This window comes from Apium graveolens, chromosome 6, assembly GCF_009905375.1.
Source record: "Apium graveolens cultivar Ventura chromosome 6, ASM990537v1, whole genome shotgun sequence".
NCBI classification, from domain to species: Eukaryota; Viridiplantae; Streptophyta; class Magnoliopsida; order Apiales; family Apiaceae; genus Apium; species Apium graveolens.
In genome coordinates this window covers 52,259,488-52,331,576 of record NC_133652.1, presented here as the reverse complement: position 1 = coordinate 52,331,576, position 72,089 = coordinate 52,259,488, and the positions used below count along the sequence as shown (strand labels likewise).

At 36.1% G+C, this 72,089-nt stretch overlaps 3 protein-coding genes across 13 annotated transcripts; all 3 read left to right on the top strand.

The window, feature by feature from the left end:
• Positions 1 to 23,966: 23,966 nt before the first annotated feature.
• LOC141667169 (abscisic acid 8'-hydroxylase 4-like) lies at positions 23,967 to 26,818 on the top strand. The gene is made up of 9 exons (XM_074473557.1): positions 23,967 to 24,258; positions 24,367 to 24,688; positions 24,944 to 25,093; positions 25,213 to 25,461; positions 25,614 to 25,703; positions 25,793 to 25,871; positions 26,063 to 26,169; positions 26,266 to 26,384; positions 26,536 to 26,818. Exons 1-9 carry the CDS (start codon positions 24,059 to 24,061, stop codon positions 26,666 to 26,668), a joined length of 1,449 nt encoding a protein of 482 aa, XP_074329658.1. The 5' UTR covers positions 23,967 to 24,058; the 3' UTR covers positions 26,669 to 26,818.
• Positions 26,819 to 32,051: 5,233 nt separating this feature from the next.
• Positions 32,052 to 35,366, top strand: LOC141668070 (phosphate transporter PHO1 homolog 8-like). Of its 11 annotated transcripts, none has more exons than XR_012552882.1 (9): positions 32,052 to 32,318; positions 32,389 to 32,515; positions 33,060 to 33,230; positions 33,777 to 33,881; positions 33,979 to 34,023; positions 34,142 to 34,173; positions 34,279 to 34,373; positions 34,806 to 34,878; positions 35,016 to 35,366. XR_012552882.1 is itself a non-coding variant. In XM_074474759.1 (8 exons), exons 1-8 carry the CDS (start codon positions 32,233 to 32,235, stop codon positions 35,133 to 35,135), a joined length of 867 nt encoding a protein of 288 aa, XP_074330860.1. In that variant the 5' UTR covers positions 32,052 to 32,232; the 3' UTR covers positions 35,136 to 35,366. The 11 variants fall into 11 exon arrangements, 3 of the variants coding, with proteins under 3 accessions (XP_074330860.1, XP_074330861.1, XP_074330862.1); XR_012552883.1 differs by having other exon boundaries at positions 34,770 to 34,878; XR_012552879.1 differs by having other exon boundaries at positions 33,979 to 34,173; positions 35,086 to 35,366.
• Positions 35,367 to 37,488: 2,122 nt separating this feature from the next.
• Positions 37,489 to 41,797, top strand: LOC141665045 (uncharacterized). The gene is made up of 2 exons (XM_074471025.1): positions 37,489 to 38,304; positions 40,884 to 41,797. The coding sequence occupies exons 1-2, from the start codon at positions 37,555 to 37,557 to the stop codon at positions 41,496 to 41,498; spliced, it is 1,365 nt and encodes a 454-aa protein (XP_074327126.1). The 5' UTR covers positions 37,489 to 37,554; the 3' UTR covers positions 41,499 to 41,797.
• The last annotated feature ends 30,292 nt before the right edge of the window (positions 41,798 to 72,089 follow it).

Below are 72,089 nucleotides of genomic sequence, written 5' to 3'. Positions count from 1 at the left end.
TGACTTAATTGATCATCCATCGACTGCTATGTTAAATATCCGTTGATAGTCATTTGATCATCCGTCGAAGCTTTGTTAAGCATCCGTTGGTAGCTATTTTGGCACTTGACTTCATTTCACTTATACAGAATTACAAGACATTGCTTATGTACAGTTAATCAACCTATTCTGCATATCTAGTTAAAGTCAACATGACTTATATGCTACTTCAGATTCTATACAAAGGTGCATACAACACTGTGCTACAAACTTATTATTACATAAGCTACTCACTCGATGGATAATAAGTTAATCATCTGTCGGGACTATAATGAGTATCCGCCGGGACTATAATTCTTATCCGTCGAGTGCTACATTATTTCACTAAGTAAAATCTACTTAGATGTTTTGTTTAGGTAATCATCAAGTACACAACATATTCACAACAAGCTCTTTTCAAGGCCAAGCCCCTTCAGCTTCAATCATTACAAAGTCTAAAGGCGCGCCTTCCATAATTAGTGCATCCTAGCTTCCTTCCTGTTAGCTTTTGTATTGGCATACTAGATTATTGATAGAAATTCCTGTTAATATTGTTTGACCAACTTTTTGTTACTTAGGGCGCGCCTTTTTATTCGAGGCTTAGCACTTTATACATCTTTATCAGTGCTATCTTTATCAATTGTCTTTATTTACTGCTTTGTTCAACACACCTGATTGTCAAGTTTAACTAATATGTTCTATATTTTATGCAGAAATGGCTCCTCTAAGAATTCTCAAGTCATTCGGGGCGCGTCCTGGTGACAAACCTAAGCCCAAACCAAAGAGGGATGCTTCTACAGCACAAGTATCCATCCCTACTCCTACTCCTGTCCCCCAAACTACTCCTGTCCTGAAAAGGCCTTTCATAGATCTCACAGGGAAACAGGGCGCGCCAAAGAGGCCTAGAATAGAAGGCGCGCCTTCAGGTTCATCTGCTGCCTTGAATTCCCTTGGGCCCATGGGTTCCCTTCATGTTACAGACGAAGAAGTGGGACAATGGCAAGCCATGAACTTGGAAGAGGCCACCCGTGCTTCCATTAAGGCATCCTTCCAGGTATTCATTCACTCTACCCAAGTGGTGGACAAGCTTCTTGAAGAAAAGGCGCGCCTTGAAAAGCTGCAGGGTGATAATAACATCTTGCAGAACACCCTTAAGGATAAAGACTTTCTTCATGCCAAAGATATCAAAGCCAAAGACCCTGAGATCTCTTTCCTCAAGGATGAGGTGGCCAATCTGACTTCCCAACTAGAGATTGCCAATAAAAAGGCTACCTCTCTCCACACTGAGCTTGGAGGAGCCAACTTGAGGATTGAGTACCTTGAGGAGCAGCAGAAGATGGGGTGGCCAGACGAGAAGAGGGAAATTACTGATGAAGCATTTGCCAACGGTTTCCACTTCTACAGGATTGGTTTTGTGGCCAATGACCCTGATTATACTTTTGAAAAGTTTGGAGAAGAAACTGTTGATGAGATGGTGGAGTTTAAGAGGGAGCATGCTGCAGAGATCAAGGCAAGGAGAATAGATCTTGGGTTAGAGGAAGATGATGAGGGCGCGCCAAGGGAGGAAGCCTCTAAGGACGTGCCTGAAGCTGATCCTACTGTTCCTCTTCAAACCATTTCCCCAACAGATGAATCTCAGGGCGCGCCCTGATTTATGTTTTAATCAGTATTCGTACTTAATTTTCAAATACTTCTGAGGAGCCAGCCCTCTTTTGATGCTGTGCAAAGTTGTACGACTTATATTTTGCTACTCTTTAATTTTTGCATTATAACATATCGTATGGGTTTATACGATTCCATCTTTTGTTGCATGCATATAAAAATCTGTTAAGGTGCATCAACCATATAGGGCGCGCCCTAATTTTATATTATTTTGATTCCCTTTTAAACCATCACACACTTGCGTCATACAGAAACATGAGTGGCGTCCTTCCATAATAGCGCGCCTTTATCATATAAGATAAACTGTTATGGGCGCGCCCTTTAGTATTTATCCTTTTTTCTAGATTTAAAATTGTCCTTATATCATTGGGATCTATAGAATTCTTTTAACAGAGCATTTTGAAATGAGGGTGCGCCCTGTTTCTTTTTAAAATGCAAGTGCCAAGTACTCCTTTCTTATCAGTGATTCTTTTGCAGTAATTTATTTAAGTACCAAACCAATGGCGCGCCTTAATCCGAAGGACTTTTCCTTAATTTATTCGATCAGTCGTACACTTTTATTTCTGCGTTATTAATCTGCTGTTTAATATATATTTTTTATATAGGCGCGCCCTTTTATGGACGCTGTTAGATATGAATACAATACAGAGGGGGGGTGAATGTGTTTTGGCTTAAATGTTTTCCTTTTGATCAACTTTGGCTTTAGCAGTTGGTTGTTATCAATGATTTAGTAGAATAGATGTTAAACATAAATAACAATGTAAATATGTAAAACAAAGATCTTCAAAACTCACTTAATTTTTATATTAAAAATCAAGCAGTTTTTTGCTACAAAATCTCTAAGTTCTTGTTTTAGAACTTAGTTCCTTTCTTGATAGAGAATACAAGATTTTCTATCTAGATTGTTACAACTGACTAGAGGACCAGTGTTAATTTTATAGCTCAGTTAACTGCTGGTTTACACAGAGGATAATAAACATACTATTAGCTTTTCTAAACTGTCACTTGTCATTTCTATTTATAGAAAAGCAAATCTTCCATTTCTGGCTTAGCATATCTTTAGCATCCTGTATTTACTTTAATCTCCTCTGTCAGTTAATCTTTGCCATTGATCTTGCACACCTCTCAAGCTGCTTTTTGTAGACTTGTCAATCCAGCTATGTGAATTGTTTGTTGATTTGCAACCTTGGATATTGAACTGTTCTGCAATTCTGTACTTCGAGAAATTTCTTCACTTTGAGATCTCCAATTAAGCTATAGAGAACTCGACATCTTGATAGGCATGTTGGCTTGTCGATATCTCTAAAACTTCATTATTAACTTGACTTATCGACAACTCTGAGTTCTCTAGTGAATTTTGGTTTATCGATAACTCATAGTTCTCTAATGGACTTTGGATTATCGATAACTCAAAGTTCTCTAATGAATGTATACTTGTCGATATCTCTGAGTTCTCGAATAGATATCTGACTTATCGATATCTCCAATAGCATTTCCTGAGTTCTCGATAGACAATTCCTGAATTCTCGATAGGCAATTCCTGAATTCTCGAATGACTTCTCTATAACACTAATTTTATGACTTGTAGAGATCTTGACTTAGAATTTTTTTCACCAAATAGAATTATTCAACTCCAAGCTTCTTCATAATTCTTCTGAGACATGACCTTCTTGATCTTCTTCCAAATAGAATTCTTAGGCTTGACACTGTTTAGGGAAAAATGCTCCAGTCTGCTCCATTTACATTTTACATACATTAAGTGTTACAAGTATGAATTACAGATTAAGGTTACAATACAACTAATCTTAGGGTTGTCAGAATGACTTAGTCTTGTTATGATACAAGCATGTCTTGCACAACAGACGCGTACCATGGTACCCTGATTATGGATTAGTAATTCCTCAATCGGGCGCACCTTATCATAGGGCGCGCCTCAAATTTTTTCTAAATGAAATTTTTACATGCCAGGCAGATAAAGCAATTTGAAGTAACTTCTTTCTTTTATTGATAATGCGCTCTAGTGTACAAATTACACCAGTCCCATGGCTACTATGCTCTGTGGGGAAATTATTTGAAAATTTTCTTCCTTCTGCTAGTTCCAAGGTTCGTAGTCATATGTAATACCCCCTTAGGCTAGGTGGAATTTTATTTGCTACTAGTCTATTACATAGGGTTTAATCATGGAAATGAGGGGGACAAAGCCACATCCTACTGATAATACTTCCGTAAATGCTCCGCATTCCATGCTTGAGGAATAGGTTTTCCATCCAGATCTTCCAAGCGATAGGTTCCCTTCCAGAGTATAGCTTTGACCTTGTACGGTCCCTCCCAATTAGCTCAAAGCACCCCATGCCGAGCTATCTTGGTGTTAGGCATAACCTTTCACAACACAAGATCCCCAACCTTGAACGACACAGATTTTACCTTCCAGAGTATAGCTTTGACCTTGTTTCTTACTATACCAGGATACAAGTCTTTGACCAAGAAATTGACAGCTTCCACTAGTACTTTTCCTATCAATCCTGCATCCAGCAAAATCTGCATCTGTATATCCAACAGCTTCAAAATCAGTTCCCTTAGGATTCCATAATCCCAAGTTTAAAGTTCCCTTTAAGTATCTGAAAATCCTTTTTACAGCCATTGAATGTGATTACTTTGGATTGGCTTGAAATCTGGCACACAGACAAGTAGCAAACATGATGTCTGGTCTACTAGCAGTCAAATAAAGCAATGTTCCAATCATCCCTCTGTAGCTTGAAATATCCACACTCTTGCCTTTCTTGTCTTCATCCAACTTGGTTGCAGTAGACATTGGTGTAGATGCAGGTGAACTATCCACCATACCAAATTTCTTCAATAAGTCATTCACATATTTGGTTTGACTGATGAAAATACCATCACTTCTTTGACTAACTTGAAGGCCAAGGAAGTAACTCAATTCTCCCATCATGCTCATTTCATACTCACTCTGCATTAGCCTAGAGAATCTTTGACAAAGTTTTTCATTTGTAGATCCAAAGATGATATCATCCACATTGATTTGAACTAGGATCATATCTTCACCATGCTTCTTGTAGAAGAGAGTCTTATCAATAGTACCTCTGGTAAAGCCATGTTTGAGTAGGAATTCTGACAGTGTGTCATACCAGGCTCTAGGTGCATGTTTCAATCCATATAGAGCCTTGAGTAATTTGTAAACAAAGATAGGAAATTCTGGATCTTCAAAGCCAGGTGGCTGTTGCACATAAACTTCTTCTTCTAGTTCACCATTAAGAAAAACACTCTTGACATCCATTTGATACACCTTGAAATTTAAGTGTGCAGCAAATGCCAGAAAAATTCTTATTGCTTCTAGTCTTGCAACAGGAGCAAAAGTCTCATCATAGTCAATTCCCTCTTCTTGTGAGTAGCCTTTAGCAACCAACCTTGCTTTGTTTCTAGTAACAATTCCATTTTAATCCATTTTATTCCTGTACACCCACTTAGTTCCAATTATGCTTCTGTTCTTTGGTGCAGAAACTAATTTCCAAACTTTGTTTCTCTCAAATTGATTCAGCTCCTCCTGCATAGCACATATCCAATCAGGATCCAATAGGGATTCTTCAGTTTTCTTGGGCTTTACTTGAGATAGAAAACATGCATGTAGGCATTCATTAACAGTTGCACTTCTAGTTCTTACACCAGCTGAGGGATCACCAATAATAGCTTCTACTGTATGACTCTTATCCCACTTTCTAGTGTGTGTTTGCTGACTAGTGCCTTCATCATTTTCTTCAGTATTACCATGACTGTCATTTCCATTCTCTTCTCCTCCCCCTGAGTTTGTGCTATCAAATTTTGGCGTCTGAAGAGAGCTTTCATTCCCATGATTTTGTTCAGAGGTCTCTTCATTTGTCACTTGTTGTGCCACAACTTCATCTTCCTCATCAAAATCACTATCAATGGTTAGATTCTCAAATGCAAGGGCTTCAACATCATTTACATCAAGGCATTCCAAGCCTGGACACTTGTCATCATCAAAAGTCACATATGTGCTTTCCATAATTTTCTTTTGATCAATCACATAAACTTTGTAGGCTGTTCTTTCCAATGAATATCACAGAAAAATTGCTTCAAAAACTTTAGAGTCAAATTTTCCCACATATTTTTTTTAGAATATAACACTTGCTTCCAAACACATGTAGATGCTTCACTGTAGGCTTCCTCTTAGACATGATTGAGTAAGGTGATTTGCCATGAGCTTTGTTGATGAGATATCTGTTTTGAGTGTAGCATGCAGTATTAACAGCCTCTTCCCAAAAACTAGTTGGCAACTGGGCATCTTGTAGCAAGGTTCTAGCAGCTTCAACCAATGTTCTATTTTTCCTCTCAACTACTCCATTCTGTTGAGGTGTTCTAGCTGCTGAAAATTCTTGAACAATGCCTTTATTTTTGCAGAATTCACTTAATATTGAGTTTCTGAATTATGTTCCATTATCACTCTCCAATCTTTTCACACTAACTTGACCTTCAGCTTGCTTCTCAATTTTCTTGATGTGCTCAATTATAATGTTTGGAGTTTCATCTTTAGAGTACATGAACTCAATCCAATTATATCTTGAAAAATTATCAACCATGACAAGGGCATATTTTTTCCTTGAAATGGACAAGACATTTACTGGCCCAAATAAGTCCATGTGAATAAGTTGCAGAGGTGCACTTATAGAATTCACAGATTTTGACTTGTGACTTGATCTTTTCATTTTTCCTTTCTGACAAGCTTCACAAACTTCCAGTTGAGCAAATTCCAGATTGGGCATGTCTCTCACTAGCTCCTTCTTGACTAAGGTATTGATTGCTTTGAAATTCAAGTGAGATAGCTTCTTATGCCATAATTTGCTTTGCTCTTCTGATGCCTTGGTATAGAAACAACACACTCCATCCTTATTTGTTGAGTCTAAGTCTGCAACAAACAAGCTTCCCTTTCTTACTCCTTTAAGAGCAATTACACCAGTCTTTTTGCTAATAAAAGCACAATCTTCTTTGTTGAAAATAACTTGAAAACCTCTGTCTGCAAATTGACTAACACTTAGAAGATTTACTTCTAATCCAGCAACTAGTGCTACATCTTCAATGACAAAATTTCCAGAAACAATCTTACCATATCCCATTGTGAATCATTTGATGTTGTCTCTAAAGGTCACCAAGGGGCCAGCCATCTCCTCAAATTGTGATAGCAGGGCCTTATCACCTGTCATATTCCTGGAACATCCACTATCAATGATCCATATGACCTTCTTTCCTTTGCCCTGCACACAATGAGGATTAAGTGTGTTTAGCTACCAAAGCTGTGTTGGGCACTTTCTTCTTGTTAACTGATTTTGCAGAAGTAGAATGAGAATTTTGAGATAAAATGGAATTCATAGATTGTTGAGCATTTTCCCTTTCAGATATAGAACCAATTTTTGATTCTATGAGATCAATTCTCAATTTATGGCAACTCTTCATTACTTTCATGTTGTAGGGAATGCAGTCAAACTTATCACAGAATGAATAGGGATCATTAGCCTTAGCTTCATTGTACTTGCAGACTCCTTCAGGTGGATTGTTAACAATCTTTTTACAAAGATGAGTTAGGTGATTCATTGATCCACAATTCTCACACCTCTTTCTAGGAGCATCTACAATATAATCAAAATTATTGCTTTTGTTTATCCCAATCTTTCCATTTCTTTTCTTATTTTTCTTTTTGACATGTTCAGCTTAAATCTCCTTCACAGGCTCCTTAGTTTCTTGATTGGCTTTTGGTGTTTCAATAGAGATGGAAGACTGAGTTGTCTCATCATTTTTCTTTTCCTTGTTCTCATCAGCTATCTCTTATTTGATGATCAACTCTTCTTCACTGAAGTTCACCTCACATGCCTTGAACAAAGGTGATTCAACTTTCTTCAAAATAATTGGAACATCCTCAGTTTCAGTTGATTTTCCTTTGTCACTGACAGACTTCTTTTTGTTGTTCAAACCCTCATAATCAAGACCAATGGCAATATTTGCACATAGCTTGTTCTTTTCATGATATTGACCAATCAACTCAGAAGCATTTTTGAAGGATTTCAGTTTCACTTCATTCTTCTCCATCCTTTCTCTCAATACTACTTCAATTTTAGTTGCACACTTTAATTTGTTCTTTAAGTATGCATTTTCTTGCTTAGCAGTATCAAGCTCAACCAGCAACAATTTAGTCTCTTATTTTTCACTCTCAAGTTTTTCATTGATCTTTTTCAATCTGCTAACTTCTTCATTTGCAGCAACCATGCTTGTATGAATGTGGAACATTTCTGTGCTCATTTTTTCAATAGTTTCCTTATATTGACTCACATTTAAATCAATTGTGGTAAGAGTTGGTACCTGTAATTTAGATGATGAAGAGTCTCCTTGCTCCAAGGCCATCAGTGCATAGTATCCAACTTCTTCATCCTCATCATTATCTGAATCATCCCAGCTCTTGCCTTCAGCAATATAAGCTTTCCCTTGTTGCTTCTTTAGAAGAGCATCATACTTTGCTTCCAATTCAAGATAGGCTTTGTCTTTCCTTGCCTTCTTGGGTTTCCTACATTCTGTAGCAAAATGGCCCAACTCATCACAGTTAAAGCACCTTATGTTTGATCTATCAACAGATCCAGTTTTGCTATCAGGAGTGTACTTCCCTTTTCCTTTCCAGCTACTGTCTTTGTTGAAGGACTGTCATTTGCTCTTGAAAAATCTTGGTTTCTTTACTCTAATGTTAGAGAATTTTCTATCCAAGTAAGTCATTGATTTGTCTAGCTCATCAAGCTCATCAAGAGTGTAGAACTCATCTTCTTCATCCAATTCCAGTATGACTTGCTCTTTAGTGTCATTGACTCTTTTCTCACTTGTAGAAATTTCTGGAGTTTGGGATCTTTGTTCATCATTAGAGGTCTGGCCATCATTCACAATCAGTGCACTTGAGCCATCCAGTACATATCCTTGACCAGCCCTTAATGATTTCTTTTGAATCATTTCAAGTTCATAAGTTTTCAGAACCCCATAGAGCACTTCCAGTGTGATTCTACTCAAATCCCTTCCTTCTCTGATTGCAGAGATCTTTTGTTCCAAATGATTAGGGAGAGTAAGCAATAACTTCCAATTCACTTCTTCAACATCATAAAATTTATCATGAAGCTGCAAGTCATTTATCAGCTTATTAAACCTTTCAAACACATCAGTAATACCCTCCTTTGGTTTAGCCATAAAACCCTAATACTGAGAAATCAATATCCTTCTTTGATTTGACCTAACCTCCTCAGTTCCTTCACAAAGTATCTCAATCTTTTCCCAGATCTGTTTTACAGTGTCACAGTTGACAATGTTATTATACATTACATTGTCAAGTGACTCAATTAGTATCAATTGCAAAGCACTGTCTAGGGAAACTTTCTCTCTTTCAGGTTCAGTATACTCAGAGGGATCCTTGGGAGCATAATGAGCTGGAATAACCATATCTCCATCTGTGGTTTCCTCAATTCTAACCACAGGAGTGAAGGGCCCATTCTTGAGGATACCAATGTAAAGGTGATTGGTCATTCTTATAAACAGCAACATTTTCTTTTTCCATAAAGTGTAGTTGGCCTTATCAAAGGGAGGAATCATGATACTACTGATTTTTTGTGTATTCATTTTTCCAAGATCTAATCTGTTTACTTTCAGATTTTGCTCTGATACCACTTGTTAGGTATGAATACAACACAGGAGGGGTGAATGTGTTTTGGCTTAAATGTTTACCTTTTGATCGACTTTGGCTTTAGCAGTTGGTTGTTATCAATGATTTAGTAGAATAGATTTTAAACATAAATAACAATGCAAATATGTAAAACAAAGATCTTCAAAACTCACTTAATTTTATATTAAAAATTAAGCAGTGTTTTGCTACAAAATTTCTAAGTTCTTGTTTTAGAACTTAGCTCCTTTCTTGAGAGAGAATACAAGATTTTCTATCTAGATTGTTACAACTGACTAGATGACCAATGTTAACTTTATAGCTCAGTTAACTGCTGGTTTACACAGAGGATAAAAAACATACTATTAGCTTTTCTAAACTGTCACTTGTCATTTCTATTTATAGAAAATCAAATCTTCCATTTCTGGCTTAGCATATCTTTAGCATCCCGTGTTTACTTTAATCTCCTCTGTCAGTTAATCTTTGCCATTGATCTTACACATCTTTCAAGCTATTTTTTGTAGACTTGTCAATCCAACTATGTGAATTGTTTGTTGATTTGTAACCTTGGATATTGAACTGTTCTGCAATTCTGTACTTAGAGAAATTTCTTCACTTCGAGATCTCCAATTAAGCTGTAGAGAACTCGACATCTCGATAGGCATGTTGGCTTGTCGATATCTCTGAAACTTCATTATTGACTTGACTTATCGACAACTCTGAGTTCTCTAGTGAATTTTGGTTTATCGATAACTCAGAGTTCTCTAATGGACTTTGGCTTATCGATAACTCAGAGTTCTCTAATGAATGTATACTTGTCGATATCTCTGAGTTCTCGAATAGGTATCTGACTTATTGATATCTCCAATAGCATTTCCTAAGTTCTCGATAGACAATTCATGAGTTCTTGATAGGCAATTCCTGAGTTCTTGAGTGACTTCTCTATAACACTAATTTTGTGAATTTTAGAGATCTTGACTTAGAATGTTTTTCGCCAAACAGAATTATTCAACTTCAAGCTTCTTCATAATTCTTCTGAGGCATGACCTTCTTGATCTTCTTCCAGATAGAATTCTTAGGCTTGACACTGTTTAGGGAAAAATGCTCCAGTCTGCTCCATTTATATTTTACAGACATTAAGTGTTATAAGTATGAATTACAGATTAAGGTTACAATACAACTAATCTTAGGGTTGTCAGAATAACTTAGTCTTGTTATGATACAGGCATGTCTTGCACAACAGACGTGTACCATGGTACCCTGATTATGGATTAGTAATTCCTCAATTGGGCGCGCCTCAAATTTTTTCTAAATGAAATTTTTACATGCCAGGCAGATAAAGCAATTTGAAGTAACTTCTTTCTTTTATTGATAATGCGCTCTAGTGTACAAATTACACCAGTCCCATGGCTACTATGCTCTGTGGGGAAATTATTTGAAAATTTTCTTCCTTCTGCTACTAGTCTATTACATAGGGTTTAATCATGAAAATGAGGGGGAACAAAGCCACACCCTACTGATAATACTTCCATAAATGCTCCGCATTCCATGCTCGAGGAATAGGTTTTCCATTCAGATCTTCCAAGCGATAGGTTCCCTTCCAGAGTATAGCTTTGACCTTGTACGGTCCCTCCCAATTAGCTCAAAGCACCTCGTGCTGAGCTATCTTGGTGTTAGGCATAACCTTTCGCAACACAAGATCCCCAACCTTGAATGGCACAGATTTTACCTTTTTATTAAAATACCTTGCGATTCTCTGCTGATATGTAGCAAGCTTTAATTGAGAGTTTGTTCGGGCTTCATCTAACAAATCCAAGTGGAGCCTCTGGTTAACTTCTGCATCTTCCTCAACAAACAAGTCCCTCCAGAGGGATCCGGCTCCTACCTCCACGGGAACCATGGCTTCATATCCATAAGTCAGCAGAAATGGGGTTTCTCCTGTAGTCGATCTAGGAGTTGTATTGTAAGACCAGAGGACCATGGGCATCTACTCTGGCCAATCTCCTTTCTTTTCTTCCAACTTTTCCCTCAAAGTATGTTTTATGATTTTGTTTATAGCTTCCGTCTGACCATTTTTTGCGGGTGATAAACTGTGACAAAATCCTTTTTGATGTTCAAGTCCTCACAAAGCTTCCTTAGCTCTTTACTATCAAACTGCTTCCCATTATCCGAGATGAGTTTGTATGGGATACCGAACCTGCATACTATAGAATTGAAAACAAAGTCCCTTATCTTCTTTGCTGTGATCGTGGCTAGTGGCATAGCCTCCGCCCATTTGGTAAAGTATTCTACGGCCACCACGGCGTATTTCACACCTCCCTTTGCTTTGGGAAACTCTCCAATGAGATCAATTTCCCACATGGTGAAAGGCCAGGGACTTGCTAATGAGGTAAGGGAAGATGTCGGGGCAGTGGAATAGTTGGTGAATCGCTGGCAACGATCGCAGGCCCGGACAAACTTGAAGGCGTCTTCTTTCATAGTTGGCCAGTAATACCCTTGTATGAGGACTTTCAATGCCAACGAGCCACCCCCCGAGTGATTGCCACAAATCCCTTCATGTACTTCTTTGAGGATGTAGTTTCCTTCTTCTAGGTCCACGCAGCGCAATAGTGGTTGGTTGAATCCTCTCTTGTATAATACCCCATCATATTCAACATACTTGGAGGCCTGGTATCGAAGGCATCGAGCCTGTAGTTTGTCTCCTGGTATGAATCATGTTTGAATATAGTTATGAATGGGGGTCATCCAGCTTTCTCGCGGAATTTCTTGTGTCTGGAACACCTCTACCTCTAGAATACTCGGGATTTCCTGGATTCCCAAAGGGATTTGTCCAAGTTGGACGTTGTTCATCTATGATCCCATCTTGGCAAAAGCATCTGCATTACTATTTTCTTCTCGCGGAACACTTTCTAGCCTGGCATTTCCAAATCTTTCCAATAGGCGTTGCGCACATCTCATGTATAACTCCGTCCGTGGTCCCCGGGCCTGGAAACCTCCGTTGACTTGGTTCACAACTAATTTAGAGTCACTCCGAACTATCAGATTCACAACCCCCACCTCCAGAGCTAATTTCAGACCGTTGATCAAAGCTTCATACTCAACGTCATTGTTAGTGACATAAAATTTGAAATGGATAGCACTCATCAAACGGTGCCCCTCTGTAGTAACCAATACAATCCCGGCACCTGATCCACTGTTATTTATGGCCTCATCGACATGTAAGATCCACCAAGGGTGTGGGAGTTCCTCCCTTTTACCACCAGAAGAATTTCCTCGCGAGGAAGGTTCCGCCAATACTATGGCCTTGTCATCTACTTCAGAGTCAAACTCAAGTATGTAATCAGCCAACGCCTGTCCCTTGATTACCGTACGAGGACAATATTCCAAATCAAATTATCCTAGCTCTACCGCCCATTTTAACATTCTCCCCAATGATTCAGGTTTGTGTAGAATATGCCGGAGCGGATAAGCAGTGCGAACTTCTATTCGGTGAGCCTGGAAATATGGTCTTAACTTTCGTGCCGCAAGAATAAGAGCGTACACCAGTTTTTCCATGCTGGTATATTTGGTTTCCGCATCCAGCAACTGTTTACTCACATAGTACACGGACCACTGGTGGCTTGCTTCCTCCTTCACCAAAACCGCGCTGACAGAGTATTCAGATACTGCCAAGTAAAGAATCAATGTCTCTTCGTCTTCCGGCTTGGACAACATTGGATGATTTCCCAACTGCTCTTTGATTTTCAGAAAAGCCTCTTCACAATCTGGGGTCCACACAAAATCCTTCCCCATTCCTTTGATTGACTTGAAGAATTCTTTGCACCAATCCGATGATTTTGAGACAAATCGATTTAGGGTTGCAATCCTTCCTGTCAGGCTCTGCACTTGCTTGACGCTGGTGGGAGATTTCATATCCAACAAAGCCTTGATTTTTGTCGGGTTGGCCTCAATTCCTCGGTGGTTAACCATGAATCCCAAAATTTTTCCCGACTCGACATCGAATACACACTTCTGAGGGTTCAGCTTCATTCTATATTTTCTCAGAATATGGAACATCTCTGCTAAGTCTGCGATGTGATCTGCCACCTTCTTAGACTTTACAAGCATGTCATCTACGTATACTTCCATTGTCTTTCCAATCTGCCTCTTGAACATTTTGTTTACCAATCTTTGATAGGTAGCTCCTACGTTGATCTAGCCAAATGGCATTCCAATATAGCAATAGAGTCCTCTATCGGTGATAAATGAGGTGTGCTCTTGGTCAGGCTCATATATGGGAATTTGATTATACCCGGAGTATGCATCCATGAAGTTGAGCAGGGCATGTTCTGCCGTGGGGTCGACCAACTGATCAATTATTGGAAAAGGAAAGCTATTCTTTGGGCACGCTTTATTCAGATTGGTGAAATCCACACATGTTCTCCATTTACCGTTATGTTTTCTTACCAACACCGGGTTTGATAGCCAATCTGGGTAGAAGGACTCCCGAATTAGTCCGACGTCCAAGAGCCTATCTACTTCTTCTGCTAAGGCTATAGCCCTCTATCCGCTTACGGCCCTGCGCTTTTGTCGAACCCCTTTATGCTTGGGATCGATATTCAAACGGTGGCACATTACCTCTGGGTCGATTCCTACCATGTCAGAATGGTTCCATGCAAATATATCAAGGTTTGCTAAGAGAAATATTGAAAGACCCTCCTTCAACCTTGGTACCAACTGAGATCCAATTCTCAATACTTTACTCGAATCTTTTTCATCGACAGGGATTTCAATTGTATCTTCTGCTGGCCCCATCTTCTCCGTTGGCATTGGTATCCAGGGATCCAGGTCGGGCGAATCATGATTATCATTGTCCTGCAGAGAAGGCGCATCCCCTTTAGGAGGAGCATCAACTTCTTTAGAAGGCGCGCCCCGCATCGCAGGGGCATCAACTTCCTTGATATTTTTCGCGGGCAAGGGCGCACCCTCTGGGAGAGGGGCATCTACCTTATGCTCATCCTGTTCGAGGCTTTGCAAGATGTCAAATCTTCCTTCTAGTCGTTCCCCATTGAAATCTGCTTGGACTATGGTGTTTGAGGCCTCCTCTTCTTCCAACATTTCAATTCTGATTGTGTCTTCCAAGAACAACATTGTCGAAGGAAGTTCAGAGGGGCGCTCGTCTTCTTGCTCGACATAATAATGGACTTAGATTTCTATGATGGTTGTTCAATGCTCTTTTCTTGATCATCGTCTGATGCATCTTCGGTATGGGAGTCTTTTCTAAAGCCTATCATAGCTTGCCTGTAGCACTCTCGACAGTCATACTGAGAGACTTTTATACTCCCCACACCATTCGGCATTGGAAACTTGATGGTAAGGTGGTGGATTGAGGTAATAACCCTCATCTCCCGAAGAAAAGGTCGTCCTAACAGCACGTTGTGGGATGACTCCTGACTCAGGACCTTGAACTCGAGCATCTTTGTTACGGACAACGGGCTTTCCCCCAAAGTACATGGCAACCGAATTGATCCCATACTCTAACTCCCGCGCCAGAGAAGCCATAGACCCACGAATCTTCCCCTGATATATCCCGATCAGGTAGCCCCATCTTCTTAAAGGTGTTGTAGTAGAGGATGTTTGCCGAGCTTCCATTATCCACGAAGGCCCTATAAATATTTTTGGTTCCAATATGGATGGAAATAACCAGCGCATCATTATGGGGGTGATGCACCCATCGGGAATCCACTTCTCTGAATGTAATATCCATGGACTCGCCCTTAAATACTTTGGGCGGTCGAGTTTCCACTCTATGAATGTCCGTGAGAGGTCTGAACCGGGCTTCCCTAGCATATCTTGCCCAGGATCGGTTGCTGCATTCTATCCCAGGATCTCCCCCGTAGATTGTTCAGATGTTGTCATCTCTGACGAATTTATTTTCCTCCAGAGTTTCATTATTCGACCCCCGCGGGGCTCGCCTTTCTTCTTCATTTGCTTTGTCATCCTTGTGCTTCCTTACTTCCTTAACTACTCATTCACCAAGGTATCCTTCTTTGATAAGTGCTTCGATCTCATCCTTTAGTTGGCGGCATTCATGTGTGTCATACCCGGACGACTCATGGTATTCGCAATACTTTTTCTTATCTCTACTTTTCCAGGATGATATAGCCTCGAGTTTTCTAAACAGCCCTCTATTTTTGCTTACCTCAAAGATGTGCTCAATTGACGCGGCCAAGGGCGTGTACCGGCTCGTTCTATAATCATAGCTTGAGGGAGGACTCCATTCACTCCTCGTGGTCGTGGTATTCACCCGATTCGGGCTTCGACTACTCCTTCTGTACCTTGGGCTTGGAGATCTGTCTCTCTTTCTTGCTTTATTTCTCTGACTTGCGTGCGCAGCTGGTTGTACTTCTGCCAGAGATTGCTCTATGGCTTTGAACGATTCTTCCAAAATAAAGACGTCTGCTAGAGTGGCTGGATCTTTTTCTTGCAAGTGTTTCTAGAAGTCTGAACCAACCCTTAGCCCTACAATTAGAAAGCTCTTTAAGGCTTCGTCTGAAGCTCCCCTTACGCTGGTAGACATTGAACCTCATAAAGTACGACGTCAAGCTTTCATCCTCCCTTTGCTTGACGTTGGTGAGGGTTGTAACATAGGGAGCATATCTCACAGCCGCTTGGAACTTGGTCAAGAAAAGGGCCTTCATTTGATCCCAAGAAGTGATTACTCCCGGCCCCAGCTTTTGAAACCATTGTTGGGCACTTTCTCTAAAAGTCGCTGCCAAGAGCTGACATCGAGCCAAGTCTGGGACTTGATATACATCCATCTCTATATTGAATCGGCCCAGAAATTCCACGGGGTCTGAACTTCAGTGAAAACGGAGATCGCTAGTAGTGTCGCGATATCCGACCGGCAACTGTGCCTCTCTTACAGCCACCGAGAATGGGGAAGGGATTTCAGCTGTGGCCGTCACTCTGCCTTTCAGATGGTTAAGTAGCCTTTTTAAATCTCCCACATTGAAGGTCCCCACCCCAGGAATAGTTTGCATTTGAGGCTTCGGACCTTGGGGTTGAGGTGGAGGTACCTCTAGTTGGTTCCCACCTGGAGGGGCTTGCCGCTGGTTCGTGTTCTGGGCATCTTATGGTATCACAATTACTTCGGGGTTCCGACCTTGATTTCCCCCCTGATTTTCTCCTTGACCCCGACCGTGGTTTCGAGCCGTCCCGCGATCATAATTTTCCACATCTCTGCGATCATCATATTCAGCATAGTTATCGATGTCTGCTCGATTATACCAGCGGGCATCAATGTGGCCACGGTAATTATCACGACGATACCCATCTAAGTACCTACCTCGGCCTCCACCTCTTCCCCTCTATTGGGGCCTTCTCCAACGGTCACTTCCATATCATCGACCATATCGGTCCAGCGATCTGCGGGGAGGAGCTCTCTCATGATCGCGGTGCCGCTCTTGATTTCCCTGAGAATTCAGGGGCACACGCGTTGTATCATGGGGCGTCACATCTCCACGATCAGCTTCTTTTTTCCATTCCAGCAACAACATTCTTAAATCATCATCGCCTAAGCGGATCCCCAAGCGATCCTTTAAAGCTACGAAGCCTCGTTGCCGATTCTCCGGGATGGACTCCGCCTTCCGGCGTTCCTCAAGACTACGTCCAGACCGGTACGGGTAGGCAGCCCCCCGGTTATCCGTCCGCAGGATTTCTCGACCATTAGCATCTTCTTCCACCAGCTCGATGATTGGGGACGTATCATTGGAATAGTTCAGGCGTCGCGGGGTTATCGGCACACGCCCTCCTCCAGTATGGTCGTGGCCGGCTGAGGCATCTTTATCAGTCATAGGTGTTTTTCCAGGTGCATGAGTAACACGGCTGCGACGAAGGCCTCTTCTGGTCTTACACCGCTCCACGGTGCTCAACCTTGAATCGAAGTCATTCAAAGCATCGCCCATGCAATACAGTTGTTCCAGCAAGTTGGCGTTGCTGATGAGCACAAGCGGCTGTCCCCCAACGTCCGGAGTGGGACGATCAGCCATCGGTGGAACGTAAGGTTCATGTTCATAGCCTTGATCAGATTCTTCCTCAGAGCTTCCTTCATAAAAACTTCCATCATTATATTGAGACATCTCTCCTCCTAGATGCAGATCTTGATTAGCCCCTCTTTCTAGCGCCAATTTGTTGACGAAGGAATTTGGGAACAACAAAGTCTGAGGTTCATAACCGGAAACAAGATCTGTGATGGCGGTTCCTCGTTGGAAACGTGAACAGTAATCGATGGTTCCGATGAACAGTATTCGTCGGAAAAGATGAACAGTGTGTGTGGTGATGATTATTGGGGGCTGAGATTGCTTAGGGTTAGTGGTGACTCCTTTGCGCTCTCGCTTCTGACCCCTTACAATTTGCCTACGTATCTCTATTTATAGGGAATCAAGCCCACGTAGTTCTTGGGGAACAAGAAACCTAACGGGCTTAGATTTCTTGTCCCGAGGCCCAGTAGAAAACCTAGTGGAAACCGTCTTCTACTAGCTTTAGGAATGTTCGTCGATGAGGCCCAACCACAAAGACCCAAGGCTCGTCCGCGGCTTCGAGACTTCACGGATAAGACATCTCCCTCGCCAAGGATAACCCTCCGCTACCAGCTGTTTCTCTAGTCCGCGGACGCAGGTATGGCTGTGGTTCACCCCAAATGTTGGACGCATCCTTGTCCCCCGATAAGGAGCCCCTACCAGATTACAGAACAAGAGATCCCAAATTTTTGGTTGCAAAGTGCAGGATACTCCAAAGTCTCCCAACGAGGACACCCGTTGACTACAGAGACAGAGCTCCAAAAGCACACACCAGATTTCACCCCACATCCCCAATGAGGACACCCATTGACTACAGGAGGAGGTCTTCAATCATCAGGCATACCCCTGGAGGTCTCATACCACAGACACCGCCTTTCCTATAGATGTGCTATAGGAAAGAGTTCTTCAATAGAGTACCTGCATCAAATAGATTAGTAATAATAATCTCCATCTTCTTTGAATCTTCCCAAGAATTCGTCCAAGTAGCATGTCAAAGTCTCATCCAAGCTATCTTTCTCACTTAGAGCGTGTCCTAAAACTCTCCAGAGGAAAGAATTCAATCAAGGAATCCTTCACCCCTTCTTCAGTAATTAGGCGCGCCTTACTATGTTTGAGAGCGCGCCTCTTATACATAGACAATGGCAACTTTCCATCAGTTATTTTCACCATAAAGCGCGTCCTGATCACAGAGAGCGCGCCTTCTTTCCTTTTATGGAAAGGTAATTTTACCTGTTTCCTCAATTTTAGGCGTTTCTTTCTAAATTTTGACTATTTAATCAATTTCAACATGAATATTGTTTATACCAATTTTCGGGTATAACACCCTTTATTTTCATTTCGGATTCTCATTATGGATGTATCCAAATGCCCCCCAGGACATATCATGTACGATAGGTATTGAATCTATAACACACACACCACTGATCTATAAATCATTAGATACATTTATTCTTATAAAGGCATAATTACAAATACCTTAATGCATTTAGGTGTACAGGTGATTGTAAACATGTTAATGTTACAATGATTAGTTTTGAAGTATGTTGAGGCCATGAATGAGCTGCTAATTGGTACACGAGTTAGATCATGTTGAAATATTACCCATACTCTAACAGGGATATATATATATATATATTTTCTTTTGAAAACAACGACATGTCACTAAAAATACATTTACTAGTCCAACGTCTGCTTCATCCAAAAATAACTGATTTGACAAAACCTTGAAATATTAATTACAGGGGCGGCTTACTTGTGCCTAATGGTATTGGGATGCACCGACCAATTAGACAAACAAGTAATTACTTGGTTTTTCAAGACTAAAATACAAGTTATACGGCAATTGTCGTATAATTAGAAGTATCTAGATTTCTTTTGTGAATCCCACATTCCCACCACAGAAATAGTGAGATGGATGTTTTTTAATCCGGCCCCGATCGCGACTGCCACCGGATCTTGTATCACATTTTGTGGTATACCATTGTGTGTAATGTCATCAAATTGGTGACAAGTATATCCTGAGGAGTCCCTAATCGCTCATTGTACACGTACAATGGGTCCGTGATTAATTTTACTTGATGACTTACACTACTACTGTTTTGCCATTTGTTGCTACTTTCACGTTCCGTTGCACTGTTTTCGGTTGTATACATCCAGCATGCAAGTTATGAGTAAAATTATGTAGGGTCGTATTATGCATATAATCCTTTTCAAAATTTTTAAATGATATAATGGCCTCTTTTAACTAAAGATGATCTATTTGAAACTGACGAATTTAGATTAAATTTCATGTTTGGATTGTTTAAAAATTTGGATTTGGATTTAACTCAAATTCTAACAATTCAAAATAATGTTTAAATTTGAGAATTTGAAATAATAATTTTTTTGATGACATTTTAAATTACAATCATCGCAAATATTATAACAGGTTCTTGATCTACTTTATCCTTCTCACCACTTTAAATTTTCAACTACTCCATCATAACGGGATGGAAATGTCGTCATGAACTTCGGAAATAAAAACTCCGCCGAGTTTATAAATAATGCGTGTATATGTATAATATATGTACGTATTTAAAAAAGTATATGCGAGCGTCATTGTGTTCGCGAGAGAAAGACAGACTGAGGTAGGGAGATTTAGAGACAAACACAGAGAAGTGAGAGAGAGAGAGAGAGAGGGGAGATATTTTTTTACAAAGATGATTGTGAGCTTGTCAGCTGGTGTCAAGGTGTGAGGGTGAGTCTAAGGATTGTGTGTTACTTTTGTTTTGTTTATTTATTTTGTTTGAATAATTTTCTTAAAAATATAAAAAAAAAAATATCGGATGCTATTAAAATAAATAGGAATTCGTAAAGTAAATCTTCAAAGTTGGATTTTAATTTTTAAAGATGGCAGATACAAATATTGATAATTAGTAGGGATTTAGAAAATAATAAAATTATATTTTATCAAAATTAATATTTGAATTTAATTTTCCAATGAAATTTTATTAGTTAACAAACAATGTTTGAATTTAAAATTCTGATGATTACCAAACAATATTAAGAAATTTAAAATTCAGGATTTCAATTCTTGAAATTAAATTCACGAATTTGAAATCAATTATACTATCATTTTCTTGAAATTGAATTCACGAATTTGAAATCAATTATGCTATCCAAATGTTACGTAATATCATACATTATGGCCGAATATTTTTCACAGCCACCACAACCACAGCCCTTCCGCTCCCCTTTTATACGGCCTTACCCCTATGATCTCCGATTTATAGCCTTTTCTTTGATTAGGGAAAAGAAGGTGATTTTTCCACAAATTAGATTCGATTTGGAGCTCTGAACAGGAGCACGTGATTAGATTTTGATTGATCCCTGTGCCTTCTCGTCTTCAGTTGTGCTCGGACAGGGATGTAATTCGAGTCTAGTCGAATTGAGTTTGTGCTTTTAAAATTTGAGTTCGAACTTTTTTTAATCTAGTCGAGTTGAGTAAAAAAAAAATCGAGCCTGAAAATTATGTCCGAGTTCGACCCGGATAATAAACGAGTCGAGTTCGAGCTACTCACGAGTTTTCGAGCTTTTCTATTTTTTTAATCGAGTTTTTGAGCTTATTCCATTTTAACGAGTTCGATCTGATCGAGTTTTTTAATCGAGTTTTCGAGTTTTTAAACGAGCTTTCGAGCTTATCCCATTTTAACGAGTTCGATCTTATCGAGTTTTTTAACGGGTCGTCGAGTTTATCGAGTTTTCGAGCTTATATAGATTATTATCGAGTTTTTAAGATTATTGAGATTATTCTCGAGTTTTCGAGTTTTTACTTTGATTTCATGAAAATTATCCGATAACGTTATTTTATTTTCAAGTTCAACCTAAAAATATTCGTTTTTATTTTTAAAATGACAATAAAATACAAGGAGAAAAACAATAACAACACACTTAATATTTTCAATACTCAACTTTTTCAATCAGTTAAACAATATTTCAATCTCATATATTCATACATTATTTACAAATATATTTTATCTTCATTTGAAAACATCTTAAATAAAATACGATGATAATAACAATAATAAAATGTGATTTTTTTTGAACAAATTTGATTTTTGCTCATTCAAAAAAATTGGCACCACGGGACATAGACCAAGAATTATAAGTACAACTCGATAAATGAATAAACTCATATAACGAACAACTTTTTGTAGTCCCGACTTGGGAAAATGGGCTTAATGAATATCATATTTAATGCGTTAACGAATAATTATTTTAAAAGCCTTATACGAACAATGTAAATTTAAATGAATAATCACTATATTTTAAATAATATATTCATATTTTTAAAATTTTGATCTGGTTAATAATTTTATACACATTAATAAGTCATATGTTCTCGAAAATACTTCTAAAATTGATTGTTTCTCTCCTCAATCAAGATAAATTTAATCCTTATATGTAATAAATGCAAAAATTCTCGAATATTATGACCATGTTTGAACAAGTGATTTTGTGTAATTTTGTAATATATGCAAAAGTTCTCGAATGTTAATCGAGTGATTCATGGATCGACTGGTTGAAAGATAAGCCGAAGTAATATTGAGATATTAAATACACACTAATAATTCTAATAAAATTTAAAATATATTAATCTAATAATTTTACTTATTATAAATATATCTTTCAAATATTATTTATAATATTGGTTGCATTTTCAAATTTAAGTATATAAAAGTCTGGCGTTCGAGTTATTAATCATTACATATAAATATAATTATATATTTTATGAAATTATGGTCTACCATTATGGGAACTTATAACTTATCACTTATTAATTTATTTTAAATATGTTGATTAAAATGATCTAATTTTCTTGTCAATTGTGAATTTGTGATATTGACCATCCTTAATTTATTTGATTTTTAAAATTGTAATTTTATTACAATATGTAATATATAAAGTGCCTATTTTTTCATCAAGCGACCAAATCTGTGTTGTATTATTTATATTTTAAATGCCATGATTTTTTCTTGTACATTTGACTTTCTTCTTATTTCTTTAACATAAATTTCATTTTTCAAAAAAAAGGAGCAAATAAGAAATTAATTTTAAAATTTAACTATAAAAAATAATTAAATATATATTTTAACAAAATAATTCAATTCAAAATTTTTACTAAATATAATAAAAACCTAATAATGCCAATATATTATGAAAAACTAGTAAATTAGTCTGTAAAACTAATTTTATTAGAGAATTGAATGACACATGTATTAGCAAACACATATTTATAAAAAAAAAGTAATCGACCTTGAGTTCGAGTTTATTGAGTCGATGTCGAGTCGAGGTCAAAAAAACTCGGCTCGACTCGAATTTTTTATCGAGTCAGAAAATGTGTTCGAACTCGAGCTTGATAACGAGTTCGAATCGAGTCGAGTCGAGCTCAATTTATCGAGTCGAGTTCGAGCCGACTTGATTCGAATTACACCCTATGCTCAGAGAGGATAATAAACATATGCACAAAAAATCAATATGCCCCCAAATTTTTATATAAAAACTTGCCTAATGGCACTTTAAAGGTCCTTGAGATTTGCAAGGGCATTAATGGATCCTCCCTCCCTCCCAATTGTTATCGTTTATGGGAAAGTGTCTGACACGTATTTAGATAAAGAAAAAGTATAGTTTTATAATTTTAAAAAAAAATTATTTTTCTGAATAAAAATTTAAACATTCTATTTTTATTCAAAAAAGAAAATTTATAAAAAAAATTATAAAATTATATTTTATATTCATCTTAAAATGTGTGTCAGACACTCTCCCGGAAATGATAACAATTGGGATGGACGGATGGAGTATCATAAGGAGACCTAACGTGTATATATTATGCAATTTCTATAAATATTTATTTGAGTTAGAATTTTTGAGATTATTTAATATATGAAATTTTAGGCGCACGTTTTGCTCAAGACCATCCCTAATTATAAATTAAGTAGAAACTTTAAAATCCACCGCAACAAATAAGGCCACCGTGGATCATATATATAATTTGATTGGTTTAAGGTTCGTAACGATAAAAAGAACTTATTAGTTCAATGTTTAATTTTTTTTATATATTTTCTTGCAGTAATTGTTTGATACTTTACTATGATGCGAGTGCTTCTAATTAACCATCTATTTCTACTTCTATATTTGTGATCCATATATAATAAAGTGAAAACATTTATTTGAATGAGAAAAGTCATTGAAATCAAATGTACTTGATTGTAAAGACTCAAGAGAGACATAAGAAGAAAGAATATCTAGAGTTTAAGTTTAAAACAAAAAACACTCTTTCTTTAGCCTATTATTCAACTTAATCAAATGTATCAATCATACAACATAATTTAAAGCAAAATTTGTAACAAATACTTAGGTAACTTTATCTCCTAATAATATACATACATGCTGTCGTTATCCACTCCTGTCCTCGCCCCTCTATATAAATCAACTTCATTTCACACTATACTTTAACTCGAACATTTGCACCACAACAACACTAGAAAGCTCTCTCTCCCTCCCCCTCTCTCTCTCACACACACACGCACACACATTAAGTAACAAAGAAGAGTTCAATTTCATGGAGTTTTTGTGTACCGGTATATACATTACCTTCTTTTTATGTACTCTTCTACTACATCACTTGATAAAAAAGGCGAAAATACAACAAAAGCGTAAGGCTAAGCTTCCTCCCGGTTCAACGGGATTACCATATTTTGGACAGACTCTTCAGTTATACTCTCAAGACCCAAATGTCCTATTTGCAACAAAGCAAAAGAGGTTACAATTGACTCATCACCTATTAAAATGCTGCTGCTTTTTCATGCTTCTGCGCGACTATAATTTTAAGCGCAATATATGTAATTTTTGATCTTCTATAACATGCAGGTATGGAGATGTATTCAAGACTCACATTCTTGGCTGCCCTTGTGTTATGCTGGCAAGTCCCGAGGCAGCTCGGTTTGTATTAGTCACTCATGCGAACTTGTTCAAACCTACATACCCAAAAAGCAAAGAGAAGTTGATCGGCCCTTCCGCACTGTTCTTTCATCAAGGAAAGTATCATACTCACCTAAGGAAGCTTGTTCAGACTTCCTTGACTCCTGAAGCAATCCGAAAATTAATTCCGGATATTCAAGTCGCAGCTATTACCACTTTAGACTCGTGTGTCAAGGCACGAGTCACTAACACCTTTCAAGAGATGAAGAAGGTTTGCGTCACTTGACACTATTCCTCTGAAACATTCCAGTACCCTTTCTTAATTACGACTTAAGCATTTAAACCACATGCATGCATGTTATTAATTTGAGAGGTTTCTCGCATAATCCACACCATGACACTTAATCCATCTTGTCTTAATCCTAGTTATATATCATATGGGGTCTAGTAGATTTAATCAAGTAGAATTGATGGATTCTCCACGTAATTGCTAAATATATTTGATTAATTCAATCTTCATATGCAGTTCTCTTTTGAAGTAGGCATACTCTCTATATTTAGTCAGTTAGACAACACTTACAAGACTGAGTTGGAAAAAAACTACTGCATTGTAAATAAGGGATACAATTCTTTTCCAACAAGCTTGCCCGGAACAGCTTATCAAAAGGCTATTAAGGTAAGTAAGGCTCTAAGATAAAAACAAGATATATAATACTATTTATCTCTGTGTTTAAATTTTTTACCTCGGGATTTTGACCTGACTGTTGCATTTATTTTTCTATTTACTTGCTCAAGGCAAGAGAAAGAATTACTCGAATCCTGAGTACAATTATCAGTGACAGAAAGGGAAAAAAATTGTTACAGAAGGATCTTTTGGGTCATCTACTCGACTTTAAATATGACAATGGACAGACATTAACAGAGGACCAAATCGCAGATAATATCATCGGAGTACTTTTTGCTGCTCAGGACACAACAGCCAGTGTGATAACTTGGATTCTCAAGTACCTCCATGATGACCGCGAACTTCTGCAGGCTGTTAAGGTACACTTTAAATATTCTCTCTGGTTACAGACTCACAGATGGTCACTAGCTATTAACAATTCCGATCTCAACTATTAAACATTAATCTCTAATTAACTGTTTCACTTCTCTACAAATCTTATCTCAATGATTTAATTGCTTGTCATATATAGGATGAACAAAATTCAATATATGAATTGAATAATGGGGGGAAGCTGCCATTGACGTGGTCTCAAACTCGAAATATGCCGATAACACTCGGGGTTGGTACTTGTGATGATCATATATATATATATATAGGGGTTTTCTAGCATTGAGACAATATATTGACTTCATATATACGATTGATCAGGTCATATTAGAGAGCTTGAGGATGGCAAGTATCATATCTTATACCTTTAGGGAGGCAGTGGCTGACGTGGAATATAATGGTAAGAAACTTGAGTTGGAGGGCTCTCCCTTGATCCATCGAGTCAAAGTCAAGTAATTTGCTATCGGAAATTTTTCCGCTATACATGTAGGAAGTTACATTTTTGTAACATATTTAAAAGTTAAAATTTGTTTTTCTGTTGGTCTGTAGTTGTTTAATGTATGTTCTTAATTGAAATTCATACCATAACAGGATACCTTATACCGAAAGGCTGGAAGGTGATGCCGTTGTTCAGGAACATCCACCATAATTCTGAGTTCTTCAGTGATCCTCAAAAGTTCGATTCATCTAGATTTAAGGTCAGACATGCAAAACCTGTAAAATGCATGTATATCATGTCCAGTTCTGCGTGATTCTAAACATACTTCCATGTACATTGTTTCTTCCTGACACAGGTTGCTCCAAAACCCAACACTTACATGCCATTTGGCAATGGAGTGCATGCTTGTCCAGGAAATGAACTTGCGAAACTGGAGATTCTTATTTTGATCCACCATGTGGTTACCAAATATAGGTACGTTGATGTTATGTGGACCGGAATTTAATTAGCTTCAGCTAAGATTTCTGGAATTCTCCAATTAAGATATCTAAAGATGCATGAAACCAGCATGGTCTTAGCGCGACTAATAATTTGACAAATTTTTATGATAACATCTGCATTACAGGTGGGAAGTAGTTGATTCCAACGACTTGATTCAGTATTGCCCATTTCCAGTTCCTCTGCATGGATTGCCTGCTAGATTTCGGAAAGATCAAACACAAAGTGTTGCTATGACAGTACCTTCCAACAGTCCTTAAAATCCATTCTGTATTAAGAGCCTGTGTGCAGTCTCCCTAATTTCTTTTATAAGAATAAAATCATTTCTTATAAAGACCATGATGAATCATTTCTTCTACTATAACTACTTCTAATTGTAGTACATATATTAATTGATTTATCTCATTTGATCAAATAAATAATAGAGGAACAAGCTTTAATTGTGACTTGCATGCCATGTACTGGAGTTTATAAACTAAGTATACTGAAATTTTTGTACTTGATATGAATGTATACACTTCACGTGGAGGGTAGGCATCAACAAGGGATTTTAAGTAAGATGAGAGTAATAATTCATGCACAAAGTACAAGCCTACTGGGTACAAATGGAAATGCCCTTGGCAGGAAGGCACTGCCTGAAGTATACTTGCGCTCTTACCTACGTACACAGTTGGTCCCTGCATGACATAAACTACAGTAACAATTTAACCATTGCTTGGTCATCCTGAGACTATCGTGCTTTTGTCGGTACCCTAATTATGATTCAATCACGACAATAACAGTAATTAACCATCACGTTTCAATTAGTTGAGAGTGAAAGAAGTGACACTCTATCTAATTTGGAAAATGAAAGATGTCGGACTACTTAATTGATGATCAATAGCATTTTCAGATGGCTGATCATCAGATCTAGATGAATAAGTTTTTTTTTCATTCATGATAACTCTTTGCAAGTAACCATGAATATCATTCATAGCAGATAACATCGTGTATTGCCCATCGAAGCAGATTATATACCTCCATAATCATTAAATTGTGTTCAGCAATCACCAACATCAACGATAAAGTTCATCACAGGACCCGGCAATCAAAACTAAGTATCACATTAAGAAATAGCATAGAAAAACTAAGACATTAAACAATATATAAAAGAAAATAAACAAAACCTAGAATAAGTGAGTAATAGATAATAACAGATTAAAAAAGAAAAAAAATAATAAGAAAAGAGATGAGTTGAGCGGCAGACAAGACATTAATGATAATACACACAACAGAGTATCAACTCATTTTGTACAAAATTTTATAAATTACAGGATTGCAATAAAACATCGTGCATCAATCCCGATATGCACATATATAAATTACTATGCCTACACAGGCATTAAAAGGTCCTCAACTAAACTTAATCATACATCAATACTACCAAATTGTCATCGAAAATTGACAAGCGGAACTAGGGTGATGATAGTCATGATAAACAGGACTTGTAAATTAACCACAAACTTGCAAGCTATCACAGCCATATATGTAAGCTTCATCGATTGGTAAATGGCCAAGTCTAGACTCTTCAATGGTTTAAGACCATGATCGGGGTGCAAGTAGTTACATTATGATTTTCGCATTATTTGTGGCGGTTAAGTATGATGTTAAAATATGCCTTACATTATAATAAAATAAGCTAACTACGACGGAAAAAAATGTGCGCCCAACTTACGACGGAAAAAAGTAAAACGTCGTAATTATTTACGACATTCCGTAATAATTTGGCACATGATTTTTGATAATTTCAATTTTTAAAAAATATTATTTCATGATCGAACCATATTAATGTCAATATTTATTTGTTTGGTTGACATTTCAAGAATTTCAGGAAAAAAAAATTTGATAAAATAATTTATACGAAACATTGATTATATCACTAATATATATGTGTATATATATATTGTTATCCATACGGTTGGATTGATGAAAAATATTTTTAAAATAATCGAAACACAAATTCAGAACTAAACAATAGTTAGTTGTACTAGTCGAACTGATACTTGACTGTTAAAATGACAAACCAAATAAATTTATTTTGATATGAAATTTTGGTTATATCACTAATATATATCTATTGACATCCATGCGGTTAAATCGTTGAAAAATATTTTTAAAATAATCGAAACACTAATTTAGGATTAAACACTAGTTATTTGTACTAGTCAAACTGACGCTTGACAGTTAAAATGACAAAAAAATAAAACTATTTTGATATAAAATTTTGGTTACATCACTAATATATATATATATATATATATATTTATTGACATCCATGTTGTTGTATCGTTGAAAAATATTTTTAAAATAATCAAAACACTAATTCAGAATTTAACACTAGTTAGATGTACTAGTCAAAGTCAAACTAATGTTTGACTATTAAAATGGAAAATCAAATAAAATTATTTTGATATGAAATTTTGGTTATATCACTAATATATATATCTATTGACATCTATATGGTTGGATCGTTGAAAAATATTTTTAAAATAATCGAAACACTAATTTAGGATTCAACACTAGTTAGCTGTACTAGTTAAATATTTTTAAAACGTCGTAATTATTTATGACGAAATCCAAAACCGTCGTAAGTTTAGTATTTTATTAATAAAATTATGCACGACACGATTAAACAAAAATGAAAATTATTTGAAGTTGCGACGATTTAAACATTTCGTCGTAAGTTAAATTTTTTTATTAAAATTTTAACTTGAAATTGAATAAAAAATATTTTATCTAAATTTACAATGAAATATTTTCGACGGAAAAATGAGATCGTCAAATTTACGATGGAAATTAAAATTCGTCGTAAGTTATCAAAGAGGGCAATTTAACATTTTCCCCAATTTTTTGGCGGGAAAATAAAAATCATTTGAAATTGCGACGATTTGAACATTCCGTCGTAAGTTAAATATTTTTATTAAAATTTTAACTTGAAATTAAATTAAAAAAAATATTTCATCTAAATTTACGACGAAATATTTGTGACAGAAAATATTGGAACATCCAATTTACGACGGAAATTAAAATTCGTCGTAAGTTATCAAAGAGGGAAATTTAACTTTTCCCCAAAATTTTGGGGATAAACTTGACTTTTCTCAAATTTTTTGCAGGTAATAATTTATGAAGAATTCCGTCATAAATTAGCACATGATTTTTGATAATTTCAATTTTTAAAAAATATTATTTCATGATCCAACCATATTAATGTCAACATTTATTTGTTTGTTTGACATTTTAAGAATTTCAGAAAAAAAAATATTTTGATAAAATAATTTAATACGAAACGTTGATTATATCAATAATATATATATATATATATTGTCATCCATACGGTTGGATCGATGAAAGATATTTTTAAAATAATCAAAACACAAATTCTGAACTAAACAATAGTTAGTTGTACTAGTCGAACTGATGTTTGACTGTTAAAATGACAAACCAAATAAATTTATTTTGATAAGAAATTTTGGTTATATCACTAATATATATCTATTGACAGCCTTGTGGTTGGATCGTTGAAAAATATTTATAAAATAATCGGAACACCAATTTAGGATTGAACACTAGTTATTTGTACTAGTCAAACTAACGCTTGACAGTTAAAATGACAAACAAAATAAAACTATTTTCATATAAAATTTTGGTTACATCACTAATATACATATATATATATATATACATTCATACGGTTGGATCGTTTAAAAATATTTTTAAAATAATCAAAACACCAATTCAGGATTAAACACTAGTTAGATGTACGAGTCAAACTCATGTTTGTCTGGTAAAATGTCAAACCAAATAAAGCTATTTTGATATGAAATTTTGGTTGTATCACCAATATATATATATATATATATATATATATTGACATCTATATGGTTGGATCGTTGAAAAATATTTTTAAAATAATCGAAACACTAATTTAGGATTCAACACTAGTTAGCTGTACCAGTTAAACTGATGCTTGACTGTTAAAATGGCATACCAAATAAAATTATTTTAATACGAAATTTTGGTTATATCACTAATATATATATATATCTATTGAAATTCATACGGTTGGATCATTGAAAAATAGTTTTAAAATAATCAAAACACCAATTCAGGATTAAACACTAGTTAGTTGTACTAGTCAAACTACTGCTAAAATGGCAAACCAAATAAAATTAATTTGACATAAAATTTTAGTTTTATCACTAATATATATATCTATTGACATCCATACGGTTGGATCATTAAAAAATAATTTTAAAATAATCGAAACACCAATTCAGGATTAAACACTAGTTAGCTGTACTAGTCAAACTAATGCTTGACTGTTAAAATAACATACCATATAAATTTATTTTGATGAAATTTTGGTTATATCACTAATATATGTATCTATTGACATCCATACGGTTGGATCATTGAAAAATATTTTTAAAATAATCGAAACACCATTTCAGGATTAAACACTAATTAGTTGTACTAGTCAAAACTGATGCTTGACTGTTAAAATGACAAACCAAATAAAATTATTTTGATATGAAATTTTGGTTATATCACTAATATATATATTTATTGACATCCATATGGTTGGATCGTTGAAAAATATTTTCAAAAATAATCGAAACATCAATTCAGGATTAAACACTAGTTAGCTGTACTAGTCAAACTGATGCTTGATTGTTAAATGGCAACCCAAAAAATATTTTTTGATATAAATTTTTGGTTATATCACTATAATATATCTATTGACATCCATATGGTTAGATCGTTGAAAAATATTTAAAAATATTTAAACACCAGATTAGAATTAAACACTAGTTAGATGTACTAGTTAAACTAATGTTAAGATATATCAACTTTAGTCATGTGAAAAACTTATAATAAAATTTAAATTTATCTTGAACGACAGAAATTGAATGGTCTAGTAAAAGTAGTGTTACGTGAAACAAGTTTCATTCCTGATTAACAAGATAATTTTTTTAATTATTTTTCAACAATTCAACCGTACGAATATTAAGATATTTTTATTTTAGTCAAGTGAAAAAATTGTAAAAAAATTGAATTAATCTTGATTTACGGGGATAAAAAATCTAGTAAAAGTTCAACTGCTCGAAAGGATGTACATTCCCGAATTACAAGATAAATTTTTTAAATGATTTTTTTCGATAATTCAAACGTACATGTATTAAGATATATTGATTTTAGTCATGTTCGTTAAGACATTGAATTATAACAATGTCAGTAATATATCGATAAATTATAATCAGTTACAAGCTTGCTAACAATGTATTTATCAAAATTGTAACGATATTAATTTATAACCCTATTAACAAGAAATATCTAGTAAATGTACAACTCTCTCAACTGAAGACAAATTTTTCTACTATATAATTATATCGGATGCTAAAATAGATTGATTATTAATCACTTGAAAGTATCAAATGTTTTTCAAATTTATCTTACGTGACTTTATAATGATATTTATTATAAATATTATTATAATGATATTTAGTTATAAAATATAGGAAATAAATAATTTTAATAAATATATAATTTAATTGTTATTAAAAGTTTATTGAATTTTTGTAAATTAGATCGGTTGCAAATTTCTAATCCCTGTTCACTTCCTTCATCCAATTGGTTTCCCCCCATTTATTCCCCCTTTCAATTTCACTTCCCTCTTGAATAAAACAAAAAACCTAATTGGCCGCCTGTTCCTCGTCTCTCCTTAACCTCTGCTTCCTTCCCTCTCATAAAAATTAACTAATCAGTCTCTTAGGTTTTCCTATTAATGTCACTAGTGATTATCTCGACTATTCTCTTTGGAGAAGTGTTCAAGGTGTTGCTGCTCAAGTTAGCCGTGTCCTTACTACTCAGGTATTTTTATTTAATATGGCCTCGAAACCCACATTTTCGATTGGTTTTCTTTAGTTTTGATTTTAAATAGGCTTTGCTATATGTTGTTGGGTTGGGTAAAGGGGCTATTCGAAGAAGTTGGGGAGGATAATTTCTTCCTCTTTGGGGCAACTGCGGATGAGGTCCCACCACTACGTCAAGAAAGAGAAGATGGACTGGTAGGATTTTCAGCCTTTCTGCTCTTTAATAAACAAACTTTTTTATGTCAAAGTTCAAAAAATATTTAAATTAACAAAGAGATGAAGTCATGAAGACATGTTCTCTTCAGTATTAGGTCTATTGGATCCATGGTCCCGTGTCAAAAGGACTTTCTTTTGGTTTACTAACTTTGCCGGAAGGAATTAATATCAACATATCACGTTTATGTTGCAATTAAAAAGGTTGGTTATTATTGCTCATGTTTTCTCAAAACGGAGTAATCACGAGGTTCCAGAGAATTAGGTTCGTATTATTTGCATTGACTAGGTCAAATATCAATCAATGACAACCATCTACAAAGGGATTATATGATTCACAATTAAATAATAGTGGGCTAGATCAGTGATTATTGAGTTGCCTATGTGTTGTAAAAATTATCACGTTATCTTTTGTTGTAATCTTCTAATTCTGCACCATTTTGGGCTCCTCGTCAACCATGGCTCACGTTATCTTTTGTTGTAATCTGTTTTAACTAAAGTTGGGTATCTTAGTAAAATATTTTAGTCAGAATACGGGCGCCATTTCGATGTCAATCCTAAGGGCGGGAGCCTATTTGCAGCCCTCTTAGAAAATGCTACGTTTGGATTAGAGATTCTGATTCCAGCTTTCCCCCATCTGTTTGTTCCTATCGGTGCTGCTGCTGGAGCTAGACGATCTGCAGCTGCCCTAATCCAGGTAAAGATGATAATTTCCTGCCAAATTGTTCACAGCATACCTCAAATGGACTTTATTTGTTTTGGGCTCAAATTATCGTTTTAGGTTAGTAAATTTTCAACCTTTTTCTTTTACAAACTGCAAGATTTTTTAAAGGTTTCTAAGAGGTGATTAGAGTAATGCCTGTATGTATATTGATGGACTCATTTGTATATAGAATATTAGAAATATGCATAGTACAAAGACCAAAAACAGAAGAAACAAATTTATGTCAAAACTCGGAGAGCTACTATGGTCCCTGGTCATCAAAATCTGCAGAACCTTAGTGCAATTTTCTGTAGAAAGTTGATTAAATTTGTCCGGAAGGTGAGTGATTGCAATTAGCACCAGCAGAGAAGTCGAAATTGACTTAGGGAAATAATTTGCATAATATTTAGCTTTTTGTAGTTTTAGTAATTGTAAGTTCATTAAACTAATCATTCCTTTTCTTTTAAATTCAGACTTGTGATCATTTCTTCATAATATTTAGCATTTTGTAATTTGCTTTATTTGTTGATTTTCCTGCAGCTGATATTTGTGATAATTATCTGCCCATTCAATATCATATATCGCTCCAGCTGCTACTTCTTCCTCACATGTGGAATTCACACTTTCTTTTCTCTTCTGTACAAGGCATGCCCAGAGAAAAAAATAATTTATACTATACGTGTGTGTATGTTGTTGGAGTCAGCCCCTTTGAATATTGGTCTTCATAATTTATGCAATGCAGGTTGTGCTTCCGGATTTTTTCGTGGCAGATCAGTTTACAAGCCAGGTTCAATCTTTCAGAAACATTGCGTTTTACATCTATTACTACAGTTCTGGAGGCTACAAACTTAGAGAACACAAATGCAATAAAAATACTAATTTTGTGGTCTTTGCTTACATTTTAGCACCGCTTCCGTTTTGGTGGCGCATGCTTCAGGTGCAAATATGTTCTTAAGTATTGAAGTTTAATGATATAAAAGTATTTACAAGTAAATCAAAAAATATTGATTGATTTTTTTCGTTACATCTTTTGTGTTTGTAGTGTGTGAGGCGATTCCTGGAAGAAAAAGATGCTCTTTTAGGATGGAACTCATTAAAATATTTTGCAATAGTTGTATCATTTGCTACAAGAACAAGGTAATTGAGTGAATGGAAAAAGTAGGCTAGCAGAATAAGGTTTCTAAAATTTTTGACTATTTTTAAAATATATTAAGATTTTTTCATATTGTTCTATAATTTTATGTTTTATAAGTTACATGGCTTTTTTCAAACTGGTTGTGAAGAAATGTAGAGAGCAACATTGATAGAGTGGTTAAATAGAACATTTTCTGATGTCAACTTGCCACTACATTCTTCTGATGACGATTTGAAAGCGATTGTGCTTAATGGTAGTGTTCCATGTTGCATACTGAATAAACTAAGACCTGGTTCAGTTAGTGATGTAGTTGGATATTTCACTTTACCTCTATGCATGTTTTGATCTCATACTTGGGGTTCTAATGGTTCTTTTCCTACTCTGTATTTTGTTATTAGTTAGGAGTCCTCAACATACTTTAAAATTGAGTGCAGAAAGTATTGAAAAGTTTCTTGTTGCTATGGACCAGATGGAGTTGCCTAGTTTTCAAGTTCATGATTTCAAAAGGTAAAATTATCTGCATGAGTATCTTCCGAGTAATATCATTGAGATGTAGTGTCATAAAATTATTTGGTTTCTGTGATCTGCATTATATTAACTTGGTATTATTGCTTATATTACAAATTTAAATATGATGACTATAGGCTAATGTCAATGTGCTAAAGCAAATGGTACGTAAGATGATTTTGAACTCCTGTTGCAAACAATTGATAGGATGGAGCTTGGAGCACTTCAGAAAACAGGAGCAACTTAGACAAAGTTAATTAGGCTGCCTCCAGGAGAACTTAATTTCTGTATTAAACACCGAAAGGTTAATTATAGAAGTTGCGGTTAAGAGAATATTTATGTAAATTAGGGTATTTTTAAGTTTTGATATTTATAATTATGGATGGTTGCTTGTTATAAGATTCAAATTATAATTTGGTGTTGAATTGGGATACAATTCTATTTAGATTGAATTTGGTGATTGAACCGGTTTAGAATTTAGTTTTTAAGGTGAAATGGCTGGAACCAGAAAAGCAGCACAATAATGCAGGCTTTTAGAGAATAAAACTTATGACGGAAATTCTGGATTATTTTAAGACGTATTGTTTATCATTTTTAATTATTTATTAAAGGGTGGGTCCCAAAGGATTTAAACTAACGATATTTTCCGTCGTAAGTTATAAACTTACGACGGAATATTCTGTCGTAAGTTGATTTAATATTTTATTGAGAATGTGGGCCCCGACTTCCTAACTTCCGACACAATTTTATTTTGTGAAGAAAAATTGAATTTACTACTCCAGCAAAAACGATGAATTTTTTCCGTCGTAAATGCCTCAATTACGACGATTTCAGTTCAAAAAAATCGTCGTTAATGACTCGATTTCTTGTAGTGTTAAATCAGTATATGCTCCAAACGCTGGTATTTTGGGAGTCTCGCGGCTCGGTCAGACAGTCTTGAAGAAAATGCACACTCAACAATTCTATTGTGCCTTGCAGATCATATTATTACTATATTATTACTGAAATCGCAGAGGCGGGGGAGGATACCACGCCAGGTTTATAATTGAAGCTTGAAAGTCCCTACATGACAGTTTTTAACAAATAAGTTGCTTATGAAGCAACGTCTGTTTAGTCTGTGAATGCCAGAAGATATGCCTCTTCGAGATCACTTAGATCAGTTAAACACAATTTTATTAGAATTGCGTAATATTGATGTTAAAGTTGAAGGTAATGATGTTGTTATAATTATGTTATTTCTTTATCATTATCATATTTAATGAGAATTTTGTGCAATCGTTTATTATTGGTAAAGATACTATTTCTATAGAGGAGGTTAGATCTTGTCTTCATTCTAGAGAGCTGCACCATAAGGCTAAGGCGACTATTATAGATGCAGATAATCAAGTCGTTGGGTTGGTAACCAGCGGGAGTACATGACACGAAAAGTCGTGGAAAAATAAATCCAGGAAACCAGCTCCTAAGGAAAATATTGCTCTAGTTGTTGCTAATCCACACATCACTTTGATGTGTGAATTCTTGACTCTGGAACTTCTTACCATATATATATACGCATAGGGAGTGATTCACAACCTACGTGCAAGTAGATAGTGGAAAAATTTCTATGGCTAACAGTGTTATTTGTGAGACGATTGGAATAGGCTCGAGTAAAGTCCGGACACATGATGGTAATTTCTGTACATTGAATGATGTTAGGCATATCCCACTGATGACGAAAAATCTCATATCTCTGAGTATGTTAGACAACAATGGTTTCAGTTTTAAAGGTGAAGGTGGATTTATACATGTCTGTAAGGGTTCTAATGTGATTCCGAAAGGGGTTAAACATGATAACTTTTATTTTCTTCACGAATCTACGTTAACATGTTTTGTTGCTGTTGTGTCCTCTGAGATTGAAAAGAAAATCATGACCAGGTTGTGGTACATGAGTCATTAACATTATATCAGTTCAAGACTTCAAGCGTAATTTTTAACTAATTTATGTAATTAAATAAATATTTTCAAAGATAGCTAATTATTCGAATATTTTTGAATGAATGTTATAAAGTTTACATATAATTAAGTTAAAATAAAAAATTAATATATACAATAATTTGAAGGACTCGGTAATTATTTTTGGGTATAAGTATTACTCCCCCGTCCTTTACAATTATGAGAAAGTGTATAATACGTACTATAAGGTGTATATAAAGTATTGTTTTATAATATTTTTTTACAATTTTTTTTTTGAATAATAATTTAAATTTTAAATTTTATTAAAAATAAAATTATAAAAATAAGTTACATTAAATTTTTTATACACCTTAGAATAAATGAAAAACGTAAATAATTGAAGAGGGGAGACTGTTTGTGTGACAACAGGAATCTCTGCTCACTTCACATGTAACGACAAGGATTATGACAGCTCATTATTGTACTGAACACGTGTACTCAAGTTTTCTGAATAAATAGTACAATTACCCCACATGACCACCAATCTCACACGTGATAACTACAACAGAGTCTATTTTTGACGTCCCGTGTTTCAGTGTTTGAAGGGTGTTATCCAGCTGGGTAGACACGTAAGATACATAACATGACCATCCTATATAAATTATAAAAACATCATGGGTTACAAACTTACAACAGTATCCAAGACATATCTACTTTACATGCAACTATCTGTCTCTCTTCAACATGCAAAACAGAATTTATATAACACCCATAAGTCATCCGTCGGCTGCCACCTGTAACAACCCGCCACCGCAGCAGCTCAGTTCGGAGGAAGAAGCATTCATAATGGTTAGCGCGCTTAAAAATGTCATCACTGGTGACATAGCAATGGATATGTTACCTGAATTCGGATTCATTCAGCTGCCAACTTTACTTTACACGGAGACATGCAAGTATTGCAACATCAGTGGATGCTTAGGTTGCGAATTTTTCGAGATTGAAGTAGGCGAGGAAGATAGAAATAATTATAAAAGCAAGAATAAGGGTACGAATGTTAATGCAGTGATGATGAAGAAGAAGAAAAAGAATAACTACAGAGGGGTAAGACAAAGGCCGTGGGGAAAATGGGCAGCAGAGATTCGAGATCCAAGGAAAGCGGCTCGTGTATGGCTAGGGACATTTGAGACTGCAGAGGCGGCTGCGCGTGCGTATGATAAAGCTGCCATTGAGTTTAGGGGGTCAAGGGCAAAGCTTAATTTTAGTTTTGCTGATTACAATTCTACATCTCAAATAAAACAACAAGAAATTTCGCAGCTCAACGAAGAGAAAAGGAAGGGTATAACAAGTGAAACGGGAATGGGGAATAATAAAGAAAACGAGTATTGGGGAACATCTGGAGATGATGAATTTCAAAAATGGATGACAATGATGATGATTTTGGATAACAACGATCATGTCTGTGACTCAGCAAGTAGAATTAATACATGCAATGTTTGATCATCTATGTATAACAAGCAGACGCAAGGAAGAAACAATTGCTTAATTAGCCAGTAGTTTAATGATCATTAAGGCTAGGTAATACTATTAACTTTATTAGAAAGTATTTAATTTAGTCTTTTAGCTGTATTCTTTCGAATTGAATAGAAAAACAATTCTAAGATTCTTTGATGTCGACATTTTTTAATTTTGAGGATGTGTCTTGTGAAGAAAGACTATGTACAGCACAGGTACCGACCATTATCTTCTTGCTTATATAAAAGTCAAAATTTTCATTATGAATTAATATATTCTGAATCTATGAAATTGTAAGTAACTAATCGACTAAATAAAATTGTAACGGTCTGCATAATAACTACGTCTTTCACGCATTTCAAAAAAGTAATATCTATTACATATTTATAAGAGGAGTATTATATTAAATTATTTTTTAAAAAAAAGGATCAGGAAGTGATACACATTGAATTACGATGTATCATACGGCCCGTTTGAGATTTTTAAAAAAATATAATTTATAATTTATAGTTGAAAAGTGCCGTATAAGTGATATGAACATCCTAACTTATACTTTACGTAGGTGTTTGTATAATTTTTTAGTGAAGTATTTATAAATTGATAAAGTTTTTGATAAATCATTAGTAATTTTTTTGAAATAAAATTAAAATATAAATTATTAATTACATGAATCAATAATTTAAACATATGAATATAAAATAAAAATAAAATAGCAATAACAACATCGAAATAAAATTATGTAATATAATGAAAGTGTGGCAAGTGTTTTAAATTCTTAATTCTTAATACAAAATAATGTAAAACAACAATTATTTTTTTTAAAAGCTAACAAAGAGTAATTAAATAAAAAAATGAAGATTCTAAAAATAAAGACAACTGATGTAAAAAAAAAATTATGATAACCGAAACAAGTTACAAGTAAAATGAAGAAAGAAAGTTAGACATGATGTACTTTCTTCTTTTCTCATTTGAGGATAGCTAGGAAAGCTGAAGAAAAATGAAGAAGATGCCAAACAGTCATGAACAGTAGAAACTGAATTCTATCCCCATATAAGTCCGGTTTAAGAGTTCCCAACCTTGTTACAGATTTCGAAAATCGGAACTATTCGGTTGATGTACCGATTTACGATTTATTGGACGATTTTTAAAAAATCGGATGATTAATAGGCGATTTATCGGAAATTAGTCAAATCGGACAAATATTTTTAACCGATTTTTGATCGATAAATCGGCGATTTTTGAAAAATCGGCCAATATCTATAACAAAGGTTCCCAAACAGCCATATAGTCTAATGCGCCTTTTGCTCATGGTATAAGATACATTACCCATATTACGGTTGGGTACCAGGTTTAATTCATTTTTTCAACTTGGTCAGTATCCCGGGCATGTATATTTTGTATATTTGACTAAAGATTTTTTTGTGATGTACTTATGAGCATATAATAAATATAAATTTTTATAATTTTAATTTATTTTGATTGTTCAATACTTTTTAATAATGATGAATTTCTATATTCACAATAACTACATCAATCAAATACTCCAAATTTATAAATTTTATTGCTTAACATGTGCCCATTTGCACACGCTAAACAAACTCCTTTAACTAATAACCCAAGTTCAATTTTGAGGATAAGTGTCGTTTACAGATTTATGTGTTATGTATGTATGTAATAAATTAAAGTATTACGTATGTAGCTTTAAAAGTTAATATGCATTTGAAGTAGTATTAAATGATAGATATTTTTGGCCACCCATCATGAGAACTGATCATATTTTGGTTACAAAAGTGTTAAAAATGTGGTAATTTTGTCATTATTTTCAAAATACATATTGATTTTTAAAAATTCACATATATTAAAAAAAGTAAATATTAATATGAAAAGTGGTATCTATTACATTATCAAATGATATAAAACGTGCAATATGGCTTATCTTAGAGATATAAATTATAAATAAGTGTGAAATAAATTTAATTTTAAAAATATAATTTTGATTAAAAATTATAGGTACAATTAATTTAAAACATTTTTTTTCCTAAAGTGTACATATATATTTTGAAAAAAAGGAGTAAAAAGGAGTGTCATTTTGGGGGCGTTCAATTTTTTTAACATATAGTTTTTTGTTAAATAATATCTTTTGTTGAATGTAAAATAATATCATAGTCGGTGGAGAAATATAATTTTAATAAAATATTTGAATTTTAGGAATTTGGACAAAAACATGTTCAACTCGCAAACTGTACGAGAAAACGGAATCTTCTACTCACTATACAAGCAACGACAAAATAGCGCGAAGTATCATTCCAGCTGTCTCCACAATCACTCACAGCCCCGCTCTTCTTAGTGTGAAATCAACAAAGACCCTGACAGGTCACTCCCTTTGACCCTACACGTGCACCTCCTTTCATTAAAATACTAGTTCCCCCTGAAAACTTGGTTCGGTCAATTTTTTGTTATCCCCGTGTTTAAACTGTGTTATCCAGCTGGACAGCCACGTAAGTTCCTCACATATAAATATTATAGTACTTCTCAAAATATCCCAAATCATAATTTCCTAGCTACTGTCTATCTTCGACATGCAAAACAGAACAAACGAAACACCTACAAGTCATCCAGCCGCTGCCATCGCTAACAACCAGGCATCATCATCGTTTTCGACACCGCGCCGGCTCAGTCCAGATGAAGAAGCATTCGTCATGGTTAGCGCGCTTAGAAATATCATAACTGGTCACACATCAGTGGACATGGCACAAAATTTTGGATTCATTCCAGCAGCTTCTACCACCACCACCTCCTCCACGTCATTTTTGCCCGAGAATGAGACGTGTAAGTTTTGTAACATTAGCGGCTGCTTAGGTTGCGATTTTTTCGGGATTGAAGAATGTGTGGATGATAGTAAAAATAACAACAAGGGTAAGAATGTTAATGCGGTGGTTATGAAGAAGAAGAAAAAGAATAATTACAGAGGGGTGAGACAAAGGCCGTGGGGAAAATGGGCTGCGGAGATTCGAGACCCGAGGAAGGCGACGCGTGTGTGGCTAGGGACGTTTGAGACAGCAGAAGGGGCTGCCCGTGCTTATGATAAAGCTGCCATCGAGTTCAGAGGGGCAAGAGCAAAGCTTAATTTTCCTTTTGCTGATTACAAGTCTTCGTCTCAACAAAACAAGAATTAGTAGAGAAATCGGACACCAAGAAGAAGAGAAAAGGAAGGAAGTAAATTTAAGAAGAAATGGAATGGAACAGGGAGTGGGGAAGAACAAAGAAAACGAGTACTGGGCAATGCCGGGAGATGATGAATTTGACTGAGAAATGGATTTGATTCAACTGCTAGAAGTTAGAAATGGATTTGCTTACTTTTCCATCATTTTGTTCCGTCGTTTATTTTTTGTAGTACGGTAATGCGAGGTTAGAAATTTGCAGTGACAATATTATGACATGTTTAATAATAGCACAAGCTGCAAGTTAAAATTCAGGAGTTCAATGTCGCGTTTCTGAAAATAGATATTTGATTCAATCCCCCACCATGTTACTAAACTGTTTTACTTAAAGGCAGCATCAAAAAGTATCTTTTTGACCCCATCTACTTGGATATACAATATTTATGTTGGACGAATATTCTTGTTGGTAGAATACAATATGTGCTTTGCCTGAGTATAACTATATTTTAAAAATTACCATCTTAAAGTTTGTTATGTCCGCTTTCGCTTATGGGTCATAAACAAGTCCCTATGGATACATTAAATAGCTGGGCTCACATATTAGAGCTAGAATTGTGAATTTATATGTGAGTTGGGCCAGCACATGCAAGCAGAGCTCCCACATGTGAGTTGGGCTCCCGCATGTGAGCTGTGTTCTCCCATATGAGCTGGGCTCGCGACGTGCGAGCTAGGCTCATGTGCCCATATGTGAGCTGAGCTCATGTGCCCATATGCGATCTGGGCCCATGAGCCCACATCTTGTGGAAATAAAGGAAATATCTTATTTATTTAGAGAAAAGGGGGTGCGGGCCGAGGAAACCAGGTCGACCCGCGTTTGAGTACTTTGTGTGTAACATGGAAAGTGACTCATAGATGACTGAGTTGCTCCTAAATTTCGGGGCTTACACGGGGTATTCCTGCAATCACGGGAAGAAATGCAGAGATACTGCGAGATTCTAGGAATTGTGTGGAGCCGGTCGAAATTTACGTGACTAATTGGCTGAAGGCCTGACTTTATCATGGGTTTGGGCTGCACGGGTCGAAAAACCTTAACCCTAACCTATGTGACTTGTTCCCCAGGAATTACGTGAGGCTTGATCCCTATAAATAGGGTACGTAGGCACTTGTATGAGACATGAGTCGACACTTGATAAAGAATAACACAAACCTATTATTTCTTGAGGAGTCAACATACAAGCTCAGCCACCACCATACATAACCTTCTTCCGCCCCATAACACCATATTTGATCTTTATTTCGGCCAATAACCTCCAAAACACTGTTATACGAAATTCTCCCTATAATATTTGGCGCTAGAAGAAGGGCTAGTTCATCTTAAGGAGAAAAGATGAACAAAGAGAGCAAATCAGTGGTGACACCGGGAAGCGGGGCCAAGAAAAAGGACCAAAACGGGGTCGAGCACACGGCCCGGTGAATCAAGCACCACCGCCACCGACCGCGCCCGTGGATAGGCAGGCGGTCATGACACTACGTCATAAATGGCCTATAGCAACAACAAGAAAATGTTACAATAAGCCCAAAAAAATGTTACCACAGCCAACTAAAGCCCTAAGCTAACAAAAAAATTAAGTTGCTTTTTTTCGAGTCAGCTTTGGCCTCTAAGGTAACATCTCTTCTGCCCTGGTGTAACATTGACATTTGTGTTACAATAGTAGTAAGGTAACATCAAACTATATATCACATTATGTATGTTACCTTTGCACTTAAATTTCCAAAAAAATGGGCCCCACTGGTGGGTCCCATTTGTGGGGCCCCATTTTTTTGCAAATTCTAAGTGCAAAGGTAATATATATAATGTGATACTATAGACATACTTTGATGTTACCTTTAATGACTATTGTAACAGTAATGGTTTGTATTATACCATTTTGTTTGTAACATTTAAGTACCTAATGTAACATATTTTTCAAAAAAAAAATTGACAGGAATGGTTTGTAAATTGAACATGCCTTAAAACCTATTTTTCATCCAAGTCAACAAAATAAACAATTCAAACTAAACTCCAAATCAGTTTTCACAAACCCCCACCAAATACTACAGTTTTCACACAATTCACCATCAACTCCACATACTCCAAAGAACGGGTACTTAGTCTAGGACGATAAATAAATATCTGAAATCTAGTACGATAACACTTTGTACTAGTACACAAAATAAGATATGTAAAAAGATACACATCTGGAATCTAAAGGGCAGTGCCTCTGATAATTGGTGTGAGGTAATTGTCATCATCACTGGTTATACAGAAATCTTGATGATTGATTGTGATGCCTAGATTTGCGTCGGCTATTTTTTTAAGTAACCAGGCATGTTCTCCTGGACCTTTTTGTTGACTCGCATATCCACTTCTTCTTGTACCTTCTTGGTCATCGACACCTCAACTTCACTCACCAAAGTCTGCTTTATCTTTCCTGCCAACTCTTGCACATAAGTGTTTTTCGAACCAGCAATACTGGAGTAACCTTTTGCAGCATCAGGACCTCTTCCATGGAGCCAAGATGGCCCATGTTTTTTCCATCAGAAAGTAGTTTCTCATTGGGATCTTCGCTTGTAGTGATTTTTTCTACATACCAGAAAAATAAACGAACACTTGGTCACACAATAATTTAAATGCTTCACTAAATAATTTCAAAATAACCGAACAATTTAAACCAATTCAATTCATAATTAGTAATCATTAAATCAACAATGCATGCAGGTACATAAATAAATCTACTAAACACCAAACAAATCACAAAACACAACTAACCATCTTGCGACATTAACGGATATTCCGAAGCACTAAGATTAATGATTGATGTTCCTTCTCAGTAGCATCCTCAGTTCCTTGCTTCTGTGATGTAACAGTATTGGCTCGTGAATGTGTTGTTGGTCGACGTCCAATAAGCACCTTGGTTTTCTCAGTTTTCCCTCTCTGAAACATAAATTATTTTAGACACAACGTTTATATATATATATATATATAATAACTCAATTTAATGTCATGTCATTTATGACGTACCTTTTCAGTTCTTGATCCACCATCCTTGCTAGCAGTCTTCCTTTGAGTTCCCGATCCATCATCTTTACTAGCAACCTCAATATCCACAGCTGGATCATATTCCTCATCGCTCCCCTCTTGCACATGCTTCTTTTTTTTGGATTTATCTTTCAAGAATGAGTTTCTCACTTCAGAAGAGAGTGTAGGAAAATTGAGGGCAAAAAAGACTTCATTGTTCCTCTTTACTGTGACAGCTCTCTGTTTTTCATACTCCGTTAGAGGAGGTGGAGGGGGTAGATTATGCAACTTCACATAAAGTCATGTTAATATAGGTATTACTGAATTACTAGATTAATATAGGTAATACTGAATTACTGCAATTTCGGATTAGCTAATTACTAGATTAATTATATGCTGACGTCCGATTCATTTTCTCCCATACGCTCATCTTTATGAGGATACTGTAAACTCAACTTTGTCCTAACACTTGGAGGAGTTTCACAAACATCACCATCAGTGATTTCCCGCACTCTAGAAAGCCGTGGTGACTTTCGAGTACCCTCTAGGGGGAAGTTCTTTGAGTTTCTCTTCCCAGCCTTATCAACTTGGTTTGCCTTCTTGTTCATCTTCTGTTGTTGTAGTTGATGAGTGGTTACAAACTGCCACTTGACTTGCTTTTTAGCTATAAAGACATGAAAAAAATAATTACGAGTTTGAATAAAATCTAACACATATATTATACATGTATGAGAGAGTTTTATGTCTTATTATATTGGAATATATTCATCATTTATTATGCATAACACCAATTTATTCTGATGCCCCAGTTTATGTACAATTAAGGTATATTTCTGAAATGAAAATAATATATTACCTGCTAATATATCCTTTCTTGGCCGTATTATTACAAAGGGCTGCATATGCTCCATTAGTTCGATATCGCTATCAACGACATTGTCAAGATAAAAATCAACATTTTCACCGTCTATAGCTCCTGCAGTCAATGAACACAAGTCCGCATCATTGGCCACCAACTGCCACCCCCTTGCTTATCACCTTTTCTCACATAAATCCCTCCAATTTCTGAATATTCAAGGATCCATCAATACAGGGTAGGAAAACCTATCTACTTCGACATCCTTTATAACCAGTTCGTTACCACCGACATATCGTGTAGGCTGAAACTCACCCTGATGGTACAAACTGAGATTTATGTATGCAATCCTATAAAAAATTGAGAAAGTATAATTAGATACATGAAAGCATTAAAATAATTTGAGAATGGCACGTATTCTTGATTGTAAGCTTATTGAGTTCTCGATAGTCGATACACAGTCTCATGCTTCCGTCTTTCTTCTTAACAAATAGTACCGGTGCACCCCATGGGGATACACTGGGTCTAATCACTCCTTTCTCTAACAGTTCCTTCAATTGGTTTTTTAACTCTTTCATTTCGATGGGCGCCATTCTATATGGGGCCTTGGATTCTGGTTCTGTTCCAGATGCTAAATTGATTGCAAACTCAATTTCCCTGTCTGGAGGAAGTCCTGATAACTCATCGGGAAACACGTCTGGGAACTCATTGACTACTGGAATGTCTTCAAGCTTTGTTGGCTCCTGACTTCTATCAATTATATACATAATAAAATGCTCGCATCCCTGTTGTAGCAGTTTCTTAGCTTGAATCATCGTTAAAAACTTCTTCGCTTGCTTCTGGCCCTTAAACGTTACCATTTTCTCATCTGGCGTCTTTACAATTACCTTCTTATTACGACATTCTATCTGAGATCGTGCTTAGATAACTAATCCATTCCTAAAATAATGTCAAACTTTCCTAACTTAAATGGTATCAAATCCACACAAAACTTATTACCAGAAATTTCAATCTCACAGTTCACACATACTTGATTAACAGATACACGTTCTTGATTGGATAATTCCACAGTCATTATTCCATTTAAACACTCAATCGGAAAATTTAGCTTATTAACAAAATCCTGAGAAATAAGCGATCGAGTTGCTCCCGAATCTATTAACACTTTGGCACATAAAAATTTCACATTAAGCGTACCTGCCATGACATCACTATCCTGGATAACGTCCTTCACAGACATGTCAAAAAATCCGGCCTTTGGGGTCTCATTCATTACTGGAGTGGATCCCATGATTCTCAATACATTGCTGACTGGGACGGGTATCTTGCAATCCCTGGCTACGTGTCATGGCTTTCCGCACTTAAAGCATGTAAATCCAATTGCTGGAACCTTAACTGCTGGATTCCGGGTAGGTTGATCCTTGTTCACCGGCTCTCTAACTGGCTGGTTACAGCACTCCCTTGAATAGTGCCCCTTCTGATTACACTTAAAACAAACTACATTCAACTTATTACAAACTCCTCCATGTTTCTTCCCACACACCTGGCAATCTGGAAAAGTTAGCCTTAGCTGATTTGGTTGGTTCATATTGGCTGGACGGTTGCCTTGACCTCCGTCTCTTGTATTTTATTTCTTGAAATTAAAACTTCTCCCTGACTGAAACATGCCTTATTCTGATCAAAATTTGGAAACTTCCCTGCTTGGGGCTGATCTTCAGTTCCTTCAAACTTTTCTTATTCTCCTTTTCTTTTCGTGACATATCGCTCTCCGTTTCTGGAATCATGGCCTTCTGTACAACTCCTGCATAGGTATCCAATTCAAATATGGCTACCTTGCCTCTTGGCTTTCTTCTTGTCAGTATCCACATATGATGGTACAAACCTTGACAATTCCTCAAACTTGCTTTCATAATCAGCTCCGACATATTTCCTTGCTTTAGCTCCAAAAACTTCAATTTCATCTGATTCTGAACGAACTGGGGAAAATATTTTTCTAAAAACAACTCTCTGAACCTCTCCCAAGTAATAGCATCTGTACCTTCCAATGTCTTCACTGTTTCCCACCAATAGGTGGCTTCATTCTTCAAATAATAACTTGCAAACTCAAAATTTTGTTCCTCCTTTACCTTAACCAAAGCAAATGACTTCTCTATCTCTTTTAACCAAACACTCGCTTCAATTGGATCTAAAGAACCTTTGAATTCCGGTGGATTCACCACCTGAAAAGTCTTAAAAGTTACCTTGGGGTTGGTATGTCTTTGCTGCTGTTGAGTCAGGTGAACTGTTTGTTGAGTCAAGATCTGAAGAATCTGGGCTACTGTTGGGTCTATGGGACCTGGGTTTGCATTTTGGTTGTTGTTGTCTTGGTTTTTGTTGTTGGTTTCTTCATTCTGGTTGGTAGAACGGGTATTTCTTCTAGGTGGCATTTTCTGTAAAGAATCAAACAACTTATTTAGCCTTTAAATCAAATTTTTTTTATGAAAAGTTTTTGTAAAATAGAAATATCTCTTTTTGAAAGCAGTTGTAACAGTTGAACTAAGTAAATTGCATGCTTCTTTACAGAATGTAAACAGTTAAGGGGATAGGGTACATAGAATTATAAGAGTTATAACTGGTGTAATAAGTAAAGTAAGATAAAGCAGGTGCAGTAATGTAAATGATAATGCTGGAAAAGAAAAGGTACTAATATATATAGATCAAAGTTTTGGGTAGTACAAGCGTGAAAATGCTTCAAAAGTAAAAGCAAAAGGGGTACAATAAACCTACACACTACTCAGCAAGTCTAGTATATAAATACAACCAAAAGTTTGCTGATACACACTATACAGTAATGTACATAATAAAACAACCACAACAACACTGGCCCAGCATCTCTATCTCTGCATTTCTGTCTCTCGCTCATGGCAAATCCGGACCTCCAATCTCCCCAAGCTCCTATAAAACCCACTTAGCCCACTCCACAAGAAAGTCAAGGGTAATATCCTCATGAGTAGCCTCAGCTATCCTCACAACAACTGCTCTCCGAAACACCTGAATCCTCTCTCTGAGCCGCCTCTCTCCACTCCCGATATCCCTGGCACTCATAATATATAGTAACTCCCGAATCTGTCCCTGTAGATGCCGCTGCTCCATAAGGAAAGCCTCAAACTGATGGTAAGGAACAGGGTGTGGAGAAAACTGAAAAGGTACACGCGTAACTGAATGCCCAGTAGAATCCAAACCATCAGGTGGGGATCCTCGGATATGTGGCCTCATACCAGGAGGTGGAATAGCTCGCAATAGTACAATCTCTATCACAACCGGAGGTAGTATAGCCAACACTGGTGGAAGAACAGGACGTGGATCAGAAGATGGTCCTCCGACTGAAGGCTTAGAATGATCAGCTGGCACTGGAATAAAGGAATCTGCCATCGCTGCTGTTAGGTTACACACACACTGTAGAGGGGGTGAATACAGTGTATAGTACACTCAAATCGAACTTTAAGAACTTAAGTAACAGAAAACAAACTTTATTGAAACAATAAACTCTGTTACAGTATGGAACTGTTACCTCTCAGTGATGAACAAATATCACGAGATCTGCTAGGGTTACAATGAATAATCTTTTCTAATAATGATAACACTTATAGTGTAAACCCTATGTCTGTGTTTATATACTACACAGTTACAAGATAATCTCTAATTGATATGGAATATAATTCTGCTTCCTAAAATATATCAATCAGATATCTTTTCTTCCAAGTATTCCATTCTTCACGGAATTCCTTCTTCATGCATATCTCTTCTTATGTTTATCTCGATCTTCTTTCCTTTAATCAGCTACTGTCCTTATCTGATTGTCCTTCAGCACTTAAGTTCTGATATCTATCTTCTGATGATTATCTCCTGATAATATAAGTACTGATATCCTTAAGTCCTGACTTCCAGTATAAGTACTGATCAACAGTTAAGTACTGATTTATCCTGTTCACGTAAGATCTGAAAGCTAAACATAAAACATATTAGCCATGACATTATCAAATATATCTAACAATCTCCCCCAACTTGTAAATTAACAAAATATACAAGTTTAACAGATATTTGATGATGTCAAAAACATTAAGTACAAATGCATGAGAAATAGACTAGATAACTACAACTTACAGTCCTTAAAGTTTTTACCAATTTCAACTTCTGATAACAACTTCAATCTGTATAAATATCAGAATTTAAGCAGTTGTAGATCTTCGACTTGGCTTCTTCATTTTTTGATCTCTCTGATGTCAGGAGTTGTTCTGAGATAGTTCTTCAACAAACATTTCTCAGCATATCTTAGTTCATCAATCATTCTCCTTTTAACACGTTTAAGCTCTGCAGTATCTTCAACAGTTTGAAAGATTGCAGCTCTGAGATCATTAATCTTTGCTTTTCTCAACTCCTGATCTAGTTTTATGACATAAGCTTTGTCTGACTCAAGATTGAATTCAAGTCCCTTAATACCAAGATACGTTCTGATCTGTGCAGTATTAGGCTTCATATCAACAATATCACCATTGTGATCTCTGTACTTTGGAACATATATGCTGTCAGACTTAACAGAATAAAGCCTTTTCTGTCTCTGAATCTGTTCTTTTAAGTAGTTTGCAGCAGTCTCTGTTATTCTGTCATCCACTTGAAGTAAGAAAAGTACATGCTCCAATTCTTTAAAATACTTCAAAGGAATGGAATTTTGTCTTATATGATAAACCCTACCATCTGTCATGAAATACAACATGATGTATTCTTTCAAGTAGGTATGGTAAACCATCTGTACAGATTCCAGTTAATTCAATCTCTCAGGAGTTGCTCCAATACCTGGTTCACTCAAGGAAGTTGGATCATTGGTAGTGTTGTGTACTCTTCTTTCATCAGCACTTCCCAATCCAGTTTTATCTCTAGCTTCCTTTCCAGTAACTACTCTTGCTTCAAAATAACTTGCAGTAGTCTTCAAAGATTGAGTCTGTTTTGCTTTAGTGAATCCTGGTAGGAGTGTCTTTGATCTATTTTCTGATATCAAGTTAATTTGAGCTCTGTCAGATGTTACTTGCTTCTTCTGAATATCAGAACTTACAATTTCTTGACTCTGAACAACTTGAGCCATGTCAGAGGTTGTTTTAAGAACTTTTCTTGAAGTCAGAGCAAGATCATCTTTTCCATCAGTAATTTCTTCTTCCACAGGAGGTACATAAGCCTTGATAGGTTCACCAACCTTTTCTTTACCCTTGGATCTTGGATCTATCTGTGGTTGTGATCTAGCCAATGTTGCTTCAGTATGTGTCCTTTCTTTGATCACAATGCCTTTAAGTTTTGGAAGTGACTTTTTACCAGAAGCTTCAGATTTAGATGTGACTTTTTCTGATTTAAGTCTGGCTTCTTCTTCCTTTAAACTTTCCAAGTCCATCCCTGGATTTTCTTGAAGAAATAACTATCTTGACATTTCCTCATCAAGATCTAGAAGTTCATCAGAACTTATCCTTTTACCAGCAGCAGAACTTATTCTTTTCCCAGTATCAGAACTTGTTCTGTGACTAGCTTGTCTTGATGTAAACCTTCTACCTTGACTATGACCACTACCCATTCCAGAGGTTCCTTGGTCATCTTTTCCATCATCCTTTCCTTGCAGTGTCTTGTTGGTTGTGCATTTGGACTTAATTACCTTCTCCCCCTTTTTGGCATCAGCAAGTAATAAAAGAGAGATAAGTAGTTCCACTGAGGTCTGGATTTCAGTAAGTTGTGATTGCTGAGAAGCTTGATTTGTCAGAATTTGATCAATATGAGCTTGTTGTTTCTATTGAGTTTTCTCAATATAAGCAATCCTGTCAATGGTAGGTTGGAAGAACTTTTTCTTATCAAGTTTCCAAACTTGTTCCTGTTTGATAAAGTTCTCCTGAATCTTGTGTAGCTCTGCATGAGTATCAGAATGAAGACCTTGTAGATGTTTAGTACTCAATGCAGTGACTCTAAGCTGGGTTTTAAAATCATCAGAATTTAACATTTCATCAGCTTTAGTCAAGTGCTCAGCAAGATGTAAAGCATTTGGAACACATGAAACTGAGTTCCATTCCTTAATCCACTCCTGACCTGCAGGAGTTTCACTCCAAGGCACTGGTGCATCCCTGATAACAAACTCCTTTAACAATTCAGACTTAGGAAGAGTCGGTGGAGGAGTATGTCCTGAAGGACCTGCTTCATCAGCATCTACAGTTGTAGCAGCTTCACCAGTATCTCCAACATTTGCAGCATCAGAACTTAAAGAATCAGTATCTTCTGATAAGACAACAGTGTGAGTAGCAATGGAGGCTTCAGCATCCTCTAATTGCTGATCTGATACTAAGTTCTGATCAACAGCCATATCCTGATGCTCACCTAAAATCTGATCATCAGCATCTTGATGCAGAGAAGGTGTTGTTGATAACTCTGGAGTTTGAACAGCATCAGTAACAGGTGTTGTGGAAGGATTATTTGTTGTTGGAGCTTCTAAGAAAAGTATTGCAGGCACAACTAGGTTCTGAATATCAATTTCAGCACTTGTGCCTGGATCAACAAGAGACACAGATGGTGAGTTAGCCTTGTCAGATACAGCTTCCTGAGATGGAGTTGATGGAGAAGAAGTTACTGGAGCAAATTCCTTGTCTTGTGAGATCAGAGATTCCTGATCCCCTTCCTTAGCTACTTCCTCCTCATCATCTGAAACTGGCCTTTGTGCCCTCTGTTTCTTGTACTTCCTTGTTGATTTGGATTCCTTGGGAGTTTCAGGAACTATCATACGTCTAAGCCTCTTGAGAAGCCTAGAACCCCCAATCTCAGAATCCTTCTGAGAAGTTGCTTTCTCAGCTTCAACCACCACAGGTTCTGAAGAAGGAATCTGTTTCTCAGAATCTGATTCATCTCTCAAAGTAAATCTCCTCCTCTTTTGAGGTGTTTGAGGAACAGTCTTTGTTCTCTTTGGCTTAGAGGATGTAGGCTTCACAGTAGGTGCTGAAGAAGAAGGTTGAGCAGTCTGTGAAGTGGAGAGATAGGATTGGAGATAAGTTCTGAGGGTAGGTTGAGTAGAATGAGAGGTAGGTACTGAGGTTGATGGATTTTGGGTGGTTGGAGGTGGTTGGACATCAGAGTAAACAGATCTATAGGTATTAGGATCAGCATTTACCAGGATCTGTTTTACAGACTTAGGAATCTGTAATGGTCTAACCATTTTCTTCTTAGTATCAGCATTTACCAGATCATTAAAGTACCTTTTTGCAACCTTAAAAGGTGGGGTTTGAGTGCTGACTCAATGAGGTTCATAAGTACAGTAAGTGTAAATAAGTTGACAGAATCTAGAAAAATAAACAACATCTCGATCCTCTGTCATCCTATCCCCAATAAAACCAATTATTCCAGTTGCAAAATCAAAATGAGTTTGATAGATAATAGCATACCCTATGTGCTGACTCAGAATTGGGATAGCATCAAAATTTGAACATTTGTTCCCAAAGGCTTTGGTGATGCAATCAAAGAAGAAACTCCATTCTCTTCTGATATTATCCCGTTTCAACTGTCCAAGTTTCGTCAGACTCTTTTCATATCCCAATTCAGCCATTAACTCCCGAAGGGCTGAGTCCTCTGGAACTGAGAAAGTACAATCCTCTGGAAGATGTAAAGCCCTGCGTACTGTACCAGGAGTGACTACAAAAGATGAATCACCCACTTGGAAGATAATACTGGGAGTTTCACGGTTACCACCATCATCAAAAACGCCAGTCCTCCAGAACCTCAGAACTTGTTGACTTGAAAATAATTCAGGCTGAGTTAAGGCGTACCCAACCTCACTATGTGCAAGAAGATCTTGCACAAAGTGCAATTCAGATGGAGCTTCAGCATGATCAAGAATTACAGTATAGTTGTTTGGAACAAACTTTGCTCCATCAATGATTAAATCCTTTTGTGCCATGTGAAAAAATTGAGAATTAAGTATGCCTGATAGGTGTTTGATATAATGTCTGTATGAAAACAACGGAAAAAGTAAAGTGAAGAAGAGTAAAAGTAAAAAGAGAGATAAAAGATGAAGAAATTAAAAAGATTACAGAAATCTTCTCTCTGCTGTACTTATACAAAAAAATATTACCGTTGGACACCTGTCAGACATGCAGTAATAACGGATAGTTACTGGGCTCGAGAAAACAGGAATGATTACTTACCCAGTTGCCTTGTTTCAAGGAAAAACCGTTCCATTAATCAAAAGAAACAGTTTTAATTCAAAATTTAAACCGTTAGCACTGATTGAATTATTTTTCACTGCAACATTAATATTCTGAAAATAAATCATGTTAAAAATGACCGAGATAATTTCGATGAATAAGTGCTGACAGAAAATCAGAACTTAAATAAAAACAAAATTTAAATGGTCATCAGAATATCAATCAGGATTTATCAACAGAAGATAAAATAACTCAGAGACAAAATCTTGAAGTAAAAACAATTTTCATTAATATATCAAGTCAATACATTTATGAAATAGAAATTACATCAATACAAGATTTTGCCTAAGCTTGTAATCCTAACGTCAACAGCTTTAGTCCTAGCTAAGAAGCCTGACAAAGCTGATGATGAAGAAGAACAGGAAGAAGACGAGATTAAGTCATCTTCCTCTTTCTATCTTCGACGAACAAGATGGCGAGTCGTATGATTCGCTCTTGCTGATGGATAGCTTCCCGCCTTTCCTCCTCCAATCGCTCCAGATGGCGATGGTAATCCATATAAAAGAATAGGAGGTGAGTTAGCACCTCCTGTGGGACAGAATCCCAGATCTCCTCAGGAATGGTTGTTACATGCCACTCCTGCTGCCACTCGGCACAACTTAGCTCCATATTGAAGGTTTGGTAGTTCAAAAACATGTTGTATCTGACCATTGTGTTTTTGAAAGAAAAAGTATGAAGATAAGTGTGTGAGAAGAATGTGATGGAAAGACTGATGTGAAGTGGTTGCTTATATAGGCAAGAGAATGCCAAGAGACGCAAAGATATTTAATGCTGACAGGTAGAATTAATTCTACCTCGTCTCCCTAGACTTTGAAAAAGAATAACAGTCATTGGAAAGAGGAGTCATGGTCTAGACCGCACAAGACCCAAGAAACAGTGGACTGTTCAAGGACAAATATCATTAATCCTAATCATAGTGACTATTACTCTTCCACTTCAACATATTTTAGTTCGAACTGAGACTGTTATCAAATTTTATTCACAGATAAGCCAAGTAAAGGATTAGACTGAGAAATCTGAACTTAGACCTATACCAAAACTTAATAGTCATCAGAACATGATTTCTGAACTCGAAAAAGGAATGCCTATCTTAGTAAATACTCATACAATTTCTGAGTTATGGACGCCAGAACTTAATCATCAGAATGTGTAACTTAGAACTTGTCCTCAGAATTTGTGCAATAATGACACAATGACTGTTTATCTAAAATAACATAGACCACCACAGAAATTTTCATCATTCAGATGGAGTGATTAGTGTGTGCATTAAGCTAAAAACAGACAAAGAGTAAAGTCTGATTCACTTCAGTACATCTTAGAAATAAGGCATAATTAAAATTTTGCTAAAGATCTGTCATTGTCCTGAAACCTACTGAAGAATGAGTTTATGCTTGAGTCCACCTCAACTGTTTTGTGCTAATTTTATGCATCTTTTGAAATTCTATTTTACAGTGGCTTCTCAGTGTAAGTGAGTCACGACTGTTTATCAGAATTTATGCTATTATCAGAGTATTTCTCCAGTAATCATAGAGTGTAAAAAGTCACCAAGAAAATATTTTGCTTTTCTAATGCATATTTACTTAATACCAGCAATGCACTTGGGTCGTCCCTTCCACATTTTTACTCTAGATCTCAAAGGAGTACCTGATTTTAATCTTTGATCTTTTTGCTGTTTCTTTTGATAAGAGAGGTTTATCAGCACTTAGTACATTCAGCAGTTTTACTAGTATCAGATGTTAACAGATGAGTAGCATTATTCTAATTTGTGACTCAGTAATAAGATATACAAAGTAAACTTAACTAAGCTCAGTTATCAGAATTTGTTAGTGTCATAAGATTTCCACTGAAATAATTACTTCTTTCATAGAATCATTTGTTTATTGAAGACTACTAGGTCAGTATCTAGCACAATTATCCTCATAGGATTGAATAGGTACTAGAACATACATATCACTTATCAGAGTTTAGAAACATATATCAGACAACAGTCAGTACTTAAAGACATTTATCAATTAAGCACAGAATACACAATGAGATTAATTCTGTAAATACTGAGCATAAAGTCTGATAATACAGAACAAGTCTAAGCAGATTTAGAGAAAGAACCTGAAACCATTCCAAGTTTGTTTACCAATCTTGTAAAAGTAGCTTCACATAATGGTTTTGTGAAGATATCTGCCAACTGTTGATCTGTGGGAACAAAATGCAATTCCACTGTACCTTCATCCACATGTTCCCTGATGAAGTGGTACCTGATGCTGATGTGCTTTGTCATTGAGTGTTGAACTGGATTACCTGTCATAGCAATAGCACTTTGATTATCACAGTAAATAGGGATTTTGAAATATGTTAACCCATAATCCAGTAACTGATTCTTCATCCAAAGAATCTGTGCACAACAGCTTCCTGCAGCAATATACTCTGCTTCTGCAGTTGATGTGGAAATTGACTTTTGTTTCTTGCTGTACCAAGAAACCAATCTGCCTCCAAGAAATTGGCAGCTTCCACTTGTGCTTTTCCTGTCAATTTTGCAACCTGAAAAATCTGCATCTGAGTAACCTATTAGTTTAAAATCTGATTCTCTAGGATACCATAATCCCAGAGCAGCTGTTCCTTTAAGATACTTAAAGATTCTTTTTATAGCTGTTAAGTGAGGTTCTCTTGGATCTGCTTGAAATCTTGCACAAAGACAGGTAGCATACATGATATCAGGTCTACTAGCAGTTAGATAGAGTAGAGAGCCAATCATACCTCTGTAGTCAGTAATATCTACTGATTTACCGGTATCCTTATCCAGTTTTGTTACAGTGGCCATTGGAGTGGATGCACTTGAACAATCTTGCATTCCAAATTTCTTTAGCAAGTTTCTGGTGTACTTGGTTTGACAAATAAAAGTGCCTTCCTCATTCTGCTTGACTTGAAGGCCCAGAAAATAGCTAAGTTCCCCCATCATACTCATCTGATATCTTGACTGCATTAGTTTGGCAAACTTCTTGCAAAGTTTGTCATTTATAGATCCAAAAATGATATCATCAACATAAATCTGGACCAGAAGTAAGTCCTTTCCATGGTTGAGGTAAAACAGTGTTTTGTCTATTATCCCTCTGTTGAATCCACTTTCCAGAAGGAACTGAGCTAAAGTCTCATACCATGCTTTAGGAGCTTGCTTAAGTCCATAAAGTGCTTTGTCAAGTCTGTAGATATATATAGTCTGGATGTTTGGTATCTACAAAACCTGGAGGTTGTTCAACATATACCTCTTCCTCCAATTCTCCATTGAGAAAAGCACTTTTCACATCCATTTGAAAGACAGTAAACTTTTTGTGAGCAGCATAAGCCAAAAATATCCTTATGGCTTCTAACCTAGCAACTGGTGCAAATGTTTCATCATAATCAATTCCCTCTTGTTGAGAATATCCTTTTGCAACCAGCCTTGCCTTATTCCTTGTAATTATGCCATCACTGTCAGTTTTGTTTCTGAATACCCACTTTGTACCAACAACAGATCTATTCTTTGGTCTTGGTACTAGGGTCCAGACTTTGTTTCTTTCAAATTCATTCAACTCTTCCTGCATTGCTTGCACCCAATCAGCATCTTGAAGAGCTTCTTCCACTTTCTTTGGCTCAGTCTGAAAGAGAAAAGATTTGTAAAGACACTCATTTGAAGTACCTGTTCTAGTTCTGACACCTGCATCAGGATTTCCAATTATCAAATCAGGTGTATGTGATTTTGTCCACTTCCTTGCAGATGGAAGGTTTTCTCTAGAACTGGATGCTCCCCCATGATACATGCTATCTTCATTTTCATTTTCTGATGCTCTCCCTAAAACTATGCTCTCTGAGTTGGATTCTTCAGTATTTAGATTTTCAGCACTATCAGAACTTGGCTTATCAGAACTTGACGAATCAGAACTTGAGGAGCCAGATGCATGTTCGGATGTTTCTTGAGATGTGGTAGGATCTTGAGTATGCTCCCCCTGCATAGGTGCATCTTCCTTTAACGTAGTCACCACAGTTTCAATAACATCAGAGTTTAATCAATCAGAGTTTGCAGTATCAGGACTTAGACTGTCAGGATTTTCAGTATCAGAATATGAGTCTTCATTTTCAAATCTCAGCTGATCATGGTCAACGAAATCTTTAAGACCAGTGATCTTCTTGTCATCAAAAGAGACATTGATAGATTCCATGACCACTTTTGTTCTCAAATTATAGACTCTGAAGGCTTTTGTGGAAAGTGGATATCCAACAAAGATTCCTTCATCAGCTTTTAGATCAAACTTTGATAGCTGTTCAGGATGAGTCTTGAGAACAAAACACTTGCATCCAAATACATGAAAATATTTCAGATTTGGCTTCTTTTTCTTCACCATCTCATATGGTGTTTTTCCATGCTTGTTAATGAGTGTTGCATTTTGAGTAAAACAAGCAGTCTGCACAGCTTCAGCCCAGAAATAGGTTGGAAGCTTTGCTTCTTCAAGCATTGTACGTGCAGCTTCAACGAGAGTTCTATTCTTCCTTTCAACAACTCCATTTTACTGTGGAGTTCCAGGAGCAGAAAATTCCTGCTTTATTCCATGGCTTTTGCAGAACTCTTCCATTTTCAAATTCTTGAACTCAGTGCCATTATCACTCCTTAAAATTTTCACAGAATCTTTGACCATTTTATCCAGCTGTTTGACATGATCAATCAAGATAGATGCAGTTTCACTTTTTGTGTGCAAGAAATACACCCATGTGTATCTGGTGAACTCATCCACTATGACCAACGCATACTTCTTCTTTGCAATAGACATGACATTTACTGGACCAAATAGATCAACATGTATAAGATGATAAGGCTCAAGAATTGATGAATCAGTCTTGCTCTTGAATGAAGATTTTCTTTGTTTGGCTTTCTGACATGAATCACAAAGACCATCAGGAGCAAATACTGTGTTTGGCAATCCTCTCACAAGATCTTTCTTGACCAGTTCATTTATATTGTTGAAATTTAAATGAGAGAGTTTCTTATGCCAATTCCAGCTTTCTTCAATTGATGCTCTACTTAACAGACAGATTGCAGAGCCATCAGTACTTGTTGAAAGCTTAGCTTTATAAATGTTACCACGTCTGTATCCTTTCAGAACAACTTTGCCTTTAGATTTACTCCAACTTCACAGTGTTCTTCAAAGAAATCAACATGATAACCTCTGTCACAGATTTGACTTATACTCAGTAGGTTGTGTTTAAGTCCTGAGATCAGAGCTACTTGTTTAATTATGACATTTCCAAGATTGATATTGCCATATCCCAATGTTTTTCCAATATTGCCATCTCCATAAGAAACACTTGGGCCAGCTTTCTCCACAAAGTCTGATAGCAGGGCCTTATTTCCAGTCATATGTCCTGAACATCCACTGTCCAAAACTAGAATATTTTTCCTGTTGCCCTGCAATCACAAAGACCACTAATTATTAGTTTTAAGGACCCAGACTTGCTTGGATCCTTTGGCCTTATTAAGTTTGTTAACATTTGCAGCGGATTTAGCATCAGAGTTTATGTTAACATTTTTCTTATCAGAATTTACATTATCAGACTTTGAATCAGAATTTACACTAGAAGGAACAATGGAAACTTTCTTCAAAGAAGGTTTTATTTGATAATAATCATAGTACAAACTATGATATTCCTTACAAGTATAAATGAAATGCCATAAACTACCACAATGAAAACAAGGATTTTGTGGTTTATATCTAACAGACTGACTCTTAACTCCTGATTTTGAAGGTAAGGAGTTAATATTCTTATTTTTCCTGCAAAAAGAAGCCAGATGGTTAGAACTTCCACAGTTATGACATGTTTTCCTAGGAGCATCAGGAACAGGTTTATAATCATTGCTTTTATTCACACCTTCCTTTCCATTCCTATTTTTCCTAGGTGATTTTACCTTGTTTGCATTCTTGACATCTTTCAGCTTATGCTTAAGCTGCTTCTTTGTCATTAAGCCTATGTTTACTTCAGCTGTCTTTTCCTGTTTTAGTTTGTCAGAAGTTAATTCCTCTTTAACTTCTGATTTCTCATTATCAGACTTTACAGTTACAAACTTAACAGGTTTTAACTTTGGCTTTTGCTTAACAACAGGCTTAATTTCTTCAGTTCCTTTATCATTCTTATTCTCTCCATAACCTAAGCCCTCTTTCCAATTTTCACTACTTAGCAAATTTTGAGTTGTTCTGCCAGAGTTAGTCCAAGTCCTGATTATCTCTCTTTCCTTTTCTAACTCAGTTTTTAGAGATTCATTCATTTTTAGCACTTCATCCCTAACATAAAAAGCATCATCTCTATCCTTCTGAGTTTGATGGAATATAACTAACTCTTTTTCTAAGAAATCATTTCTTTTCTTAAAAGCAAGATTTTCAGAAGTTAATCTTTCACATGTTAAGGTTTGATCTCTATAACTAACAAACATGGTTTTAAGATATCTTCTCAACTCATTAATATCATCAGTATGAAAAACATAAGTAGTCTGAGGTACCTTTGTTTCAGCAGCTTCAGAACTGCTCTCAGCACTTTCTTTATCAGCATTTGCCATCAATGCATAGTTCTCCTCACTTTCAGAGTCTGAAGTGTCTGTCCAGCTTTTCTGCTTTGTGACAAGAGCCTTGCCTCTGTCACCCTTTACCTTTTTACAGTCAGGAGATATGTGGCCTTTCTCACCACAGTTATAGCATTTAACATTGGTGTAATCTCCTCTGTCAGACTTTCCTCCTCTGCCTTCAGATCTTCTGAAATTCTTCTTATCAGAACTTATGCTTTTTCTGGAAAACTTCTTTCCCTTCCTGAACTTCCTGTATGCAATCTTGGTGATTCCTTTCACCATAAGAGCACACAGCTTCATCATCTCCTCATCAACATCAGTCTCAGGCAAGCTTTCAGAATCTGAGTCATCATCACTCTCAGAACTTGATGACTCAGTATCAGACTTTATGAAAAGAGCTTTACCCTTGTCTTTCTTTGAGGAAGCTGCTTTGGGGAATTCTTCTTCAGCCTTAAGAGCAACTGTCCTTGACTTTCCTCCTTTCCTCTTGCTTCTTTGTTCCATCTCCAGCTCATGAGTCTTGAGCATTCCATAGATTTCGTCAAGAGTTGTTTCATCAAGATTGTAGTTGTCTCTTATTGTCGTTGCCTTCAAATCCCAGCATTCAGGAAGAGCTAACAGGAACTTAAGGTTTGAATCTTCAAGATCATACTCTTTATCAACCAATGACAAATCATTCAAAAGTTTGACAAATCTATCATATAAATCATTCAATGACTCATTAGTCTTTGAGTCAAAGTGTTCATACTCTTGAGTGAGTATTGTCTTCATGTTCTTCTTAATTGTGTCAGTTCCCTGACATCTTGTTTCCAGAGCATCCCATATCTCCTTAGCAGTCTTGCAGTTGATTACCCTGTTTGACATTACATTATCAATGGCACTATGCAGTAAGTGTCGTACCTTAGCATCCTTAGCAATTGATGCTATGTCCTCAGCAGTATAATCACTCTTCTCCTTTGGTACGGTCATTGCTGCTTCACCTGCAACTGCAACAGCGAGTTTGGTTGGTTTGTGAGGACCTTCCTTGATTCTATCCAGGTATTCTGGATCTGTTGCTTCCAGGAACATGGTCATCCTTACCTTCCATATGGGATATTCAGATGGTCTCAGTATGGGGACTCTGATGGTCTCATACCGACTCTGAATTTGTGTCTTTGGTGGTTCCTCAGTTGTGGTAGGCTTAGTTGGAGTTTCTGTGTCCGACATGATTGTGTTTGGATCTTTAACTGTATGTAAGTTAACAGATAGGCTCTGATACCAATTGTTAGGTCACACACACACTGTAGAGGGGGTGAATACAATGTATAGTACACTCAAATCGAACTTTAAGAACTTGAGTAACAGAAAACAAACTTTATTGAAATAATAAACTCTGTTACAGTATGGAACTGTTAACTCTCAGTGATGAACAAATATCACGAGAGCTGCTAGGGTTACAATGAATAATCTTTTCTAATAATGATAACACTTATAGTGTAAACCCTATGTCTGTGTTTATATACTACACAGTTACAATATAATCGCTAATTGATATGGAATATAATTTTGCTTCCTAAAATATATCAATCAGATATCTTTTCTTCCAAGTATTCCATTCTTCATGAAATTCCTTCTTCATGCATATCTCTTCTTATGTTTATCTCGATCTTCTTTCCTTTAATCAGCTACTGTCCTTATCTGATTGTCCTTCAGCACTTAAGTTCTGATATCTATCTTCTGATGATTATCTCCTGATAATATAAGTACTGATATCCTTAAGTCCTGACTTCCAGTATAAGTACTGATCAACAGTTAAGTACTGATTTATCCTGTTCACGTAAGATCTGAAAGCTAAACATAAAACATATTAGCCATGACATTATCAAATATATCTAACAGCTGCTATCTGAAATTATATCGTAAAATAAAAATCTCGAACCATACGTGGAATCATACTAACACCTATTATACAGTCACACTCAACCTCTCGACATTCTATGTTTTGATTCCTTACTTCTAATCCTAACCCTCTACCCATTCTCGTCAATCTAGGCTTGTGTTAGTGACTTATAACCTGTAACTTTGATACCAAACCTGCGGCGCCCTCCAAACTCGGGTTAGAAGTTTGGAGTCGACAACACACACACCATATATATAAACCTGCTTATAACAATAATAAAGATAATAATAATATGCAGTGACCCTACTTACCAAAATCCACAGATCGCAACAGGTTAAAGTATGCACACAAGCCACACACACACACTTATATTACAAACGTCCAAATCCCAACTATTCAACTTACAACTGAATATTAAACATTCTTATAAATTCTTCAAACTTAAACTATCACAAAAGTCTTCAGCTAGCTTATTCCTCTTAACCTGGAATCCTAGCTCGCACACTTGATTTGGGATCCTCGCTACCAACAGGTTCCTTCTTAACTGGAAAAGTACATAAACAGAATCGCACAAATGAGCTAACTAGCTCAGCAAGTCACTTTGACAATACTGAGATTAAACAATGTTCGATTGAAATTATTAAGGTATCAAGTTTATGAATAAGCAATGATTTAAAATTGGATATTAAATTTTCATTTTAAAAACCAAGGTTAGGCTGCTGATCAGTCACGCACTAACCCCGAGCAAGGCACACAACTCTGCTCTAATTACTGGATCCAAGGCACACATTGGCCTAACTTGACCACCAATCTGGTCTGACCATGAATCTGGTCTACATTTTATAAAAGAATCCAATTCTATAGCATTAACAGAATAAACAATGTAAAGCAATAAAAAGAATCATCAACAACATTGGGTTTCAAACACAAGATAGTTTGCTATCCTCACAAGGGAACAATATGGCAGTTATCAGAATTGGCTATCCGCCGGTACAAGAATTGTATAACAAAAAAATCAAAGTCTTGTGGCGATACGGATTTGGTCTTTCAATGTATAAGGTATAAAGTTTGAGTGTTTAAGAAATTTTGGTTCAGTCTCTGGTATTTAGTTCATATGTAATTGGGAAGTAGTATCGTATATCTATGGTTCGTATCTGAGTATTTAACAATCAATGATTGCGAAAAAATAAGGCTTACGGCTCAAAGATCAATAAATGGAATCAAGGTATAGTGTTCAGTGCTTCAAAGCATTTGCAATATAAAAAAGAAATATCAGTTACTCGCAATATATCTTGAGAAGGTTTGGAACACTTACCTTGTCTTATCTCGCTAACACTTCACTGGCTTTCAATCACAATCTCTTATTCCTCGACTATTTGCTTCCCTTTCCTATGCCTTGCATCTTCTGCTCAAATATCACAAGTATCTATTAATACTCTTCTCGCTTGATTCTATTCGATATAAGCTTCTATCTACCCTTCGTTTCACCCAAATCCGATTTACGGATTGAAAGTTACGATTAAAATAGTCAAACAATACACATATACGCATATAACACGTCAATCAGCTCACATATAACACATAAGATATTCGATGAAAATACTTTTTCAAAGATGACTTGATGTTAAAATGATTTTTCGGATATCCAATACGATTTTTTAAACATTTTTCGGAATTTAAACGGGCCGTTGAATCATTTTAAAACAGGGTTCGATTGCCCGAATCTGGCTTTAAAATAAATTTATAATAATTATCGAGCCTTGAAAATAATTTAAAATAATATTTTAAAGCTCGAAATTATTTTTCAGAATTTTTAAATCAAAATAATTAATTAAATCTAATTAAATAATTAATTAATAATTAATTAAATCAATTAATCAATTAATTTTCGAATTAATTGACCAATTAAAATAATTAGATTTAATTGACCAATTAAAATAATTAATTCATATCTATTTTTGAATTAAAAATAATTTTTGGAATTAAAATAATATTTTTTAGAATTTTTAATAATTAAAAATGAATTTCTGTAATTAAAATAAATAGAAAATATGATTTTTAAATAATTTTAAAACAGGAATCCAATTTCTGCAAATTTCAGAAACCACAGGGACCAAACTGTATCTTCTTGAAAATTACAGGGACTAAAGTGCAAATTTTTCACTCCGTCGCCGAGAAACGCCCTGTCTCGCCGGAGACGGCGTTCCCGGATTCCTCACACCTCCATAAGCTCCAGATTTATTCTACACAACACCAGGAACATAACCATGCAATCAAATGTAATCAATAACCCAGAGTTGGCCGGAAAAGCTCGAAGAAAACTCGCTGGACGGCGAGTTCTTTCTTGCTCCGGCCAGCTCGATTCCGGTATCGTCTGTTGACGAGACCACCACCAATAGATTGCTCTTTTCAAGCTCTACAAATCTATACCAACCAAACAATCTAATAACCCCTAGAACAAAAACCCCCAAATTTCAAATATGAACATTCATACGGGTTATAAACCCTATTTTTATAATTCGAAATTAAAATCTAATTTTGAACATGTTATTGAACTCCAAATCAGTCATATAATATATCAAAATCATCAGGAAGAAAAGCTCTACAACATGCAATCATCAAATCATACAAACAACATCTCGAACAAAAACTCATAATTTAAATCAAAATAATACGAATTTAAATAAAAATATAGAAAATAAACCTTTGATTCTGCAGTTGTATGAAGCACAGATTTTGAAAGTATATTTCAAGTGCTTTGATTTGAGTACTCGAGCTTTCCAAACGGATTTCGCTAACGCCTTAAAATTGAAGTTTGATTCTCAGGAACTATTATGAAATTAAGGTTTTCTCTGTAAAATTATATAATTAACTGTTTGCAAATGATTTTCTGTACGAAATAAAACACCGTAAGGGCTATTTATATTTAAGGAATATCGGTACCTGTTGGATCATACCGGATATAAAATATTACGTTTATTTGAGAAAACAGATCCAAAACGGTATCGATTTTAGGATAATTATCCAAATCTATACATTTTGTACTGCGGTCTTGGTCTCAGCGCTTTAATTACACATACTACGAGATGATAATTATAATAGTTTATAAAAAGATCTCGTTTGTCAAAAATACGGGTTTTATCGATTTACCGAAACGGAGTTTGTATCGAAAATATTACGTCGGGACCCGCACGGGGAAAACCGTACGCCGAATCAAAAAAGTCAAAATATAGAAAATGCTCGGAATATTGCAATTAGGTTAGGAAGGAGTTCTCGGAAGAGTTTCGGGTTGTAAAAATGTAAGAACGGTTGAATTCGGTTGGTTCCCGATTCTACGAAATAGTTTTCAAGTACTCGGAAAAATAATTTATTAAATCCATAAATCTTTTATATAATCCTAAAACAACATAAAAATTAATAGAAAAATATGACAGTTATCTACACTTTATTTTGGACATATAAAAAATAAAATACTCAAATTATATCATATTTAAATATCCAAACACATATAACACTTAACAAATAATTCACAGAATAATCACAAAATAAATACATAATATTTGTTTATTAGCAAAAATAATTACACGATACATCCCAGATATTACAGTCAAAGCAACTAGAAATACCCCACTATTTTGGGTTATACATTTAGCATCTCGGTACTTTGTATGAAATCGATATCCGTTAAGTACATATCCACTATACTTCTTCGTTGATTGATTAGGGCCCAGTGCAAGCACTTCCAATTCCTTTGAAATGTTATCTTTTTTCCAACCTCCCCCTTCATCCATTTTCAAAAATCTTCAAAATATTCTCTCTCACGATTGTATCTTTTTTACTTGGCATGTCCTTCTATTAAGATTCGATGCTCCCTACAACAATTACCTAGTTAAAAATCAAGATAAAATAGGTTCTAATTCTATAACAGTTAAACAAATAGCTAGCATCTTACTCGATTAAACTATCAATTTATTTATTCCTACAGTTGAATAGAATATAACGATGAATAGCCATCCATTCAACTTCATCTAACTTAACAGCCTTTCTATTTTTATTTCTGCGTGAACCAATCAGAAATTCTACTTTTTCTGGATAGCTTTCAAATTTTGCAGCCTTGGTAATTTTTGATCCTCCATGGCCACCCAAGAATCTTGAACAAAATATCAAGCATTCTTCGGCCAGGTAATCCTCGGCGATAGATCCCTCTGGTTTACATCTATTTCGCACATAAGATTTCAATTTATTTAAATAGCGCTCAATTGGCCACATGCTTCTAACATGTGCCGGTCCACCATATTCAATTTCTTGGCACAGGTGAAACAAAAGGTGGACCCTCACATCAAAAAAAGCCTGAATGAATATAGTCTCAAATTGACAAATAATTTCAATAATTTCTTGTTGCAGCCTCTTAAGATCACTTAAGTCGATGACTTTACTCTAAATACCTCTTAAGAAGGCCCATAATCTGATAAAAGGGACTGCAACCTCCGGTTTCAACAATTTCTTCACTACAAATTGTAATAAGTAGTGCATGAAAAAGTGAGCATCATGACTCTTGTAGCCCGATACCTTTCTCTCCTTCATGTGGACACACCGACTGATATTAGACGCACTTCTATATGGCAATTTAGCATTTTCAAGGACATATCAGAATAAATCTTTCTCTTCATTTGTCATGTCGAATATCACAACCCTTATTTCAAGGTGTTTCCCGTCACTTGATAGAACATGATGAAGGACCTTTCCGATGCCAAGTTCTTGCAAATTTAGACGAGCTTCGATATGGTCTTTCATTTTTCCAGAAATATTGAGCAATGTGCCAAGTACTTTATCACAAACGTTCTTCTCGATTTGCATAACATCAAGGTTATGTCGAGAAACATTGTGATTCTAGTAAGGCAGATCAAAGAATATTGATTTTTTCTTGAAAGGTGAATTCGACTGATTTTTTTTTGGCGCTTTCTTTTCTTCTCTGGTTTCTTCCCCCTAAAATGATTTATAAAGCCTGCCAATAATTCTTCAATGTTTGTTCCAGTTAGAATCTCTGGACAACCTCTCAATTCAATTTGACCATTAAACTTTCTTTTATCAAGCCTCCATGGGTGTTCGGTATCAAGAAATCTCCTATGGTCCATGTAACACATTTTCAGACTATATTTTTGGTACATGGAGGATGTCTTATAATTGCAAACCGGACAAGCTAGTCTGCCTTTTGTGCTCCATCCAGATAACATTGCTAGCCCTGGAAAATCGTTGATTGTCCAAAGCAACGATTTGTCCAAAGCAAAGAAGCGCGCAAGTTGAAAGTATGGCCAGTAAGAGCATCATAAGTCTCAATGCCTACCTCCCATAGCTCATTCAGTTCATCAATTAAAGGCTGTATGAAGATATCTATATTATTCTTCAGAAACTCTGGACCAGATATGAGAGTCAAGAGAATTAGATTCTCTTGCTTCATACACAGCCAGGGGTGAAGGTTGTAGTTAACCAAAATAATTGGCCAAGTACTATGACTTATGTTCATAGTACGAAAAGGACTGAAACCATTAGCGGCTAGGACCAGTCTGATGTTTCTATTCTCGGACAAAAATTGAGGATATCGAGCATCCAATTCCTTCCAAGCCTCAGCATCAGCGGGATGTCGAAGTTTGTCATCCTTTTTTTGACCTTTTGCATGCCATAACATCAGTTCTGAGAACTCTTTGCACATAAACATGTGTTGTAACCTTTTTTAGTGGAAAGTAGCGCATCATATTTTCTGGGACCTCGTGAATTAACTTCTTCTGATTATTGTCCTGACGCCTTTTTTTCCACCACGACCCACCTTGAAGCACCGCAAGTTTTACAATTTTCTTTTTTTTCATTTTCGGCCTAAAATAACATACAATTGTTGGGGCAGGCATGTATCCTTTGATAATCGAGCCCTAAATCTTTAATAACATTCTTTCCCGTATTAAAAGACAAAGGAATGTGTGCTTCTGGAAAAGCATCTTTAATCAGCTCTAATATATCCCCGAACCCCGACTCCGAAATCCCATGAATGCACTTTAAAGAGTAAAGCCTAATGATAAAACTTAAGCGGGAAATTTTTTTACAGCCCGAATATAAGGGTTGTTTTCCCTATTTAAGATGGCCATAAAATTTTTTGGCATCATCATTCGGTTCAGTAGTATCATTAGTACCATGGAACATCTCGTCCAAATTATCTCCGAAGGTAAAGGAATCTTCAAAACCCATATCTTCTGCTCGTTCAATATCTATCCTATGATCTTTGCTTGAAACCTCACAAATCCAATTCGCATACAATGGACAAGGGGCATGGCAAATAATATGATCATAAATAAGATCTTGAGTATTGCCACTTGCCATTTCTACAATTCTTGCAAGGGCACAACATTTCATCTCCTACAAAAAATTTGGGAAATGCATTTTCTAAAAAATCCTTTATCCCCTTAATGTAAGGTGTAATGTATTTTGGAAGGGTTATCCAGTGAGTTAGATCATCGTCCATCACTACCAAAATCTGGACAATATTGTTATATTCCTAAAAGAAAATAAAGCATCCGTGAAACCTTACACCCATATTGGTTATACGTACTAATAACAACGCAGCCGTGAAGCCCTAAGTAGACCGAGGTTATATTTTATGTTCGACAAAATCATTGATTGTACGTACTAATAACAACACAACCGTGAAAACCTAAACCCATATTAGATTATACGTACTAATAACAACATAGCCGTAAAATCCTAAACCCATATTATAGATTATATGTATTAATAACAACACAACCGTGAAACCCTAACCCATATTAGATTATACGTACTAATAACAACGCAACCCTGAAATTGTAAATCCATATTAGATTATACGTATTAATAACAACGCAGTCGTGAAACCCCAAACCAATATATTTTAAGTACTAATAATCCATATTACAGAATTTAGAGAATATAAAAAAATGCAGGTAAGACCATACACATACATAGTAATATTTATAAATGTGTGTGTACATTTATATACACACACAAATCTAACATACATTTTAACATATATATTCAGATTTGACCCAAATCACAAAACACGTATAAAATATATAAAAACACACATGTAACAAATTTATATTCAGAATACGTACCAATAAAAGATTTTAAGTACTAATAATCCATATTACAGAATTCAGAGAATATTAAAAAAAATCAGGTAAGACCATACACATACATTGTAACATTGTACTAACTATCCTTACTAGATCCGCCCCAACTATCAGGAGTTAGAAATATTTTATTAAATGATGGCACATTGACACTGCTAAATTTATTACATATGCCGCTCAAGTCCCTTATTAGTCATTACATAAATTTATTGTACAATATTGGTGACAATTTTGGCTAACATAAAATGTAACTCCAAACTCGAGTAGGCAGAATCAGAAGTTGGTGCATATGGTATCAAATCCATGTTATATGGCCATTAATATATATGCGCATACACCCATTTTTGTATTCTCCCACTCCTCCTACCTACCAAACTGTATTTAAACTGTGTTATTCTTCAATTTTTTTTCTCCTTTTCACATTCAAGTTTCACAAAAGTAACAACGATTTTTAGAAACAAATTTAATACAAAAATCACACTTACAGATCTACAGAAATAAAAATCCCCAATTCTAATTAAAATTACATTGTAACATACATGTATAAAATATAAAAAATACGCATGTAACAAATTAGAGAAGAAACTAACAGAAATAGAGGGAGAAATATAGAGGGAGGGAGGGAGGGAGAGAGAGGGGGGGATATATACATATACACACAAAATCAGAGAGAGAGAGGTAGTACCTTAATGTAGAATCGCAAGCTGATTTGACCCCCAATTCCAATTAGAAAACCTAACTCCAATATGTGACCCGCTTCTCCAAAATGTGACCCGCTTCTCCAAAATGTTACCCGCTTCACCAATTAGAAACCCTAGCTCGAATCTGTGAGAGCTAATCTGAGATAGCGACCGAGAGAGATGTTTAGAGTGTGAGAGAGAGAATGAGAGAGAGAGATATGTTTAGAGTGTGAGAGATGAAATTTTGATGTCAGAAATTTTACCTGCTTCTCCAAAAATTTTGAGCCCGCCTGATTGAAAGCCCAACGAGAGTCCAAAAGCAGCAACTAATTTCACTTCTTTTTTTAATAAACTTTTAAGTTAAATAGTGCTCAATTTTTTATTAATAAAAAATTATCAGTTACTAATTAGTATAGTTTATAAAATTAAAAAAATTATCAATCTTAGCTAAAATTAATATTATTGCTTAATTATATTATCAAAATTGATTAATTTTCAAGTCAAATAATTATATATATTTAATTATTTATAAAATGTTACTTTTTTATTCATTAACACCCTATTGTAACAAAAATTTCCATATGTTACCATATGTAACACTTTGAAACTATAGTAACATGTTACAAAGGCTATGGTAACATCGAAAATACTATGTTACAGTAAGCTAAGATGAGCATACCTAAGATAACATAATTTTGTAACAGGCATAATTAAACCATCGTGATAGGCCATTTATGGTGTAGTGTGACATATCTCGAGGGGCTAGCCGACTAGATGAACGAGATCAATGCCCGGATGTCCAGGGTAGAGAAAAGCTCAGTCCGCAACGCCAAGCGTAAGTCACGCCGCCTCAAGGTCTCTCAGCGTAACTGGATGGGCAAGGGTCCTCAAAAAAGGCTGATCCACGAGTTTGATGACGCGGCAACTGAGACCAAGCAGAAGAAATAGGCATCACTAGAATTGGATGAGATACTCCATGATCAGGTCGAGCGGGGCAGCCAGATCTCTGAGAGATCGGGGCAAAATCCAGTTTCATCCGAGGCGAGGTCGACTATTGTGCTAGACCGCGTGGGCAGAAAGCTAAGTGAACATGACCTCAGGCTTAAGTTAGAGAATTTCAAAAAAGAGAGAGAAGAGAAAGATCCCGAAGATAAAAAAAACCCCAAAAAGGAACCGTACAGCGACTCCTCCATGAAGGCGTCAGCGCACCCCACCCAGGATGAAAGAATAATGAAGATGCAGGGTCAATCATGAAGAGAAGTCGCAGGTGCGACGCGGAGGAGGAGGACACCATGAGCGACCTCAGAGATCCAATCATTCGAGTAATGCAAATGGTGATAGGGAGAGAGAAGTTGTTATGGTGGGAGACCTAATGAGGATCCTGGATCAGATGGAGCGGGAGAAGAGGGGACCCCCGACCTCAACGGTCCCTTCTCCATTAACGACCGCTATCCGATCATCTCCCTTACCTCGAGTGTTCAGGCACAACCCTGATCTCCTATTTAATGGTGAGGCCGACCCAGCGGAATATCTTATACAGTTTAACACTGAGATGAAGGTCTATCAGGTGTCGGAGCCAACCCGCTGCAAACTCTTTGCAATGTTACTTCGAGGGAGTGTCCAATAATGGTTTTCCAAGTTGGGACCAGCTAGCATAAGGACATGGTGGCAATTGAAAGACCTGTTCATCAGGAAATTTCAGTCCACCCTCCACTACTCACTTCCTACGGCCACGCTAGCCAATATCAAGTAGAGGGAGGGGGATCCTCTAGCGGAGTACTTTCGCCGGTTTAATATCGAAGTGGGGCGAGCTGGTAATACTCACACACGTCTCTGATGAACGGATGGGGAGGTGAAGAAATTCCTAGCCTGAGTAGAAAGGTGGACCATGCGAGGCACCCTGCCTCCATTTTCCTGGTAATTGAATCTGTAGCATCGCATATGCGGCCTGGGAAGAATCACATAACCCTCGAGCTGAAACTGGTCAACGATGCCGTCCAGATGCTTCTGGGTAATAGAGGTGGCCAGTTCGTGGCAAGGTCGAGCTCTCCTCCCCATCTGATGATTTGTTTTCTAAAAATGATCTCGCCTTCTAGCTCGGGCTGAGAAGGGGCACATACGGTTCAAGAGAAGCCCCA

Excerpts from the sequence above, each read along its gene's own strand:
- LOC141667169 (XM_074473557.1), top strand. The coding sequence starts at position 24,059 with ATGGAGTTTTTGTGTACCGGTATATACATTACCTTCTTTTTATGTACT. Across the intron at positions 25,094-25,212 it reads CTTATCAAAAGGCTATTAAG|GCAAGAGAAAGAATTACTCG; the intron begins GTAAGTAAGGCT and ends TACTTGCTCAAG. Across the intron at positions 25,462-25,613 it reads AACTTCTGCAGGCTGTTAAG|GATGAACAAAATTCAATATA; the intron begins GTACACTTTAAA and ends TGTCATATATAG.
- LOC141665045 (XM_074471025.1), top strand. The coding sequence starts at position 37,555 with ATGCAAAACAGAATTTATATAACACCCATAAGTCATCCGTCGGCTGCC. Across the intron at positions 38,305-40,883 it reads GAATTAATACATGCAATGTT|CTACTGTCTATCTTCGACAT; the intron begins TGATCATCTATG and ends ATAATTTCCTAG.
- LOC141668070 (XM_074474759.1), top strand. The coding sequence starts at position 32,233 with ATGTCACTAGTGATTATCTCGACTATTCTCTTTGGAGAAGTGTTCAAG. Across the intron at positions 32,516-33,059 it reads AAGAAAGAGAAGATGGACTG|TCAGAATACGGGCGCCATTT; the intron begins GTAGGATTTTCA and ends AAAATATTTTAG. Across the intron at positions 34,174-34,278 it reads TTTGGTGGCGCATGCTTCAG|TGTGTGAGGCGATTCCTGGA; the intron begins GTGCAAATATGT and ends TTGTGTTTGTAG.